At 41.0% G+C, this 72,089-nt stretch overlaps 1 protein-coding gene across 1 annotated transcript; it reads left to right on the top strand.

The window, feature by feature from the left end:
* Positions 1–13,213: 13,213 nt before the first annotated feature.
* Positions 13,214–65,009, top strand: VWC2 (von Willebrand factor C domain containing 2; the record flags this gene model as incomplete). The annotated part of the gene is made up of 3 exons (XM_079533277.1): positions 13,214–13,927; positions 20,908–21,037; positions 64,858–65,009. 3 exons carry the CDS (start codon positions 13,214–13,216, stop codon positions 65,007–65,009), a joined length of 996 nt encoding a protein of 331 aa, XP_079389403.1.
* Between the last annotated feature and the right edge of the window lie 7,080 nt (positions 65,010–72,089).

The following is a 72,089-nucleotide window of genomic DNA, read 5'->3' as shown; positions in this document are numbered from 1 at the left end:
CAAATAACCCTTGAGAGGAATGTGGAAATGTAGATCATAGATGTGCCTGGACAATGTAAAGATGTAGCACTAAGAAAGCTACTAGAGTAACTATCTCTTTTGGGAATGGAAATTAGACATGCTGGGCTGTCATTGAGCTCTTTATCACAAAATACAATTTCATATGAATTATTTAATTTGATCTCAATTCAACTTTCTACTTCTTGAAAAGAATGGAAATTCACTTTAGTTGTCATATGTTAGTGATCCAGAAATGCTACAGAAGTCTCTCTCATAAGTCTTCTCCTTCCTAAACATATCCTTTCAAACTCTTAACTTTTGTGGTGTGATGATTTCATGCAGAAGCCAAAATAGAAACAATCTAATTTAAAAGGAAATCGGGCTACTTCAGTAAATGATTTAGCCATATTTTTACAAATATGTCAAAATCTAAGGCTCTTGCAATCACAGCGTTAACGATGCTGAAATTCCAAGCCAACCCTCCCCACAAAACATGACACTTGGCTCTCCTCGCTTCCCTGTCTTTCTCCTCAGCAGGTCACTTGCTGCACAGCCTGACCAATTCTCCAAGCAGCTGAGACATCTCTTTTTTTTTTTTTTTTCATTCAAGTGAGGTTTTATTGTGTAGGGACAGAAACAGGTCAGATAAAAGAAGCAAATTTATTGTTTGGTTTTTTTTGTTTTGTTTTGTTTTTTTGGTGTGTGTGTGTGTGTCTACGTCTGTATTTTGTAATGTTGTCTCTTTCATTTTTAAAGAATGCAATTCTGCAACACATACTTCTTCAGGTCTGTTTCCAGGACTCTTCTTAGATTACTATAGCTAAAATAAATACCCATTTCTTTATGCTATTTTTTTTTCTGAGTATGAAAAATCCAAGTTGCTACCCCACGCCAGCAAGGTGGATGCGGCGCTCCAGCTCTGTCTGTATTATTACTACTTTTTCTCCCTGATGCAACATCAGTGCCACTTATAAAATATTGCATATATTTGTGCCGAGAGATTTGACCTGAGGCTTGTCATCAAGCTCCTACAGCCTTGATATAATTGACTGACTTTGACAGTCCTTTTCAGCAATTGTACCAATTAACCCTGGGGACTGAGGGCTCCTCACTTCAGCACAACACTAAATTTCTGTCCTTTAGACAAGAATTTAATGGATCATCTAAAGCAAGTTTCTTTCTGAATCACCTACTGAAGCCTCTCTTCAAGATGAAAAACTGTGGGACCTATTTGTCATACACTCAACAACTAAATAATAAAGCACTTTGAATAAGACAAGAGCCTTTGATTGTCCAGTTGCCAACTGGCAAGTAAAAGTGTAACATATCCACCCATGTGGCCTCTTTACCCTGTGGTACATCTGGCAGTCTTGAATCGCTGTGGCAGTTCTGCACTGGTAGGTGGCTCAGCACACCGAGACTCTTTCTCTCCCTCCTCAAAAGGAGAGAGGGAGAAAATACAGTGAAAAAAGCTCAAGGTTGAGATAAGGACAGGGAGACTACTTCCCAGTTGCTGTCACAAGTAAAGCAGAAAATTAATGCAATTTATTGCCAGTTGATAACAGTAGAGAACAGTGAGAACTAAAAGTGGACCAAAAACACCTTCCCACATCCACCTTCTTCAGTCTCCTCTCCCTGAGCAGCTGTGCTCAGTTCGCAAAACTCGTACCCTCTATCATTTCCCAGCTCCACGGAGCTCCCTCCCACAAAGCCATCGGGTGTACCTCTAAACAAACTAGTTTTTTCTTGCTCAGTTTGGGCATTGCTGCAGAAAAGAGAAATGAAGGAGCAGTTGTGGTATGTGCAATGCAGACTCTGAAGAGCAACATTTAACACCAAACCTGGAAACCAACCACTAAGACAGCAAAGGAAGCAGTGAATGTATTCTCATTAAATCTTGCTTCTATCAAAAGCCTGAATCAACCTGTCAGAGAAATCCCCTTAATACCAAAGCAAGAGCCTAGGCATAGACCCAGTGAACTACTACTGGAGTTCTGCCTCTGCTCCAGGGATTTTCTTCCATCTACAACTCATTGTGGATTTGTTTAACAGCAGCAACTGTTTGTTTAAAACCTCAGGTGCACTTGATATTTTCTTCTTCTAAAAGCACGTATAAACTTCTCAATTTTTCTAAAGAAAAATTAATCCCAACTGAGGGGGAAAAAAGCGCTGGAGAAAGTGCTTCTTTTTTCTTCCTTTATCTCATTCAATTCTGCTTAATTGAAAAAGTACAAAACTTCTTAGAGTCTATTCTAATACATATTCTTATTCCTTACTTACATGCTTTACTAGGAATAAAAAATTAAACTCCGGGCAAAAGTCTTTGAAGAAAGAGCATTGTGCCATAATCAGCCATGTCACTTCTGTGAAAAACACAGAAGTGTTTTTCACTAGGCTTTTACACAGAGATAGCCATAATATTAACAACATTTGTACTCTGAGATAAATGCAACCGGAGGGCCTGAGCTATAGAGGCTCTGGTCACTGGCAGCTCTGATCAATTTCAATGGGAAGTAGACACCTCTGCAGATCAGAATTTACTGGAACAGAAATTCAGCCTGAGGACAAAATGAGACTTTTTAAAGAAATTTAATTTACAGAGAGAAATGTGACTGCTTAGGGTGGTTGCAGGTAGCATGTGAGGATCTCTCTAAAGGCCTCAGCTAGCGTTTGATGGAGTGAAAGTAAGACATCTAACATTGTGGCTACAATGTTAGTCTCCTAAATTAAAAAAAAAAAAAAAGCAATTGGAATTGATTGATATCCAGTATATACAGGGGCAAATGAAACCCCAACAGGATATCAGCCATAAAAGAGTGAATGCTATGGTAGCTTTAGCTCTAGGGAATAACTTGTTCCTAATTCTTTGACTGATTCTTATGCAGAAGTTAGCAAAATGAAACAAACCAATTTTACTGTATGAAAGTTCTAGAATTCATCCCAATAATCCATGAAAATTGCGTATGTACAAATAAAGATCTCTTCTTGAATCTGTCATGAGAAAGGAATTTAAGCATAGTCTTGTAATAAAAAGAAGACAAAAAATGACATGAGGAAAAAGAACTCTAATTACTTAAGTTTCAGAAATCAAACAGCTAGCAGAAAAAAAGCTTATTTCAAATGTCAACACCTAGATTACTTTCTCAGCTGACTGCTATTTTGCAGAAAATAGTGATGGGGACAGAACTGTGGCTAGGAAGCAAGGAAACGAGCTAGGCAGTGCTTTTAGGGTATGATAAGGGCTAAATTTTCCGAAGTCCATGTTTCCGCTGTGACACTAATTGCCATTGCTTTTCAGAGCAGTTTGATGCCCAGTAGGCTGAGGTCCTTTGACGAACTGGCTCCTTGCTATCATAGTTACGTGCTTGGCTAGCGAGGACTGTGGAAATGCTTCCTGAGTCTTACAGCCGCCAGCTGAATTGATCTGCCCGTTCTTTTCCTCCACTGCTGCTGTTCTTAGGCAGACTCTGAGGTATAGATATTTGTGAAATTACTGCACTTGTTCAGCAGTCTGAATCTGCTTGAGGAGTCAGTAATTTTGCTAAAATCTCATTTAATTTTACTAATGGGGAAAGGAAGATTATATTTTGAAAACCTTAGAAGAGTTTAATGACCTGTAAGAATAGCCGTATTAGGACTGTTTGGCTCAGCCAAACCAATTCATGGCCGATCCAGTTTAATATCCTTAAAAGTCTTCAATAACCATTTTACCCCTAGAGCAAGACTTGACTTTTTACTTTTTTTGCTAGAGCTTTGGGCAGTTCTTGGTCTACAATAGTCATCCAGAAAACAAGTTAAATAGGCTTGCAGAAGTAGGGAAGCAGGAAATAGGACTGAAATCGTAGAGCACAAGGCCCTGCTCATGTGAAAGCCTGTGTTTATGGAATACTTTCTAGTTAGGGTGAGATTTGACAGAGCTATTAGAAGAAAATATGTCTTAAATCCTGTCTGTTTCTAAGCGCTGAATTGAGCTGTAGGGTAGCGTGAGGTGTAGTTTGCTTAACTCTTCTTGCTGGAATGTTCTGATTCAACTGAAGTGATAGTTCCATTTCCAGCAAAATGTGTTATGTGTATCAAGCAGAAACAAATTAATCACTGGTAGGATAGTGGTTATTTTAATGGGAAGGTTAAATGGGGTTAAATATGCTCAGGCAGGGGAGGGAGTGATCTTGTCGTTCTGCATAGAACATTCAATCCCTGATCTACTGGTCATCAGCACTACAGGGAAGATTTTTCCAGAACCTAAATTGTCTCCTTCTTTATTTATCTTGTAGGAACCTAATACAAAAAGTCTGAGCTGTCTGAAACAGCTCTCAAGCATTACTATGGATAGCCACATAAATTGCATTGTTTCCTGTTACATTCTTCCAATAAACAATAAACTAAATCAGCATGACCAACTTGCATTTATTATCAAGATTACATAACACATCTGTTTCTTTCATGCTCAGCCTGATACCATTAGCACCATACTTACTGTAGATGTTCTAATGACATCAAATATTGCAAGGACAACTAAGCAAGGTTCAAAGTTTCTGCATGAATGAACACCTACAATTTTGCACCCATAAAAGGAATCTACTATATCAGCTTTTCAGCTGTGGAATTAGTATTTTACTGAGGAACAAAGGCAATGCAGACAAGCAAATGCAATACTGAAACAAGAGAGAGAACCAGGAGCTTTGAATTATCTTCTCAGCTCAGTTGCTGACCTGTTCACTGTAAGATTTCAGGCCACTCATTGCTGCTCTCCCTTCCCTTCTTTCCCAGCCACTAGAGGATGTCCAGTTCCAGGGATACTCAGTGCTTGTGTAGTGCCTACATGTTGGGAGTCCAGTTTATTTGGGGTCTCTAGACCCCATATGTAACCAAAAGAAAAAATAATTCTTTCATCTGTCTGTTTCACAACTCAAGTATTAACTCATATACTGCACAATCTTGCTTTTTTTTTTTTTTTTTTGCTCAGCTCTGACAGCTCGTAATCTAAATCATAATTTCTGAGCTATATAACTTTTTTCATTAAAGGCAGAAAGAAAACTGTATCACCACCCTCTGTGATTGCAGAACTTCCTGAATGTAATCATCTCCAGTAATTAGATCTAAAGACAGAACACTTGGGAATGTGCAATTCATGAAACTTTCAATATACCACAAATTGTAATTTCTCCAGATTTTAAACTATGATATTATCAAACATATATGAATTAATTTAAAAGCCTTTAATTCAAAAAATGGAAAACAAAATAATCCATTGCCGATTCCGTACTTTATCAGAATCATTTGTTAAGGGATAATTCTGTAACAAATTACAGAAAGGTTATGAAAGGAAAGCAGAAAGGTTGAACACCATTATTAGCAACATTTTCTTATAGACTGATGCCTTTAAATCAGTTAGCTCCAGTGTTCATGAGCATGTAAGCTCTGATTGTGTCAATTGTAAAATGGGTATTAAAGCAGGTGCTGTCTCATCCAGAGCTGTTGGTGTGCAGTAAGGGACGAGGTCACAGCACATCTTCAGGGACAGCCAGTACAATGCTGCTATTCTCTACCAAGCCACCTATTTTTGTGAAGCTACAAGGACTCAGTTGCTTGCCAACCCTGGCCAACAGGTTCAAAAGTAAAGAGGGCAACAGAATAAGATGAGGATGCATTATTTATACCTACTACGTGTCACTGCAAAAAATTTCATTTGCTACAAACTGCAAGGTAACAATAAAACAAAGGAAGGGCAAAGAGTAGAAAAAGTTTGAAGATATATTCTTGGAAATATCTCACTAAAACTTCTCTACTTAGGCATGTATATTCAGTGAGTTTTGAAGGCATGACTGCTCTCTGAGTCTGAAAACTGTTGTATTACAGGATCAGCTGTTTGGTGATTACAGTCTAATTCTATTAACATGGAGAGGCATGCAGGGTTTTTCACACATTACTACGAATCCCTTAATTTTTTAATATCTGATTTCGCAATATTCATTTATTGAATGAGCATGAAAAGGAAAAAAGAAGAAAAACTTCCATTGTAATACCAAGCACGTTTGATGATACAAAAGCTGTGTAAGACACTGCTCCTTTATTTTTAAGGGCTTGTCTTCGGAGACAAGATTATAATTCCCAAATATATATTAGGTAGCCTTCTCTACACAAATAATGTCAACATGAGTGTTGGAATGAGAAAAATATCTCTTTAAAATGCTTACTTCAGATACAAGCATACATACCCATCATTCTAAAAAGTGAGCAAATGACTGTGGGGCTGAGCCACCTGCTGGGTTAAACCACAACAAACTTAACCTGTTTGAATAAGAACAAATTCTAAACAGTACAACTCCTGACAAAGAAGTTTTAAGGAAAGTTAAAAATATTACTTAGCATTGGTTAAACTTACAGTGCTAAATCAGTCTATACAGCAGCAGCCTTTATTTTTTCTTATCTTCATCTTAAAACTTGTGATAGTCAGTTCTTCTATTGAAGAAACTTACTGTAAAAACAAAGGTATCTAGAGCAACTTAACAAATAAAGCAAGAAGGTAGTTATAAATAGTATAGGAAAACGTTAACACCAATCTGTATTTTTTCAGCTGAAATTCATTTTCCATCTGAACAGTTCTAAACACAAGCTTTAGAAATACTTTGTTCCATTTTCTAACACAATGACAGTGCAAAAACTAAAAAGGTTAGTGCTGCATCCCTTTGGTTTGCAGAAAGGAAGACAAAGGCATACTACTAAATATATGTTTCTGAAAAAAGACAGTGTATTTAAATATTCCGTGCAAGACCACATACATGCAAACATGCTTAGTTACCTCTTTTCAAGCAAAAAGGCAGAAATGTCTAATAAGATTGTGAACATGATTAAAATCCTATTTCCCTTGGGCTACTAATACTGGGGTGAAAATAGGTGCATCAAAATCCATTTATATACCCATTCTTGCATCCTGTAATTAAAAGCACTTTGAATACACGATTACCTTTGCTCAGAATGAGCCCATATGCACAGGTTTCTCCTTGTTGACTATGTTTCTCCTTCTCTCTCCAAAAGTTTCACTGCACAATTATTATTTAACTATTGCAACTAAAATGGAAGTAATCCTTCTCTGAAGTTTACATTGGGAAATCCTCAAGTACCGTTCTGCAACAAGCATATAAAAATAGAAAACATTTAAAGTGGCAGAACTTGTACACATTTTGTACATACTTGTACACAGGATGCCCCATCCCTGGAGATGCCCAAGGCCAGGTTGGATGCAGCCCTGGGCAGCCTGAACTGGTGGGGGCAGCCCTGCCCACAGGACGGGGTTGGGGCTGGGTGGGCTTTGAGGCCCTTTCCAACTGTTCTGTGATTCTGTGTCCAAGAAAAGGTAGCATATATTTCCATTTTTCTTTAATGGGAATTAATGTCCATAAAGGGAACTGTTGCTGAGTTGGAATATATGCACTAGTCTTCTCAGAGCTTAAAGGGGTAGACGGGCAGAGAAAGTGATCTCACTATAGAAAGAGAGCTTTTCTCTTCATGCTATTACTTGAGGTATGCATTGTTTAAAACAAAACCAGACTTCATTCCTACATTTTCGAATAAGCCTCTTTACGTTTAATTAAGGACGCAGGTATTTTATTTCTATTATACTTGGAATGTGCTTAAGTTAATAGACAAAACATAAGCCAAAGGCAGGTTTCTTAGAACGTTTCAGTAGCAGCAAAAATCATCTTTAAAAGATGTTTCATAAACTTAAGACTTCTAAAGCTTACAGTTCCCTCTGGTCTATGGAAATTTTTTTCTATTAGAAGTAAAAATAATAAGAAAAAAATATGTATTTCCAAGCCTGCAAAAATGTGATTTATTGAAGTGTAAGGAGAGTGCTTGCATGGAAGAGCCTGAACTCTAAATGACAAAGGGATTTTTAAGTTTTGTATTCTTGCATGTTAAGCAGAAAAAAAAAAATGTTGCAACAGATCACTATCAGTGATAAAATGAATAATTTAAAAACCATTAATGAAGACAGACAATTGTAAGTGCAGTTTGTGTAATATGTCTTCAGTAACTACTTACAAGTCAGCTGGAGACATCAGAGCAAAGAAGAAGGGAAGAACTGGAGCAGTGTGTGCTCAGTAGCCTTTGACAGCTGGAATGAAGAAAATAGAAGAAATAAAAATGAAAAGATGAAAGCTAACCTAGTTAAAAATAGTCATGGAAGCTTGCTTTTTGTTGTTGTTGTTGTTGTTTTTTGTTTTTTTTTTCATAATGTGCTGTTTAAACTGCTTATTTATAATTCAGCCTCTCAAATATACATGAATTGTTGGAGCAATACGTACCTTGGCTTTGTCTCCTTTAGTTTCCAGACTGACTGCTATTTGGAGGCCTCATTTCAAACAACTGGACTAATGCTATTCCATAAATTGCTACCTTTCTAAAGCTGTGATGTGAACCTGCCTGAACAACTGCCACTTTAGCACCACAATAAAAAATGCCTTTCATATAACAACACTCTTCCTTTCAGGGGGAATAATGAAACAAAGCAAAATAAAAAGGAATGATCATCTGTTTGCAGCTAGCAGATCTGGTGGTACACAGAGCTGAAAGAGTTGCTCCTCGGGTATGTTTTCTGCCCCATAAACTCAGAATTGGTGCACACAGAGCATTCACCTCCTGCTGCACGACTCACCCTGAGCACACCTTGTATTCACAAGTAACCACAACACCAAAGCCCACCTGAATTTTGCACGGGGTTTCGTGAATACAGAAACTTCCCAGGTTCACAGAGGTGCTTCTTCTTTTCTCTCCCATCTTCTCACTGAAGACAGAGGACACTGGGGAAAATCCTCAATATGTTTGCAGATGGTATCAAGTTGGGAGGACGTGTCAATCAGTTTGAGGGTAGGTAGACTCTGCAGAGGGATCTAGATAGTCTAGATAGCTGGACAGGCCAGTTTCAACAAGATCAAGTGCCAGGTCCTGCACTTTGGTCACAACAACACCAGGCAACACTACAGGCTTGGAGCTGCGGGTGCTGGTCAGTAACCATGAGCTAGCAGTGTGCCCAGGTGGCCAACAAGGCCAGCAGCATCCTGGCTTATATCAGAAATAATACAGTCAGCAAGACCAGGGAGGTAATTGTCCCTTTATACTCAGTACTGGTGTGGCTGCACTTCAAGTACTATTTTCATTTTGGGGTTTGTTTCCTGACTAACAGTCAGCAATCTCCAGCACGAATGTCATTCTCTCAAGCCTGGTCTAATGGAGATGGCCATCACACTAGTTTGACTTGAGCCATTCCCTGCCAACCCTTTCAGCTGCTGAAGCCTTTGGTTTAACACCAACTGGTTCCTAGCTGAATTAAGCTAAATTAGCACTGGCTTTTTAAAAAGAAGCGTGCCTAGTGCAAAGTTCCCAGATAAACACGACACAGCAGAAGGGAAAGTATCTTGAAGGGAGATGTAGAATTCAGTTCTCACAGAGATGCAGTTGGTCCTTGCTAGTGCGAGAGCAGAATGGGGAAACCTGGACATGTGCTTCTTATGCCAGATCCATTCTTGAATAAACAGAAGGGCTTCAGTTTCCAGCTTTCTATGTTACACGAAGAGTTTCAAATTTACATTTGAGAAAGTGGTCTTGAAATAAGATTGTCATGTTTCTCTCTTTTAGCTCAGGATACACATTGAAAACACCCAACATTTCTTCCGTATCTGATAGCAAACCATTTGGATTATAATATTTTGCAATTTTACTCTGTGACACTAATGAAGTAGTCAGGAAGCGTCCTACTGTCAGGTACCATCCATCACTTGATATACGTATGAATCTGAATGCACAGAGCCTTAAGTCCAATGAGAAATCCTTCAGATAAAGAATGAGGCTATTTACCTCCCACTTTGTCATGAAGCATGATCATGATCAGAAAGCTCTGAGACTTCACCATTCTTTTTATATAGCACTATCTTGACCCTCCAGCCCAGTCTGATTCATGTGACGTGTAGATAGACCTGGGAGAAGCACAGGTGTCTAATAGAGTCCTGAGGGCTGAAGGTCCTCTCAGCCTTTGTATCAGAGCTTCACCTGTGAACATGTAAGAGCCATAAACTTGCTTCTCTCTGCCTTACCTTCCTGAGTCCTCCACTGCCTTCTGCCTTGCTGTATGCAGAACTAATTGCTGCTTGGAAGCACTTGTAAATGTAAAGCTGATACACTTTAAATGCAAAGTTCAAGCTGTTCCCCTAGAATCAGTGGTATTGTATAGTGGTTACTGGTTACTCAACCCACCTCAGAGTTTAACTGCACAGAATTACTGTTTTAGAAATAGCAAAGATTCAATTCTTTATTCAGAGGTAATTAGAGGATAACTTTTAATCATAGAATCATAGAATCATGGAATCATAGAATGGCCTGGGTTGAAAAGTACCACAATGTTCTAGTTTCAATCCCCTGCAGGGTCTCCAACCACCACACCAGGCTGTCCACGGCCACATCCAGCCTGGCCTTGAATGCCTCCAGAGATGGGGCATCCATGACTTCTTTGGGCAACCTGTTCCAGTGCATCACCACCCTCTGGGTGAAAAACTTCCTCCTAATATCTAACCTAAACCTCCCCTATCTCAGTTTAAAACCATTCCCCCTTGTCCTATCACTATCCACCCTCGTAAACAGTCATTCCTCCTCCTGTTTATATGTTCCCTTCAAGTACTGGAAGGCCACAATGAGGTCTCCCCAGAGCCTTCTCTTCTGCAAGCTAAACAAGCCCAGTTCCCTCAACCTTTCCTCATAGGAGAGGTGCTCCGGCCCTCTGATCTTCTTAGTGGCCCTCCTCTGGACCTGCTCCAAGAGCTCCACATCCTTCCTGCACTGGGGGCCCCAGGCCTGGGTGCAGTGGGGCCTCACAAAAGCCGAGCAGAGGGGGACAATCACCTTCCTCTCTCTGCTGGTCACCCCTTTTTTAATGCATCCCAGAACACACTGGCCTTCTGGGCTGCAAGCGCACACTGCTGGCTCCTGTCCAGCTTCTTGTCCACCAGGACCTCCCAAGTCCTTCTCCACAGGGCTGCTCTCAAGGAGATCTTCCCCCAGCTTGTATGAATCATCAAGAAGTACTTCAAGTCAAATAATGAGAAAGGCCTAGCTTAGCTCTATGAGATGTAGCCTAGAATCTGTATGGCATCTGGTGCTTCATTTTACTTGTGTAAACATTTGGCTGCTTTTCTTCCAAACGTTAACCTTGAATTTTAAAGTTTCAGAAAATGAAACCCTTATTTGGCTCATTATGAGAGATGTAAAATGGTGTTAACAAATCATTCTGTAAGCCAAGCCAGGCTCATGGACATTCATTGTGAGAACCCAGCAGACAAGCTGCACCTGCATCCTGCCCTGGAGAAGTATAAGTGCCTGAGCTTTCAGAAGTAACAGGCACTCAGGAAGGTACTTAGCACTGAAACATTAATATCCAGCCAATCTCCATTGCTCTCCTGAGCACCCATACTGCAATGCTACCATTTTAATGACAACACTTCGGAAAACTTCACCTAGCCTAGAACTGTGAAGTGCTTTGGGTAATGCGGCCCAGCTTGCTGGGCACAGCAAGCTGCTGGAGATCCGTTGCAGCACTCAGGCTAGTGCAGCTGGGACTGGACTGGGACATCTGCAAGGCAAAACTCACTGCAGATTATCCTGGGATAGCATCTAATGCAGGTTAGCATTAAACAAAAAAGCAAACGTGTAAGTAACCTTACTGGGCTCCCAGCCCCTGCTCAGTTGCAGATGGAAAACACCACACGCAAAGATCTCGCTTGGGCTTTTCTTCTGCGCTTCTGTCCCACCACTCTGACTACCTGCGCTTCAGCCATCACTGCTAAAGCCACCCGCTCTGCTCACTTTCTGTGTAACAGAGAAAACCGACAAGGTATTTCAGCACAGAAACACCTGTCAGCCATCCGAAAGCGCAAATACGTTTTCCAACTCGCGTACCACACCCCGGATCGCTGCTAAGTGGGGCTAAGGAGGGCGCTAACCAAAGCGGAGCTGATCGATGCAGACAGCCTTGGCCAGGCTGACCCCGCCGGCCCCTCCGCCACCCCCGGTCCCCTCCGGCTTCGCACCGCGTCCGACGCCCTCATCCCGGCGAAGTTCCCGCACCGCCACCCGCGCTCCTCCCTTCCGCTGCGGGGCCCGGAGCGGGTCGTCGTACCCCGGTTCCCTTCGCCATGTGAGGGAGCGGGGGCCGCGGAGGAGCCCGCCCCCGGGGGCGGTGGGGCCGGCTGGGCGGCTGTGCGTGGGATTTGGCGGAGGGACGGCGGGCGGGGTGGGTGGGCAGCCCGCAGCCCCGCCGTGGCAGCCCCGAGCCGCCGGCGGGGCTGAGCCCGGCTCCGCGCAGGTAGGGGGGCGCCGGGCCGAGCCCCGCCGGGAAGTTCGGGGCTGCGGGAGGAGCGGGCGCGGTGCCCCGCGGTGCCGCCGCCCCCGCCGGGCCGGGCCGCCGGTGAGGGCCGGGGAGGCGGGCGGTGCGGCGGCTTTTAAATGGCTTTGAGGAGCCGTACCTCGGAGGTGGGGTTGCGCCGGGAGCTGGAGCGTCTCGGCTCGCCGCGGCCGGAGCAGCGTACGTATATGTGTGTGTGTTCGGGGTGTGATGCGCGGTGTGCTGGGGACGGAGCCGGGAGCGCTGTCGGTGCCGCGGGAACTCCTCCGGGCTCCGCCGTGCCTTTAAAACACGGGAAGGAAGAGATGCTGCGTGTCTGTTCGGGGAGTTCGGGAGGGATGTAGTTTGGCTCGGGGCGCTTCGATGCGATGGTATGCATTTAAAAACCAACCAGCACTTCAGGCTGAGTAAGAGGTTCATGAAAAACACCGTGCATGCAGATGAGCGGGACGCAGCCGGCTCCGCGCTGCTCCACGCCGGGCAGCGCTGTCACTCAGCCCCTGCCCTAAGACTGCAGCCGCGGGAGACCCTGATCCCGGGACGGGGGTCGGCGTGCGAGGCTCGGGCGGAGGTCCGCTCCGGAGCGGGGGGAGGAGGAGGAGGAGGAAGAGGAAGAGGAGGAGGAGGGATGGCCGCGGCAGCAGGCTGTGCTCTGCCCGGTGCGTGCTGTTCGCACGGTGCGCGAGGTGTCGTTGCGTCGGGGTGGGGGAGAGGTGCCCGGGCTGAAGTGTTCTAACCGCTCTTTTCCTAGGGGCTGCGGATCCGCCGCGCACTTCCCTCCGATGTGAGCGCAGTGTCCCCTGTGGGATGCAGTAGGTGATGCCCAGCTCTACTGCAATGGCAATTGGAGCTCTCTCCAGCTCTCTCCTGGTAACCTGCTGCCTCATGGTTGCCCTCTGTAGCTCCACCATCCCCCTGCAGAAGCTGGCCAGGGCACAGGACAAGCAGGAGATCAAGGCCAGCCAGGAGAAGAGGGACCACGCGTCGGCGAGGGACAGCCAGGCCGGCGCGGGGAAAGTGGGCGAGATCGGCCGCAGCGGGAGGGAGGAGGGCGGCAGGGACTGGAAGAGCAAAGGCAGCAGAAACTACTCCAACAAGGAGTCGTGGACCAAGCAGAAGCAGGCTTGGAGCAGCCAGGGGACGGGCGGGAAGTCCGCCAGTGTGCCGGTCCAGGAACAGCGGGACATGGCGGCCGAGGCGCCTCGTCTGGCCGAGGCCTCGTCGCTGCCGGCGGCAGTGGCCAGCGCTACCCCGGAGCCCCTGGAGGAGTACGCCTACCCGGACTACCGCGGGAAGGGCTGTGTGGATGAGAGCGGCTTCGTCTACGCCATCGGGGAGAAGTTCGCGCCGGGCCCCTCAGCCTGCCCCTGCCTGTGCACGGAGGAGGGCCCGCTGTGCATGCAGCCCGAGTGCCCCAGGCTCCACCCTCGGTGCGTGCATGTGGACACCACGCAGTGCTGCCCGCAGTGCAAGGAGAGGAAGAACTACTGCGAGTTTCGGGGGAAGACCTACCAGAGCCTCGAGGAGTTCATGGTAAGGGCTGAGCAGAAGGGCGTTTTGCAGGGCCTCGGCCGCTTGGAGCCGCACGGGGAGTTTGGAGAGTGCTCTGGGTCTCCCCTCCCCTTTTCATTTCTGCCTTAGCACTGCTTCTGCGGTGCTGTGAAATATTCCCCTCAAACATGACCTTTCTTGTGCTGCGATACTGTAATATTTTCAAATGAGGGGGTTGGTCTCTATTAATTCCTTTGGTATTTACAGTAAAAAATGCTACTTGAAAGGATGCTGCTTGGCAGCGGGGTGGATTTGAGGAGGATTTCCAGCACTGCGTTTGTTCTCTTGTTTTACCGTTCCCTGTGACACTTGTGCCGTGCAGGGACCAGGCAAGGGGTTGCGGGTTGACTCCCATTCCCGGCAGTCAGGCAGTGATGTTACCTTTTTTTAACTCTGCCTAATCTGAGCGGAAAAGGTTGTGCAATGCTTTCAGAGAACAAGGATGGGCCTGCCTTTTAATGAGAGCAGGGGTTACTGTCTGGTTTATGGTTACATTGAAACAAAGGACTTGAAAAGCTGTGTTTAGAGAGAGCTTTTCAGAGCAGAGCCTTTTAAACACTGCTGTCCAAGGTCATTATCATTGAAAATGTATGTTGTTTACTGCAGTGCACTGAAAAGTTTTGAAGTTTCCTGGTTGCTTATCTTGCTCTTTTCACGTGTTGTAGTGGCTGAGCTCTGCAGGCAGGCTGTAAGGACTTGCTTGGGAATGGCTGCAGGTGAGGATCTGGTTCAGCACCTTTGTGGGAATACACGGCTTTGGCTTGAGTGGGCTGAGGGCTCTTTGGAGCCCTGTCAGCTTGAGCCTTTCATAGCTGGAGGAAGATAAATTACATCTGTGAAAGATGTAAATAAGTTTCCCCCTCTGCTCTCTGTGGTGTCTGTGTGCTCTTAGAAGCTTATTTCTATTTATGTCTTCACATTTCACATGCAGAGTATTTGTTGTTTTCAAAGCATGGCAGAAGACATTGTGCATCCTCTCAAAGATGGCATTCAGCTCTGGGGCAGTGGTTTCCCTTTAAGAGGAAGACCACTGTAGTAGTGGCAGGTTGGTGACACTTCAGAGATAGGTTGTAAGATTCCTTCTTTTTCAGTGAAGTTAATTCTGAACAGCAGACAGAGCAGTGATACTTTTGCATGTGCTCTGTGCAGGTCTCCATATGGAAGTTTAAAAGGCTTCTCCTCACTGTTAGCCCAACTTCTAACAAGTTGCTTTTCTCTGTATATAGTGGTGTCCTGTTATTGGCTGTAAAGCAAATCTGAAGTACCTTGTTCAGTGTATGCTGGGAGAGTATAGCCTTAGGACTTCCGTTATACTTGAGCATGGATGGCAGCTTTTGTAAAAAGGGAACGCAAAGAGTGACATCTACAAAAATGTTAGTGTAGGCTTTGGCTTCCAAATTCTTTTTAACCCTGTTCAGCCTTTATATAGTTGAACTGATGCCCTCCTGCAATGAAATAGTATGTCCCTTACTGCTTTGTATTTGTCGGCTTTAGAAAGGAGGGAGAATGGGTGCCTGTTCCAGGTGTGCAAGGAAAGTTACCAGCACAGCACAGCAGGGGGTTTGCAACTGCTTCGTTTTGACACGTCAGGACATTGCTTTTTTGTCAGGCTCCCACACTGGTTCCAATAATACAGGCACAAAACTGTAAACACAATCATCAGCCCATGCAGCCGCAATTAGCTGCGATGCCTGGCAAAGGAGAGCACAGATGTGGTCAGATTGCTGCTTGGTGGAAACAACTGCAAATGCAAATCATCACACACAAAGGCTTTTTCTACAAGTTTAAAGCTGGCTGTTTTACAGAGCTTTCTTATATGCCACCTCTTGATGAAGGTCAGGGAAGGAATTATAAATGGATAGAAGTCTGATTTTATTCTGTCTTCACCTTTGTTTTCTGTTTATTGCCACTCATCAGACATTATTGAAGGAAGAAAAACGTGACTTAACTTTTAAGGGAAGTTACCTACACAGATACTTACATGCAGATGTGTATATATATACATGCAGGTTTAGGAGTCTGCTTATATAAAATTTGTATATAATTCAACACAGCAAAACATCTCCTTGAAAAGAGCCAGTACTAACTCAGAAGCTGAGTTTGCCAGGGAAGGAAGATTTGATGTTTTTCTTCTTTGATTGACAGGCAAACCCACAGGCTCTGTGTGCGTATGTGTGTACGTGTACACCTGTGTTTTTCTGCTTTTCAAAAAGGATAGGAATATCAATACAAAATCACAAGGATGAGGTTTCCTGAAGCTGTTTTCATCAGCACTGCTCTGCTCTCCTGGGGGTATCGTGATGCTGTATGGCAGAGGCATCATTGCAGGATCCGTACAAGTGAAACTGGAGCAAAAGCCTCAGCACTGCTGGTGAAATGCAACTAGGATAAAATTCAGCACTGGAGCTAGAGATTGCTGAGCACGTACTCCATGAGATGTTTTTCAGTCTTACAGTAACATTTGGAAATGCAGGCTGACATATAAAGTAATAGCCTTACAGGGACCATAAATAATCTTCAGAAGTGCATTATTCAATGGGAAAGATCTACATTGTTGGAAGTTGTTGCTTTATGGGTTATGGGTTTTGTTTTGAATTTCTGTGCCACCAAAAAATGTGGGTTTTTTGTTTTTTTTTTTTTGTTTTTTTTTGATGGGGGGGTGAATACTTTGGAAATCCGGAAGTCAACAAACCCAAACAAATTTTGAAACATCTGTGACACTGTGAAGTGATAGAGAAATCAAAGCAAGGCTGGTACATTGTTGTAGGCGAATGCAACAGTACATTTAATTCTTGTCAACCTAATTCCTTTTATGTTCTCCTAAGTTGTGTGAAAGAAAATAGTTATTCAAATTCCACCAGAATAGCAAATCACTTTGGGATTATGATTTTTTTTTTTAAACTTAGATTTTCTCAAAGAGCAAATGTGGATTACCATGTAATCTATAATATTTTATTTGGCATGTGGGAAGGGAAAAGATAAAGCTCAGCTTACCCTGTATCAGAACTTTAATGAGTGTCAATGACTTCTCACTTCTTAACTGCAACAGTTTAAGTTGTAAGTTGCTTGATAAACCTACTACTCTCACTAATGTTCAGTTTTCTTCATGCTCTGCTAGTGGGAAGTCTACCTGTTTACGCAATTATGTGTTTGTATTTTTTCCTGCATCTGCAACTTGATAGCAAAATGTTTACACATCTGCTCATAAACTTCCCTGTAAACAGTTCTAAAGAAGTTTTTATTTTTGCCATCTGTACTCCATTTTCTACAGGTTTTACAGCTGCCTGGTGAATACTTCAGCCTTCTGTGCTTCTTGTTGTCTTTACCCAGTTTTTGCATAGACAGATCTACTGCTGCTGTGTAGTTAATAACTTCATCTGCAGACCAGAGAATCATGGCATTGTTAGTCTTCAGAGAGAGACTGCTAGGTCATGTCGTCTCCAGTCCAGCCTGGTTATGTCAAATGTGCTAAGTGTGAGTTCTGCAAGACTGGTGGTTTCCCAGATGAACAAGTAGGCTGCTCATTGCATTGGCTGTCATTAGTGACTGTGCTGCAGGGAATGTTCTTATGTTACAGGAACAGAGGAGAGGAAATGAAGGACCAAAAATTTCTTTTCATTCTGATTTATTTAACTTCTGTTGTAATACACTGTCTTATTGTCTCTCTCTCTAATGATGATTATGTTTCCAAGTATTCAGCTGCCATTAAGATAAGAAATTGTTTTTCTATAGTTCCTGCTACATCGTGATAATATATAAAAAGCAGTGCTCTGCCATTTAGTCCAAGGATGAATAGATAAAGGTGGACACTAACACTGTTTTAGCAGCTACTGTGGTTCACTTACATGCTTGAAAAGAGGTTCGTGAGCACAAACGTATGCGGAACCTCCTTGATGCCAGTCCCCTTCCTCACCAAAGTGGGCTAAGCTTGTATGTGTAGTCCTACTGACTTTGGTAAACACTCTGAGGTATAAAAATTAGCGTTGTAAAAGTGGGAGGGAAAGCAGCAGTGCCAAGCAAAACAGGATTTGTGAGCATTGGAATCTGATCTCTGGTTCTGACACATACCTGGAGTAGGAGAACACCATGTGTGGCTGATGGCTTTGCCACACGTTTCCCATGGCTATGGTCCCATGGGCATGTTCCTATGGAATCTATATTCCTGGGTAAGTAGAAGATGGAACCTTTGGACTAAGGAGTGGCAGGGAGTCACAAACTGCTGTTTGTACAGTTGACTTAACAGAGACATCAGAGGAGTGTTTATCCCACCCAGTAAGTGAAAAGTTGAACAAAACTGGGCCTAACAGTTGGCAGTGCTTACTTGTAAAGATGGAGAAAGGCTTTTTACCAGACCCCATAGTGGCTAAAAAGAAAGGGCAACAGCTTTCAACTACAAAAGAGTGGGTTTAGATTGGGCTTCATGATCTTGGAGGTCTTTTCCAACCTTGATGATTCTATGATTAGATATTGGGAAGAAATTCTTCCAAATGAGGGTAGTGAGGCAATAGCACAGCTGCCCAGAGAAGCTGTGGGTGCTCCATCTCTAAAGTCACATAAGACCAGGTTGGCTGGGGACCTGGGCAGCCTGAGCTGGTGGGTGGCAGCCCTTCCCATGGCAGGGGAGTGGGGCTGGGTGAGCTTTAAGGTCCCTTCCAGCCCAAATTGTTCTGGGATTCTGTATGCATTCTCCTGAAACAATCCATCATTACCAAACAGGAAGAGTGTTCCTGACTGCAGTGTAACATGAGCAATAGTGTACTGATTCATGAACAATGTGGTCCTTAACTGAACGCGCTGTACAAGAGGAAAGGGCATCATTCCAAATTATCATTACTAGACAAAGATTTGATCAGTTTTGTTTGTCGTTTTGCAGTATTATCAATTTTTTACTTACTGGTTTGTTGCTGTAGAAGTTTTAGACTTATGCATAAGTCTAAAAAAATGTTGAAGCCTATTGAAAGCTATAGATTCGCCTTGTTGAGCCATATCCTTGGAACTGAGTTCTAGTAGCACTGATCAAATAGGATTTCTACGTTTCTTTTTTTCATAATTTAATAAGCATTTCTTTCTGCACCTAAGCCCAGAGGGAAGACTATTTACTAATGACTTGCAGGGGGTCATTTTTGCTTACATTCAAACTTTCACATGAAATTCAAGTGACTGTCTGAAATAGCTGACTCTGAGCACTAGATCAGAAATCTCCTCATCTGCTGATGTTCCAACTCTGCAAGTGAACGTGGCAGTCTTTGAACAATTACAAGACGGAGTTCCCGTTTGAAAGCCCACAATAAAAGTCTGCAGCAGTGGGCTGTCAGCCTCCATGTAGCATTTTATAAATGCATGATGCATATTTTTGTCCTGAGTGAAGTGCAAAGCAAAGGGAAATCGGGAAACAAGTAGCTAGCAAAGGAAGTCTGAAATAAATAATAGTAATAAAAGCAGAAAGCAACACAGCAAGAGACCCTATTTAGGCATTCTAAGTAGAGGGGATGGTGTTAAAAAATGCACAAGTGCATAAAGAAATGACAGTCCTGGCAGGTGGGAAGAGAAGTAGCAAAGCATGGATGAGCATTTAGTTAGAGATGATGCTGTGCAAGCATCAACGTATTTGAACTCAGGAAGTGAGAAAGATGTGAATAGGACAAGCTAGCCAAGAATGGAGCTCAGGAAAAAAGGAATATGATAGAAATACACTTCAGAAAGAGGGAGAAGATACCAGAAGATCTGCAAGTTAGAGATCTTGCATGATTCTCCGTAACAAAAACTATATTTTTTAGTTTTGAGGTTACTCTGCTCATGTTGGAGAAATGCAGAAGATGGTTGTTCTGCATCAGCTGGAATCTGGAATGGGAAAGACTCCAAGCAAAACCAGCCTCGTCAAAGTGTTGACCTTAAGTAAACCTGGAATGTGAACAGATGATGGATTTAGAGGACCACTGTTATTAACGTGCAGCCAGATTTTCATCCTGCGCTTTGAGCACAGATAGCAGTGTGGGGCTTTTTTTAGAATAGTGATGCAATTTAATGTAAATTTCTTCTTCTTTGGTGCCCTTCCTTCCCTCTACCTCCAGCTCTTCTAGGAGTACATGGACATTAGAGATGCCATGTGCAGCACCTTGTGGGGAAGAGAACAACTGGAATTATACATCTAACAAACACAGACTTTTTAAAGTCCATATCTTTCCTAAAGGGATCCTTGATTCCATTTTGTTAGAAATTAATTTAATTGAAGTAGGTCATTTAAGTAGTTATCTCCTGGAGCTTCTATTCTGCAGAATTCTTCAAAACCAGTTACGTTTCAGTAGGTAAAAAAGGATGATCCTATTTCTTTATTTTTTTGGCTTCACCTCTTTCTTTGAGTTGCATTTTCTTTTCAGAAAGTTTCACATATTACAAAAGAGTAGTTAACCTCTGGGAAATATCTGAGTTCACAGGATGTTTTTCCCTACTTCACAATGAGAATGATCATTTTCAGTGAAGTTGCATTCAGTGAAATGCAACTTCCTGCCACCAAGAGGTTTCAAACCTGGAAAAAATGCAATGAAGATTTCCATTAAAAGGAGTTTCATGTTTCATTTAGCAAAAATTCTCCTTTATTTTTAATGCAGTATTTTTTTGCTAAATAATTTTTTGAACATCTAATAAAATTAAGCAAAATTTCAACTGAATTAGGAACCTATTATGCAGAAATTTCACTAAAAATGTAGGAATATTTTTACTTTATTTGTGTTAAAATCTAAGAAGTTGTTGTTCCTGAGATCTCTTTAGCAATTCCATTTGGGGCACAGGTTCACAGCAGAGCTTGCAACTCATTGTGCTGCAGTCCTGTAATTTTGCAGGAGCCCAGCCTTGCCCTCTGCTTTATTCAGACCATAGAAAGCATTTGTTTTAAAGGAAGAGGAATAAGAGATAAAGGAAAGAAGAAGTGAAAGGATTAAAAGATGAGTGGATTTGTGTTTCAGGTTTCTCCATGTGAGAAGTGTCGCTGTGAAGCCAATGGTGAAGTGCTGTGCACTGTGTCAGCTTGTCCCCAGACCGAGTGCGTGGATCCTGTCTATGAGCCTGATCAGTGCTGTCCTATCTGCAAAAATGGTAAGTGACTGCTGCAGAACTAGAAGGGGGTTTCTCTCAGAGGGATCCAAGTGGCTCAGTTCCCTTTTAGCAGAATAATTTCCATTGCTTCCTCTTTCTCCAAAGAGAGATGGAGAAAGATTGTGTAGGACTGGTGCCTTCCTGGTGTGAAGAGTCCAGTCTCCTACTGACTGAGATGGACTCAAATATGACCTATCAGTATTTTTGTTACCCAGAAGACTTAACTTAGAGTGTTAATGCCATTTATTTATGTGGTCTCTGGATAGAAACTGTAAATAAACTTATTGTAGATATGGTTTATATATAGCCACACTAAAATGCATGCAGGCTCTTCATGTTATTCACCTTTCAGTTTGAGAAGAAAAGTTACTTTTTTTCCCCCTCCTTATTTCCCCTTTCACAGATTCTTCTCCCCCCCCCCTTTTTTTTTTTTTCCTGAGGCAAATCAAATGTACTTTATTATGCTCATTTAATTTTCATAACTAAATGAATTAAACTCCCAAATTTAATTGAATATTTTTTGTAACTAAATTAGACAGAAAGCCTCTCTACTCCCAGCAAGGGCTTGCATTAGATCAAAGTCTTGGTCTATTTAGAAGAAAAAATTACATGACACACTGGCTCATCACTTATAAAGAAGAAATGATAATATATTAATAGAAATGAATACTGCAAAATCTCACATTAAATTATATTTTAAACGAAAAAAACATTTGAAAATATTCAGGTAATTTGCAGTCATATATTATTTCTCTAGAATAGCTTGGTTCCACTGCATTAGCTAAAACAAACTGATTAAATTTGTGAAAAACCTAGGGAAGGAGACAGTGTGCAGCATGTGCTTTTCAGAAATTCAACTGTAGATGATAAGGGATAGTTAATTGCATTGCAGGAGTTTCATTTGTATGGACATAGAAGTAATTGCTTTCCATCCCTTAATTGGTTGTTACAACCCTGAAGGAATTTGTTCCCATCGGTACAGCTTAAGTGTACTCTGCTTTTGGAGATGAGGACAGGTATTTCATGAGGCACCAAGGACTAAGAGACTGCTGGCAGGGGTAAGGTCTGTTCTCAGTGCCAGGGGCAGAGTTGAAAGCACAGCGTGTTAAGTCTGCATGGTCTTTCCCTCTGACTGTCTCCAGAGGTGCTTGCACTGTTCAGAGCTCCAAGTATTTTTGTGCCAGTACATGTTCTCTCACACTTGTGGTGGTGGCCATCTTCCATTTGCATTTGAATTAAGCTGGTGTGACAATGTGGGGTTTGGCTTAACTGGTTCCAAAGATCCCCTGATGCATTTCCCAGAAAGGAGGCCCTTTTCAAAAACCATATGTAAACATGCCTTAGTTACCACGACTGCCTACTCTTTAAGCACAAAAGCTGGATTACTTGAGTTCTGCCGGCAAGCAGAGAATGTTCATGCCCTCAGCTTCTGAATCCCCAAATTAATTGCATATTCCTTCTGTATACCCAGAAGCTGGCATCACTGACCCAGTTTCAAACCAAGGTGACCAGAGCTGACTGTTTCCAGTGAGCTGTCCTGTCACTTCTGTGCATGTCAGAGAACCAAGAGTGGTTTTCCTTGTTAGCTTTTAGACAAGAAAATAAAGCCATTAACAATAACAGCAAAAACAAGATGTTTCAAAAGAAGCTTGACTTTTCTGGTTCAACACACAGCTTTGGTATATTATTGTAAAGAAATTCCTGAGGAATCCTTTCAATTTAAGGAGCTGATTTAGAAAATATCAGGCAGTTTGCTTTCAGAGTTTATTGTAAAGCATGGAATGCGTGTAGTTTGCAAGGAACTCTAGTGAGTTACTGAATGTCTTTAATTAGATTGGAGCAAAAACCTACTGAGCAGGAAAACCTAGCTGCCTCATCCGTCATTTTCAAGCCTATTGGAACAAATGCGCTGTGAATGTGAGTCAGGGGAAACAATCACAGCATTGTGCTGCAGGGCTGATTGCAGCAGAGATGACATCAACAACGTCATGTTAGTAACCCAAAGGAGCTCAAGAGATGTATATCTTGCTCAGCCACGTAGCCCGTGTGGTGGGAAAGGTGGAACCTGCCTTTCTAGAGAGGCATGGAGAGTGTGCAAGTGAGATGACTGCTTTCATACTCAGCATCCTACTGTAGATAGAACAAGAAGAGGTAGAAGGTGAAATTTGGGTTCTGTGTATTGAATAAAATTTGTGCACTATAAATGAACAAAATCCTATTCAGATATGCGTCCCATTCCTGGCACTTTATACCATACAATGCTTTCCCAGCCTCCCTGACCTGGTGGTGAACCAACAGGTTTGGAGCTAGACAGTTGCATCCATCACTAATAGGAACTCACACAAATGCCTGAATATGATTTGTGGAGGAAATTTAGGGGAAGCTAGTCATGATTAGAAATGAGTGAATTCAGTCACCTGACAGATATGGGACAATGTACGTTCTCTCTTGTAGGAAGGAGAGAGTGACTTCTTTGACTTCTTTAACCTGATTCCACAGAAGTGCCGGCAACTCTTCAATGAGGGAGGGATAGGCTGTTGTGCAGTTTCATGTTTATTTTCAACCAAAGAAATGAATGGATAACTTGCAGAGCCAAAAACCGCCTTACTTACAGAATCTCATAATCTTCTGTATCACATTCTGTCTGTCCAGAAAGAGCCCAGATACCTTCAAAGTTGAAGATGTCACTTTCTTCTTTGTGACAGGGACAGTTTGTACTTCAAAGAAGCGTCTGTTCAGAAAAGTAGCTTATGGGAGGGATGAAAGGTACGCTTCACTGATAAAATCTTTGGTTGGGGGAATTTGCTCCTTTTTATATCTTGAGGCACTATAAGAAGGGAGACACTTTGTGTTTATCACATCTATATACCCAGTAAGTATGCAAAGTATGGACAGAGGGGAATGGAAGAGAGGCTTTCTTCACGTGGAGGTTGAGCTTCAGGTAACCAACTGCAGCAATAGGAAAAAAAAACCAACACAAACTTAAATTGCATTTCAGAGAGCTGTACTGGGTAACAAGTGCCCTATCCTGTTCTTCTTCCTCCTTTGTGGCGCTGGCAGTGCGATTGCTTCTGTAAAGGCAGACCCTTTTTTACATCAATACCAATATGCTCAGAATCAGGCACAAACGTTTCAACAGCTCATCAGGAGTGAAGAATGAAGATAATAAGCATAGCACTCTCTCTTCATTAGAAAAAGGCTGGGTATTTGTTGCCAGTGATTTATTTGGGTGGTGGGGGAATGGCTAATACCAAAAGTGAATTATCTTCCTAAATTGAATTACCTTGCTTGTCTGCTCCACTTCTGCTCTCTGTTTGAGCCCCGGTAGCTGTGCACAGCTGAATTGAGCCTGCTGTGTGGGAGCTACGGAAGGGCTAGGCAAAACCAAGGGTCCAGGCAGAGCCTGAAAAGGAGTTGCTAAAAAAAAAAACCCAAAACAAAAAAACCCACAAACAAACAAACAAAAACCTCAAACCATTTTGTTCCAAGGTCCCCAGCAGTTTTTTGTTTTGTTATATGGTTGAAAGATGATCCCAAACAGAAAGAAGCTAGTCCAGGTGCCTCCTTAGCACTTACCTGTTTGTGCTTGGTGATGTTTCAGAGGCTTAGGTAGGCTTCTGAATGACGTGGGAAGCTCAGTTTGCGTGAAGCACTCTCAGAGGTACAACATGGCTTTGTCTCAGTTTGGGACCCAGATCTATTTAAAAATGGTGGAAAATATGTGAGCTGTGGCCTGGAGACCCATCCCACCATAGCAAGGCCAAGGGAACTTTGTCCAGGCAGACACAGGGACAGTCTATCATGGCAGTGGGGTGTTTGTTCTTCCTGCAGCCCCAGCCTTATACAAGCACCATGGAGAATCTGACCTGTAAAATTTAATATCCTTCTACAATATGCTTAAATAAAATATTATATCCCCCTCAACTGTATATGGCTTGGTCTCAGTAGCAGAGAAAGTGTTGTAATGCTGTCCTGGTAGGTGCCAAGGCAGGACTATTGTAAACATCAAGAGTTGAACTGCTGAAACTTAACCAAATAGTACCTTTGATTCTTCTCTCTTTTATCTATTTTTGTTTTAAAGACTCTTTTCAGTGATGTCTTGGCAAGTAATTTATATAAAGCAGAGAAGATGCAGAAGTTTAAAAGTCTGAGAGTGATTCTTAGTCCCCCTTAAGAGAGGTCAGGTGGTCATGCTGATCTTCTGGATGTAATTATAGGATTACAAAGTAACTGTAAAATCCAGTTGCTAAGATTGAAACAATACATCATTTTATTAAAAAAGGAATTTTCATTAAAAAATAACCTATTAAATCCTTACACCCCAATCCCTTTTCTGTCAGTGCTGTACGCACCAGTGTTTTGCTCCCTTCTGCTGAGTTCAGTTCAGGCCTTTATGTGGAGTGGATAGTTTTTATTTTGTGTTTCTGTGATCTTCAATCACTTAGCAAAAACTTCTGCAGAAACTTTGTGCTTTAATTGGCTGTGTTTCACAAAATGATTTATAATATGGGACTGTTAACCAGAAAATATTAATGTTTCAGTGGGAAAAACACCATTAAAGTTTCATGAACAGCTGCATGTGATTAAAGTTGCCTAGTGAATATGCAGGTAGGTGAAAAACTGTAGCAGAAAATTTGGCAACTGTTTATGGAAAATAAAGAAATATCAGACTTGTTCCTTTATGGTTGCTTGGAGTGTTTAGAGTGGCTTCAAATCTAGTAGGTGAAGTCAGTAATTTAGTAATAGTAATTTTTATTGCTTCTGTATCTTCTGTTAATGAAATTGTGAGGAAGATCAGTCTAAGTCATCTTGTTTCAAGAGATTCCTTTAACACTGTCTAATATCTCTCTCTGCTTCTAATTTTTTCCTCTTTACTTTGGAAGGTTGATGGCTACACAAGCCGCATGTGGTTTCAGTGCAGAAATCCCAGGATTTTGCTGTTGGGTCATTTTTTTTCTCTTTTGGATCAGACCTGTAATGTGCGTGGATTACCACTGCAAAGTGACGAGGTGGTGGAACAGGCTGCCCAGGGAGGTGGGGGCATCACCGTCCCTGGAAGCTTTCAAGAAAGATGTAGTAGATGAGCACTGAAGGATATGGGTTAGTGGGCATGGTGGTCATGGGTTGATGGCTGGACAGGATGATCTTAGTGGTCTTTTCTATCCTTGATGATTCTATGATTCTATGCATGTACATGCAATGAGATCCATTGTTGACTTTGTTATTTCCACATTGAGCTAGCTAAGTAGTTGCAGATGCTGTTACTGCCCCGAAGTGTATTTCTTCAATATGTATGTTACACTGGTCTGCAAAGCATTTGGTTTATTTAATGATAGGCAGTTATAGAGGATGAGAAGGATCTGTCTGAAGACATGGCAAAATTATCCAGTTATACTGAGCCTTAATCTGTTAATGGGACAAATCTCTATATTTATTGCATAGAAATCTCTATATGTATTGCATAAAAGTACCATGTATATGCTCTTCTTTGTTGTTGTTTTTATCACTAAGAGGTCAAAAAGCTTTCAGATGGGAGTTCTGCTGTTGACAGGCAACAATAACTGTGCTTGAGTATATAGCATACTGTCATTTTGCTCAGACATGTGAGGGAAATCAGAAGTTATACTAATGTTTAAAGTAGTACTTATATACTAAGACAGTAGGATGCAGCATAGCCTATTAAAACATTAAGGCAGTGTATCCTATAGGCTTTCCAGAACTCATTCTGCAATATTTTCTCATTACAGACTGCTGCGGTGAGCTTGAGCAGCTTTTCTTCAGCAGCCAGTTTTTCTCTCTTCAGTTGATACTGCAGGCTTAGCTGCTGTATTACTGCTGTATTCTGTCCTGTCAGTCATCCATGACAGCTGCTGGCAGGGACTGCCTCTTTACTGTGGGTTAAACAAGTTGGTGAGGAAGTGTGCAATAGGGCTGAGTGGAAGGGAGAGTCCTAGGGGAATGAGCTGCGCACTCCTCCTTGTGCAGTCAGGACCCTGCTTCACTGTGTCACAGCTCCTTCAGAGGTATTTAGCTTCAGCTCCAGGAGCAGAAAGATGAGAATGCTCCTTTTGTCAGTACAAGGAACAAGCAAACAAACAAAAAAAAATCACAAAAAAAGCACCTGAAATTCTTGGGGGTGTGGGAGAATAACTTTTATGACAACTGTATGGGAACTACTGAGTCACGGCCTGAACCTTTGATTGATCACCTGAGGCGAGCCATGAGTCAGCCAGAGGAGCACAGGTGAAGGCAATTCACCTGTGCTGCTGGAAGGGCTGGAGCCAGGCTCCACCCCTCCTAGACCTGTTTAAGAGCTGGCTACCAGTGGGGAAGGATCTTGTCTGGAGATCCCTCCTTCTGGTGTTTTGTGGTGATCCCAACTAAGGGTAAGCCTTCCATTTATTCTCTTTTGTTATTGTAATCTACTTTGCCTAACTCTCTTGTTTATTTTGTGATTGTAACATCTTAATATCCATTGATTATACAACAACTTACATGTATTAAAAAAAGAAATACATACTTCACACTGCTCTTCATGATTCTGTTATGTACCTACCATCCTGGATATGTTTCAAACAGAACAGTGCCTTCATGGTAATATCCACTAAGATACTGCAGTAAACAGTGTCCTATTGCTTGATCTGTTGTGTCTGACAGCTTCTCGTTCACATGGAGGCACGCTGGGGGATTTCTTGTTTTTCAGTGAAACGAGTATCCCGTTTTCCCTCAAAATGAACTCATCGGCTACTTTCGTTTTTTTTTAAAACAGCTTTTCATATAAGAATTGTTTGAGTTCGTGTTACAGTTTAATTTGCACGTACATATGGAATTAGGAAAGATGTTAAAATTAAGATATCCTGGAGTTTACACTGTGCCCCACACACTGCATCCAGTGCTCTGCTCTTTCTTTGCTGTTCAGAGAAATTTCTGAAAATTAGTGCTTAGAGAAGGGAAGATCTTCCTGCATTTGGTCTTGGTCTTTATTCTGATTCATTAGGGAATGTATTTCCAGTGTTAATGTTGCTCCCAGGCTTTGCTCTTGGATGTCTATTATAATTCTGTATACATTGCTAACTGGAATTGTGGCAAAGTTTTGGAGGGCATGCGTAAACCCAAAGTCTGAAATACTCACGTGCATTTCACTGTATATCCTTGGAATAAAATTCTCTATTAATGGAATACCGTAGTGTTTGATTAGACCTTGACCTCTTAGATTTTGAAACTCCATCTTACTCAATATAGAGCTGCAGTAAATTTGTGTATTTTCTGACATTAGCTGGACCACAGCACCTGTCCATGTCAGCTTTCAGCTGTATTCTCCACAGATAGTTCCCCTTGCAACTAGAAGCTAGGCACTATGACAACGCAGTATTAGGAGTACATGGCTGCTGGGTGTTTCGCAACGCAGTTAAAAGGAGCACTGAAGAAAGATACATACTTTGTGTATTGTCTTTATATTTTTTCGTTGCTATTTCATTAAGTTAAATTAGGCATCGAAGAGTGCTTGGCTTCGAGGGGTGCTGGAGTCTTGTAGTGAGGTGTTGCAGTTTGTTAGTACATTGGCAGTGCAGCCCTCGGGTAAGCGATACATTCAAAATCTCCTTTTACCTCTCAACACAGTGTAATTTTCTGTGCTTATTTTTCCACAGGTAGTTAGGGTGTAAGGGTTAAGGAAGATGTGAATTGATTTGGATGACTTATTGCCTAATGGAAGCGGATTTTGTTTGACTGAGGTTTCCAGACTTCATTTGTTAATGCTTGCTATTCTCTCATTTGTGCTGTGCCCCCAAGGTGGCCTTTCCACACAGGGCAGCATTGCTAATATGAGGGCTGCCCAAACTTCTCACAGCTCCTCCTCCTTTGGGATGTCTTCAGTTTTAAAAGAGCATGACAGCCATCTCAGAAGTTTGTTTCCAGTCCCGTTTAAACTTCAGTTGTGAATGAGGCACATATCTGATGGAGAACAGGAACTTTTTTTTCCCCCTTTCTTGACATTATGTTGACCAGGGGCTGACTTGTATGGCTCTTTACATGTTTGGGACAGGACTCTGAATGAAGAGTTGTAACAGGTTCTCACCCACAAGGCTGAAAAGCTTCTGATATTTTTGTTAATATTTGTAAAATTGCAGTACTCACTAATTTTAGTCTCATGGCTGTAAATGGTGTCTTACTGTTTCAGACTGCTGCAGTGGGGAACTCCCCTGCGTTGTGTGCTGTGAGAGTCCTGAATTAAGTCCCTGACAATTACCTTTGCCCAGCAGGCCACCCATCTTTATCAACTGGATATTCGAATGCTTTCCTAATTTAAAACCTTGGGTATTAAGTTAGAAGCAGCTTTCACTTTGTGAACCCTTAGATTGTTTCCTCGCAGTTCCAATTATCCATGCAGTTTTGCTTCCTTGAGCACGTTCAGCTATGTAGCTGTAATTAAAAATATAAACAGTAAATAACAGTTTTTAAATAATTCCTTTACCAGCACAGTTACCACAATGATTAGCATTCCAAAGATGACAGGCAACCAAACTTCTTGATTACTTTTTTTCACTCAGGAAAATCTTTTAAATAGAAGAATGATTTTCTAGCAAAAAACTTCATTTTCTTCTTAATGCCCTTCTGCACAAAGTTTTGAGCCTTTTCTTCTGTGCTGGAGCCCTTGGATGGGAGTAATTCTGGCCTGTGTAAAATTCCATGCATGAAAACCAGTCTTTGGGATGAAGATTATTCTTCTCCTCTTGACCCCTGCTTGTTTCTTATGGCGTTGGAACACACTGCTGTTGCACAGTGGCTGTTTATGACACTACTTTGCAGTACTTGCAAGAATGCCCTCCACAAGTCACGCTGTTTAGCTCATACAGTACCAGGGAAGCATCTTTTTACTTGAGGCTTATGTAACATGTCATTTCTTTCTTTCATTTTTCAGTGGAATTGATCAGATACAGTAGTGGCAGGAAAAAGAACAAGCAATACATTGTAGCAGGATTCGAAATCCTATTTGGTCATTAGACTCACATAAAAAAACATCTATATCCAAACAATTGCTTTGGGACCTCTTTTGTACGAAATATTTACTTACAACGTGTCATGTCTTTTCTCAAAGGTGATTCTGCAGGACTGTGGTGTTAATTGCTTTTCTCAGAAAAAATAAAAGTTGTTACTTCCTTTGCTCCAAAAGCATTTTCATTCCTTTTTGATAATACTTATCCAAACTCTACGCTCTGAAGTCCTCTGGAACATTTTCAAATCAGATTGGAAATCTCAGGACAATTTAGGGGGAGATATGCAGTTAATGAGTCCAATTAAAGATAGAACAGAAAGAGGGAGTCGTGACTGTTAATGATACTTTATGAAGCTGAGTAATGAGACAACACAATGGTAAATGTAATTGACCATACCCATATGTCAGGTAGTGAGAGAAATTGCTTGGGTATTTTGATGACCTCTTACTAGAATTTCTGCCAAAGGGTTTTAGTTAAATATCAATGCAAAATGCTTTCTGTAAACATCTGTCGGGCTTCATTAAGAAAGGCTTGCATTTACTAGAATTACGCTGTTATACAAAGACTGGTTCCTCCCACCTGATTTGTATAATGCTATGTGTTTGCTGAGCTCTTAGCAAGAAGAGGCTACAGAATTACAGAGAGGAGCAGCAAGAAAGCTTTGAAGCCCACTGAAATTTCCCCTAAGATATTAAGCTAGGGCTCTGGTGTTCTTAGCACTTGAATCAGATATTGCAGGGTTAAATGTTGTACTGAGGGAAAGGGGTAGTACCAACAAACATCTTCCCCGTATCCATAAGGCAAAAATCAAGAGTAAAGGAAGAAAATCAGAAGTAATAATACATATTAAGGCCTTTGAGTGCACCATATAATTAAACCGTGCAACACACTGCACAAGACAGTGCAGATACATCATTTCCCAGCATTAAAATGATATCTTTGATAAGAGGAATAAAATACCAGCCTGCATAATCAATGAATATACAGATGTTATAATTAAGAAATATCCAGGAAAGTTAGGCTAAGTAAAGTTATTGCAACAGGAAGATGATAAATGGAAAATGCTTACCAGTGGTGTAGGCTTGTAATATTCTCCACAAGGAGTGATCTCCAGCAAGAGATCTTTCCCCAGTTGTAGTCAGCACTTAAATGGGATCTAGGAGAGGTGCAGCCAGGCTCTGCTCCTTCCAGTAGCACAGGTGAATTACCTTCATCTGTGCTCCCATGGCTGACTCATTGCTTGCCTCTGGTGGTCAGTCAGGGGTTCAGGCTGTGATTCAGCAGTTCTCATATACAGCCTTAATCCAGTTATAGTGAAATCCTTGGAGTTATATACTGTAGTCTGGAAGGAGTCTGGTTGTAGGAATTCTTTACTGTGTGAGCAATATTCAGTGTTACTGTTTCTTCCTGCTTCCCACATCTTAGAATTTCCTTTTTGACCCACCTCTTTTCAAAGCACTTTGCAGAAAAAAGGCTAGGCTACTTTGACTTTAGGAATACGTTTATGTTCTGGCTAAGGCAAATAACAAACCTAATTAAGAAATCTTCAGAACAGTAGCAGTCCATCTCCCACACAACTGGTGCGCAATCATTTTGATGTGCGCTGGGACACAATAGCACCATCTGAAATTATGCTTTCAAGTTACTCAGTACATGCAGATGATGGAGAGAAGAACTAATGAGGATGCCTTTTGGCATGTTCTGCTTTCAGCTATTCTATGAAGCTGTGTTTAAATGACCTAAAGCTAGGTCACCCATAAATTGATTGTATAATAGCCATTCATGCTAAGACAGCAGTGGTTGGTCGAAGAGCTCTCTGTCATTGCAGTTTAAAGCAGTCTTTGGAAGGGTTAATTAAACAAAAATAGGCCTCAAAATAAAAATTAAAAAAAAAAAGATAGCAGTTTATGGAGTTATTTGTTATGTCAGTGCAATAGAGAAATGTGCCACCCTGCAATGGAAAGCTAATTATTTTCCTGCCATGGCAGCTTGCTAACTTGATATATTGCTAATGAATGAATTAGATGGAGGCTTGGCAGCCAACTAACGTGAGCAAATGATTGTTTTTAAGACCAGTTCCCTGATGCTGAGGTCCAAGCGAGGTAATGATTATGACAACTTTCAGAGACCGTTCTGCATCTGTTATTTAGTGTATCACTCTCTCTCTCTTGTCCCATAGGTGTTTGTATCTAATTATCCATGTGCATCCCTAAGCACTCCCACATGCAGCTGGAATACATAAGAAAATCCCATTACCTGGTCTGTAGCCTAAACATTAAATCTGCAGGCTCGGTGTTTATTTCACTGTGTTTAAATAAGGGATGTTTCCCTCCTGGCATCACTGTTATGTTCTGTTGGGATCAGGTGAGCTACTAGCATGGAGATTGCTAACATATGAGCAATGGAGGAAGTGGGGTCTTTGTGTGCTGTCTGACTTGCTGACAAGCACACCTTCTTGAAGTGCACCACATATGTGCCTGCGATATTGGAAAATAACCTGTTTTCTTGCTGGCAGTTCATCAGCAGAAAGCTTTTACCTGTTGTACAGTTTTCATTATGGGATAACGTTTGTCAGTGTGAGATTTCTTCATTTCACATCAGTGAAGGGTTGAATCTGTAGTCTTTTTAGTTAAGTTCATTCTCACAGCAGATTATTTGCATTGGAAGTAGCTGGAGAGCCATGTCAATTATTTTGAAATATATGTGCTTGTGTTGATTCATATGTGCATACACATGTAACTAACTCAGTTTGAGCTCTGGTCTGCTGTGTTGCCTAATCCTTCACGGGGCTGTTGTACTCTCCTGCTGTCTGTGCAGTCTAAACCCATGCTCCAGAAGGAACTTCCATAAAGATTTCCATGATATCAGCTGTTTGGAGGAGCCCTCTGGAAAACTCTGCCGTTCTTGAAGCAAGTTTCGGGGATACTGAGCAGTAAAGTGAATCTGGACTCCCATTTTGAGTCCTGCTACTAGAGATAAATATTCTGGATGGGTAGGTGGCAGAAAGTGAAAATCTCCCTTGATACAAATGATGTTAATGTAAATGAAGGATGTATAATCCAGAATTTATAGATTGAATTTATAGAATTACAAAGTTACAGAAAATGAACTTGTAGATTCAGACGGCATAAAACTTGCTCATGTTTACCCCAGGCTGGGGTTATACACCAAGGTTCTTCTCACCCTGAATAAAATTGTGGTTCAGCCTTCTGACTTAAGTACATGCTTTATATGTGCATGCGTATGCATACATATATGTATTATTAGTATGTGTGCTACAGGGGCCTATAAGACACCATGCTTAGTGAGAGCACTTGCCACATCAAGCTACCTCTTGGAATACCTCCCTGCAAAGGTCACAGCCCCCATACTTTGCCTCTCAGAGTACAAAGACAGCGAGTTACATTGTGTACTGGAGCTGTGGCTTCCTCAAGGCTTTCTTTTACTCTGGTAAATGGAGGACACTGAGAAGGCAGTTACTGAACACGTTCTTTGCTTCTGTCTTTACTGCTAAGACTGCCCTGTGGGAATCCCAGATCCTGGAGGTAAGAGAGAGAGCCTGGGGAAAGGAAGATTTCCCCTTGGTTGAGGAGGATCTGATCTAGAGAGCCTCTAGGCAAAATCGATGCACACAAATCTACAGGTGCCAATGGGATGCATGCAGAACTGCTGAGGGATCTGGCAAAAGGGATTGCCAAGGCTCTCTCTGTCATCTTTGAAAGGTCATGGATGAGAGGTGACTGAGGACAGGAGGAAAACCCATATCACTCCAGTATTCAGAAAGAGCAAGAAGGAGGAGCTGGGAAACTACAGGCCAGACAGTCTCACCTTTTTCCATAGGAATGTAGTAGAACACTGTATTCTAGGTGTCATCTCCAAAAGAAGGAAGTTATCAGAAGTAGTCAACATGGATTCACCAAGGAGAAATCATGCTCAACCAACCTGGTATCCTTCTGTGAGGTCATGGCTGGCTGGATAGGTATGGGGAGAGCAGTGGATGTCGTCTACCTTGATATCTGCAAGGCTTTTGGTGCTGTCTCTCTTAACTTCCTCGTTGGTAAGCTTAGAAAGTGTAGTACAGAAATGGAATAGGTGCATGGGCAAAATACCTGCCCCTGTGAGTTCATGGGCCATTGCACTGTCATTTTGCAGTAGAGATGTTGCCTCAGTATTACGATCCCTGAAATGAGAAAGAGAATTTTGTTTGGCTGTCTGAAGATGTGGGCATTTGTCACATCATTGTGTATGCTTAGCTTATGTTGCAATCCATTTGTTACGACACTTGAAATCTTCAATTTGTAGTTTCCTTTTTGTCTGTTTTATAACTGAAAGCAGAGATCTGGATTTAATTGTGAAGTTGCTACAGGACATGGTACATCACCCATAGTTTGTCCTTGTTTGTAGCTCATGTACCTGAATTGGAGATATATCTTTAACTGCATGTTGTTGGAAGTGGAAGTGGAACTGTAGAATCATCCAGTCATCTAGATTGCAAAAGGCCTTCAAGATCATCCAGCCATCAGCCTGACCTACTGAGTCTCTGCAGATGAGAGATTCAACTCTGTCCAACTTCATAAAAAATTAAATTCCCATCTCTTGACACTAGAGGTCAGTGTTAAAGTAATTTAAGGTCAAATCTCTTTTTACAGTGTAGCAGGTGGTCTATAAACTCAGGCAGACTTTGGGTGGCTGTGGCCAGGGAGGGATGAGAATGTGACACAGCTCTGCGTAGGTGGCATAAAGGCAGTGGGGAAACTTCTCTGTGAATGTGCTTTTCAAGAAGCTTAGCATGAGTTAGGAATGTCATAGATGCTTTAATCCCGTGAATTCTTTGTTTGTGGAGTGTGACGTCACTGGACTGTCTACTGTGATGTCTATTACAGTGTTTAGTGTCTTCCAGCATGCTGGTATTGATGGATACTGCTGTTGAGAAAAGAACTAGTGCACTAATGAGAGCGTGGGGATTGTGTTAAGTAGATAAAACAGAGAGTTTAAGTAGTTTGATTGAGACATTTCATACATCCTTGTACTCCTTCTAGTTTTAAAACAGTGATTGCTAATTTACCTCTACATAAATCACAAGATGATTTGATCTGTTATCATCTTTTTCTCTCTCTCCTTGTTTGCCTGCTTAATAATTATATAGCTCTGTGTGTTCTAAATCTGTATGTTAATTCATTAGCAGGAATCCAACTGAATAGCAGTTAAAATCACATTCAGCCAGGGGATTGAAAAGAGAGCAAGACATAGATACTGTTTTCCTGTTGGAAAGTTTCCTGCAGTTTTCCTTGTGGAAGTCACTTGTGTAGATACAAATCTCAAATAACAAGATGGATCTGTTCATGCAGGAATGCCTGGTGAATGGCCAAGTGGAGCTGTGTGTGTTGAGATATGTAATGTGCACTTACAAAGCTTCTGGATAATCAAAGAATTATAGAATGGCCTGGGTTAAAAAGGACCACAGTGATCATCTAGTTTCAACCCCCCTGCTATGTGCAGGGTCACCAACCACCAGACCAGGCTGCCCAGAGCCACATCCAGCCTGGCCTTGAATGCCTCCAGGGATGGGGCATCCACAACCTCCTTGGGCACCCTGTTCCAGTGCATCACCACCCTCTATGTGAAAATAATCTAAATTACTGGTTCCCTGAGAATGCCAGGCCTCAGGGGTACGGGAAGAACAGAGACAACCAGTCTCTGCAGCTCAGTGAGCCAGCTCTAATCTTCTTGAGAGGGATGGGACTCTTGAGGAGTTGCTGTTATCTTCTGCCTGTGAACTTCTTCCAGAGTTGCTTGTCTTTGGGTTTGTGATACGTGCTTTGTTCATAACAGATTGTGCTTAGCAATAATTGGAACTCTGTCTAATCCTTTCTGTTTTAGGATATATTGGCTAGGAAATGAATTATCTGACACGAAAATGCCTGGAAAATAACAGAGTAGTCTCCTGTGAACGTGATTCTTCGTTGGTGTGTGTCTGAACATTGAGATACACACTGAGGAAGGAAAAATAGCGCAGAAAGGAAGGAAAGCTCCACTTGATTTCAGCGAGTCTGTGGTGTCTCATGTGGCCTTTGTAATTGTGAAATAATGAACTTATTTTCAAACAGAAGATTAATAGATTATATTTGCCTTTATGATTAAAGATAAAATAGCATGATTTAAATGGGTGTCATGCCTTCCATTTATAAAAGGTGAAATGATGGCATTTGCATTTTGTGCTGTCTCAAAGCCTTTACTTTCCCAAAATTGTTTTACTGTGACAAACCAGCCGCAGTGATAATTAAAGAGAGAATAGCTTAGCATAAATGCATGTATATGTGCTTTCAACATTTTCATAGAAAGACAGCTGAGTAGTTTGCAGCAGTGAACTCCCACTGCTATTTTCCATAGAGAAAATTCAAGAAATACTGAAAAGAACCCAAAACCAAGTGTTGAAGCTCTTGCAAGATGTACCTGCTGAGATGCTGTGAGTCAGTATAGATGGATTTCCGTGGATTATTTGGCAGTATCTTAACATGACACAGATTTATTCAGTCAACTTCCATTTCTGGGGTGTTTTTATTAGGAAGGTCAATGATCTGTCTGAGTCTAATTATCCCATCTGGCTACTGCGCTTAAGGCACACAAGTTTCCTGCAGCTCATGTGCACAAAAGTAGTTAGCATGTTATTTATTTAGCTCTGACTTTTTGGCTGAACTGAAAGGTGTCTGCTGACAGCTACATTGCTAAGGTAGCCTGGGATGTGGGTCGTGAAACGGACTTGAGTTTACACCTCCAGCTGTACGGAGAAAGCTTCTGTTGCTGCTCTACTGTCATGACTCTCATTTTCATCACTGCTTTTGTACTTACTGTATTGTCTCAGAGGACAAGCAGTGTGTTGAAGTTTTCAAGTTTTTTTACATTCTTCTGATAGCACAAAAATATTAGGTGTTTTCAGCAAGGCTTGTATCGTGTAGCATTGTGCAGCTGGCCTTGTCTATTTGAGGTCTTCATGTGGAGCTTCATGATTACAGTATGTGGTCAGCTCACAATCTCTAAGGCAATGCAGGCTCACAGCGCCTCTGTAACACGTGGAAGAGGAGAGGAAAACGGGTAGAGGAAGTACGGTGTCCATGGTCATGAACGTACAGGATGTGGATGAAAAAGGAAACATGTTAACTTTCAAGTTAGATAACAGCATGCAAATCACTGACTTCTTCCATTTTTCTTAGAGCATCCATTCAAAATGCCTGCCAAAATTAATATGGATTACATGCGATACATTTAAACTTCCACCGACTTCATATGCAAAACAGAAATGTTCTGGGACATCATTATTAATGAAGCTGCTCAGTCATATGCAACAATATAGATATATATTTTAAGATTTCAATTTCCATGCTTTGTAATCCTATTTCAGCTCTTGAAAAGAATATAATTCTTACTGTAAAATATTGTAGATAAATCTCTGAGTTTGGTCAAAGCCACAAGTACTTTACTTGCTGCTAAGCTCTTTCTTTAGTGGCTCTTGACAAAACAGTGCTATGTAAAAGGTGACCATCAAACTGATAAAAATCCAGTTTTTCTTTGTTTAACCAGAAACAGGTGTGCAGTCTTTATATTTTCTCTGTGATCTTTGAGACTACTGGCAGGTCTGAGATAGGTCTGCAGGTATCAGGTTTGTAGCTTGATTTCTGTTACTGGCTGTTTTCCCACTGCTATGATTTGTTACCAGAGGCTGTGGTAAACAATAGTTAAGATTGCATGTGCTAGAACTATAAAACCAAATATTACTGTATCCCAGGCTTCTGCCTGGCTACATTCCGGTTTATATTTTTAATACTGTAATGAAGAAGAGGGATCTCAAAGGAAAAGCTTTGTTTTTTCCCCCCCTTTCTGTCTAGACTAATTTCATAAAAGAATAAAACAGCAGTTGCAGAGAGTTTTCCAGAGGGTGCTAGTCCTTGTCTAGTCCTTGTCATTGTCTATGTACGGTGTCAACAAACTTGTAGACACTGTGAAAACATTTCTTCTGATCTGGAATGACCATGGGAGTACATTTCTAATATAATCATTGAAATATGAAATTTTTCAATAAAAAGCCTAGGTTTAGGAATTAATGATTTAGAGAGGGAAAAAAATAAACAACAAGTGGAAGTTACAGGAATGTGGAAAAAAAGAGAAGAATGAAAAGGAAGAAAGAGTGGAGAAGGAATCAACAGAGGGAGAAACAGGTCATGACACACTGAAGAAAAATGTTGTGTGGTAATACTGAGATAGGAAAGAGATATTCTCACTTGTAGTCTGATATATTTTCTGTGTGTAAGGGGAGAGAATGTACCCAGGCACATGTCAGGAATTAGAGACTGTGAGGTGTGGAAAGCAGAGCAGTGGTGGCTATGTATCGTGCAGAGCCCCTGTGCCTTCTTGACTGGCTATAACCCTACAGGGGAGAGCAGAACAAATTGCCTGCTGCATGCTCCACTGTATGAGCACACATCCAGCTCACTGTTTCAATCATCATCAACAAAATCATCTGTCAGTGTCTTAAAAGTATCTTCCTCAGATAGGCTAAGTGGCCATTTTATTGATGTACTTATTGAGATTTTATGTGCGTCTGATGGTGACTTCCATCACAGCATGGTTCTGTTGCTTTGGCTGGAAAAATTTATCTAAAATGTACGAAACAGAGTGGGGCCTTGGCACAGCTAAGTGTTTATTTTAAAAAAAAGAATTTGATGGTACAGACCTGTAATCAGTAATCTGTAATCCAGGTTCACCTGAGTATTCCAGAAATAGAGCTATTAGATGAAAATTCATTGCTACAAATATATTTTTAATTAGTTTTTGCCTTTAGTCATAATAGATTTTTCATGAATTTGAAACTAATTGTGAGCAGCAGAGGGATTTAAGGAACTTAGAAGTGAAATCACTCAAATTTAAGTTGTTTTCGCAGGGTGTGCAGACACGATGATGTTTTTCCATGTTGGCATAATCTGTTCAGTCCTGAAGTCTGTAAAGATATCAATTTGTCTTTTGTAAGTACAGAAGCCACATGGATATTCTTCCTTTTTGGAAGAGTGAAGGAAAGAGAGCCTTCTCTTCTAAGATGCAGTCCTACCTGTGCAGTAAAACTTCATGTATCATACTCAAATTCTGCAGTGTGTTTTATGCACTCATGGGCTTTTTGTGTCTAAGTCAAGCATCCTGTGCATGACAAATTCAGAGAATAGCCATAGGGCCGCCCATATATGTCAGTCTTCTCTCTGTGCTCTGTTATTTGAGGAAAAGCTATGGTGCTCAGTTTGTTTGAAGAAAGTTGATGTCAGCTGGAAAAAAAGTATGAGGCTTGGGGACTTATTTACTTTTTCTTCCTCTTTCATTTTAAGGAAACTTTGCGGGTTGCAAAGTGAAAATGTGAAGTTTGGGCAGTGGTAATGGACTCAGTGTTTGGGTAAAAGAATTCTCTCCCAGCTGCATTTGGGTTATGTTTATGTGTGAGTGCTTTGGAATGAGTTGCCTAGATCAGGTGATGTATCTTGACTCCTCAGTGCTTCCTTCAAACCATACGGTCACAAAAGTTTGTTTCTCTTGTCAATAGCAGTAAAGACACTGAAAGCCTGGGAGTAGGTTAGGTAGTAATGATTTAGTAAAAGAAGAGTAAGAAGTAAAGCCCGAATCTTACAAGTTTACAGTCAAAATATCTATTTGTCATTAGATGTGTGTTGCTATTTTTGTGAATGAAGTTCTCAGTATCAGTCCCCAAATCTTGAATCTCTCAACTATCCTTTGCATCTCTTGTACATACTGTGGTTTTCTCACCCTGACGTGTCACCTCTTACAGCCACAAACCTAGGGGATTTGGCTACCACTGACAAACACGTCAAGTACGGAAGGAAAATTCCCAATCGTGGTTATTATTAATGAATGGTGCAATTCAGGACAGTGTATTAGTGATCTTGCACCAACGTGAAGTTTGAAAGTACTGAAGAAAATAAAGGATATCATCAAACATTAATCTAGAGGCTTGACCAGTTAATGAAGCAAGGAATCTTCAGGACACCTTTAAATGTAATTGTTATTCATTAAAATGGTTACTTCAGTTTAATAAGTTTGCTTATGTGACCTTGGCTTGAATTTCTTTAATTGTTTACATTAGAACAATAAAGAAGGTGTAAACGTTTAAGTAAACCAGGCACTTAGTCTCACATATTTATTAATAATACATATACATAGGATATATTAGTGCCATCAGTATTGCTGTCTGTTGATTTTTTTTATTTATTTTTTTTTTTTTTAAGAGATGAAAAAAAGGGTGTAAAAGTTATTGTTTTATGAGGATTTACATCCAAATGAAGCTGAAGTGTCTCTTGGGTTGTTTTCTCTTTATATATAACCTTAATTGTCAATTATCTGACTCACTGGTTTGAACTGTAGCTGGGTTAGACTTGGGTCATTGCCTATTTTTAGTGTTTTCAACATAGAGCAGGTGTTGTGTGTACAATTATAACTATTTATTGTGGACTTCTTTAAGAAATTACAAATTACTGGAGAAATCAAATTGCCACTGTTATGGTCTTACAGAATTTGCTGCACAACTGCAAGAAAGGAAGGAGTTCCTTGCCTGTATATAGACATGTATCTACAATGCTAGAGTCTTGAGTTATCAAGTCTGATTTGGTTCTGTTTCACAGTCTGTGATTGTGCAGTCCTAACACACTGAAATAAGGATGGGCTGTTTTGTTATCTCTGGAGAAAAAGGAAAGAAAAGAAAAAATGTAGACAAAACCAGCAAGACAGTACAACAGCACTCCAGCTGGATCCTGATCTAGGACACAGTCTCCTCTTGATACTCAATATCAGCAGTTGCATTTCACTATGGGAAAAAAGTGAGGTAACTCATGGCATTGTGTCTTACACTCCCTTTCCAGAAAAGACAACGTTGTGTTATTTTATTTTGTGCCTATTTTGAACAATACGGTAGCATAGAAAATTAACTGTGAAGTAAAATATCAGACAGCTGCTCATATCTTAAGTAAATAATTATGCAAATGTAAGGAGAGTGGGAGAAGGAAGAGGATGAAATAAGTCTATGCAGATAGCAACTTGCAGTATGAAAGTGCTCCATAACGCAATATTCCGTAGTGCTGAACGTTTCCAATATTCAGAAGGTCTCTTTCAAAACCTATAGGTTTAAGCCAGTACTGAGCTGTTATCTTATCTGCTAACAACTGGGTTTAATGGAGGAGTTCCTGCAAACTTTGATCAAGGCTTCAGGTTCCCTCTGGTGCTGCGCAGTCTTCTCCAAGACGTTCAAACCTCTCAGTTCCCTATCTTTGGCTTGCAGTTTTCTACACTTTCCAGTCTTCTGCTCACCCAGGAGGTAGAAACCATATATCTGAGAACTAAAAGAAAGCGAAGAAGGGGTTGTAAGGATTTTGGGAAGCAGAATAATGGACAGTGCCCAAGGTGAGCACATTCAGCACCTAGCATTTTTCCTGGCTTGATTGCTGGTGCTGCTGAGCTGATAAAAAGCAGGCCACAGTGAAAATTAGCATGGCTGTGTTTCAGGGAAGGAAGCCAGTCTCACCCGTGGTGCCCGCTTGCCAGGTGCAGGAAATAAGGAATCCATTGCCAAGCTAGGGCTGAGCCAGTCTGACTAGCTGTGCTGAGCAGGACACGGATGCAGTGCTGGGAGGCTTCACGCACTTGTGGAAGTGTGTCATCTGTAAAACGCCTGGTGATTTAATGGATATATATTAGCACGTCACAGTATGATGGTCAGGTGTGGTATCAAGCCAACTGGTACTTCAGTCAACTGAAATTTTGCTAGCATCAGGTGGAAGTCAGCAGGACCAAACTGATGATGGAGTCAGAATCACTTAGGTTGGAAAAGAGCTTTAAGATCATCAAGCCCAACCATCAACTATTAATTACTAAAGCACTTAAAATCTTAATTGCCAGCTCTGTGAGCATGAATCTGAAGTAAACACCTCTCCACTGCCGTCTTTGGACGTGCCATTCCTATCCTACCACCATAGCACTACTAGAGGAGACTAAGTGGGTGGGAGGCTTCCTTGCAGTTCTTGTCCTCCAAAAGCTCAACAGCAACATACTGTTTGAGCAGAGAACATCACTTCCCTGTCTGTTGGCCTCTGTATTCATATTCAGCATCCTTTGTAATATGTGAGTGATGTTTTTTTCCACTCACAGCATATGAAGCTAGGAGAACCGTCACACCAGAGTTGTTTGTCACTTTCTCTGTGAATGGAAGTCATCTTTAGATTACTGATAATTAGAGAATATGTTGAGTCATTTGTCTGTGCTGTGAAGCTAATGATTATTGGAAAAGGTAATGGAGTGGCCTGAGTGAATGAAGGGGGGCTACCACTGCAGGGGTTGTGCCTTCAGGAGCAGGTTTAGGATTTCACATCATTCTTTGCTGCGTGTTTAATATAACTTAAAATAAATAGGAACACTGAATGGAGAGGGACAAAGGGGAAAATGAAAAGGAAATTTGGATGTGATTAAAGTGAAAAAATCTGTTAAAAAGTGTGCAGTCTTTGATGTTTTGGTTGTTTAGATCACATAGCATTAAAAATGGGATTAAAAACATGTTCATTTTAAACATTGTATTTCAGCCATTCCAAGCACTTTCAAGTTGGAGTCAGTTAAGGAGCTTTAATGATAATGACCCAATTATTTTTAATACTTGGTAGTAAACATACCATGTCGACATTTTAAGGGTTTGAATTAATGATTTCAACTTTAAAACTTGGTAAAAGCTGCTGTAAGAAATAAGAACTGTGAAACTCCATTGGCCAGCCACACTTTAATCATACTTTATTATTGCAACAGGAAGCATTACTTAAAATTGGAAGCCTGTGAATAATTATTTCTTTATTTGAAGCTGTCTTTGAATGGTATTGCTATGTTCAAACCCTGTGTGGAAAATCATAGTTGAAGTGGTTTAAACATTAGTAAATAATTCTCAGTCTTTCAGACGTGAGTAACCGCAAACTGGTGTTTCACTACAGAGACTGTGATCACAGTTGCACTACTCTTTATTTTCTTTAATTTGATTATTAGAGTACATTTTCTGTGATGTTTGCCTTAAAAGGAGATAAGGGAATTAAACTGTACGCTTCATAATTAGTGTAAGATGACCATAGAGTCGACTAGTAGCTTTTGGAGAATGGTAGTGATGCTGGGTCTATGTCACTTAAGACATCATCTCTTCTGTAGTAGCTGTCCATAAGCACACACCCAATGCTAACAGTGCTCTGAACCAGTTTATTTCTTTTCTTGAGATCTGAGGAACTGACAACTCCATTGGTTGCTGTAAGCAGACTCCCCTTTCATCCCAGCTGCCTGCCAGGACAGCACAAGGAAATCCTGAGCCAGACATATGAGATGCTGTCATGACTCTGAAGGATTTGCTACTCCTTGAAACAGCTGTCAGAAGGCCATTTTTTTTTTTTCTCTTGTTGGCAGATGCTTTACAGAAGGGGCTAAAGAGGTAAAAACAGGTTTGTCTAAATTGTCCTCCTGTTATTCACTCAGATGCAGTTGGTTTTGTTCTAGCATGACATAGTCTGTGTGGAGGTAGCCAACATTCCCAAGCAGGAGAAAATGTAGTCTGCGCTTCTGCACACATTTAAGTTATTCTGTGAAGGTCCTGAAACTCCTGTTTTCTTGGGCTTTTCTGAACAAACAAAACAAGCAAACCAAAACCAAGCCATAATAAGACCTACAACCTTAAATTTCATCTTGCAGAGTAAAGATTTTCTTCTGCTTTTCCTTTCTGTGGGTTTTCATCCAAGATGAACCAATGCCATTCACTACCAGACCAAGCACTAAGCTTGCACTGAGGAAAGGTGCCTGCGGCGGAGCTGAGCTCTCCTGCAGTACTGACTGCAGTGAACTCTTCTCCACCTCATTAATGGACAGCTAGCGTGCATGTATGTCTGTTGCATATATGTGTTAGGAATTTTTTCCATTCCTTCTAAAGAAGCACTATACACAACACTGTGATCTTGGCAATTATGTATAAGAAGAAATTACTTTCACTGACAGTGTTCTGTTTCCTAGTATACTGTAATATTTTAGCTGCATACATATGTTTTATCTCTGATTTATAGAGCACCATCTTTATGGATAATGAATTTGAAATGCCATGGAGCCTTCTTTGGAATCCACTGAATTTCTAGTCTTCCTTTTATTATATAGCTATCCGTCCATAACTTGCTGATCCTGGCAGCAAAAGCTTGCTGTGGGTATTTCCAGCTGGAACTTTTCTTTTCCTGTATGTTGGGTGAGGCAATTTTTGTGTGGTAAAGAGTCAGTTTTTGCTTTGGCACATGTTAGTTCAGCAATGGGAAGTGTTAATTGATAAGTTATGTGATTTTAGGGATGTGGAGGTGGCATATGAATTCCTGACGTTTCTGAGAGAGAGCAGTACAAGCACTGTATGCATTCACACACACAAAAAGGAATATATTCATCAACAAACATCTATCCAAATATTTTGAGCTCCCAGCTTTCTTTGCCTACAAGTGCATTTATCAGGTGTCACATCAAAAAGACCTCAGTGCTATGCAAGCTTTCAGCCCATACATTAACAAATTGTTAATCTGTACTTAAATTGTTGCATGTTCTGAATTTTTTTTTGCGCTGGATAAGTTCTGTCATTACTGAGCCCCCGCAGAATGCCATGTGTGTAGGCATTTAGCACTAGTATTGTCGGCTTCAATCTGCTTTGTGAAGATGGAAGAACAAGCAAAGTCATTTGTTTGTGATGGAAAGGTGATTTGAGAAGTTGGAGTATCAGTACTTTGCCAGAAGCAAAGAAATTAACCAGAGGCTTGAAAAAATTATTCCTTAGAGTCTCTCTACTGCTACATTGGTTGGGATTGCTTTCATTGACCCACGTGTTCATGAGCTTTCAGTAAATGCTGATGAGGTTGTTTTTCTTCTCTGTTTCTTTTCTCTGTAACCTGCAGCTATATGCTCCATATGAATGCTTTTGCTCCATCCTGTGTCTTAAGTCATTTAAAAAAATGATTCCTTTTAACATGTTGCAAGTTCAGAGAAGTTCTGCACTTTCATGTAGAGCTGATAACTGGATGTATTCTGTAAATTTAATGTTAACAGCACTGATTATTTGAATCAGATTTATATTATCAATAACTTCAATATATGGTCTTGGAAGGTTCTTAGTAGGCCTTGTACTGCACTGCTCCTCTAAATAAAATTAAAGAAAATAGCTCTCTTTTTTTTTTTTTTTTTTTTTTTGTCTCATTTGTTACCAGCAGTGTAAGAAAAGGTCCAGGATGTGTCAGAGACTCGCTTATGTCCAGTTGTTTATGTTTGAAGCATTATAAATTGATCTAAATTAGTTTCTTGAGATCTTTATAGAGCACTTTCTGTGGAGCTCTGAACACTTGTTTTCTGTTGGAACTCCTGATCCAATAGCTGAGTGATCATTTTGGATCCTAAAATATCTGCGCAACTTACGCCCCATCTTTCGAGATTGCTCAGTTACAACACACTTCTCAGCAGTCTTGTACAAGTGGTTTGTCATTTAAAAAACTGTAAATTCAGGAGGTAATACCAGCATCCTTATTCATTGATACTGTACAACAATTCAAAGTTTTGCCAGGAGCTAGAATAGCTGTGTGCATGAAGACCTGGCAACTTGTAGAATATTCCATGACAATATGTCCTGTGACAGTAGCTGAAACTTGCCTCTTCTGTGGTTCGCATTGCGCGGTCCATCATATTTGTTTGGAAAAATGGTAACATGATCCATTTCAGAAAGGTCTCGTTTTTTGCTTTTTTTTTTTTTGTTTGGTTGGTTTGTTTTTTAATGACGCAAGGATTTTCCAACACTTGTGCACCTGTAGTAACCCAAGTTCCAACAAAACTGACAGTGACATTCAGCTTTCATCTCAGTGACCATCTTGAAAGGTACTCTCGTGGCAAACAAAAGAACATGAGATGTAGGGATGCTAGCATTCAGAACAGCATTTTTCCACTGTGAAGAACTTCAGTGTGTGGTTTTGTGTACGCGTCTGTTGTGAGAGCGCCATCCAGCATAGAGCCTTAGAAGCTGATGTTTCACACTGAAAATATGCATAAATACCTGGTGTGCAGACTCTCTGCCTTTTGTGTTCTTCTGAAAGCATTTGGACAAATGGACAATTTCCATGTCTTGAGCAGGATAGACGAAATTCATAAAGCCAAGAACAGTCGTTTAGGTGCTTTTAAAATGTCCTTGTCCAATATATTTAATTACACATCCAGATCAGTAGAACTTTCCTCAAGTTCTAGAAGTCCCTGACCTGTAGTTGGACTCATGCAGCTTAAGGTATGTGACATTATTTCAGACATGCTAGTGCTTGTCTCCTCATCCTCCAGTATTTGTCTCTTCATCCTTCTAGCAGCCCTTTCTTATTTATTAGTCAACTGCTAGAACTGCTTGGCATCTGTGCCTACTTGCATGATCTCATGAGCTAGCAGGAACTGAAATTCAAATGCCCATCTAGTCCAGCATGTCCAGAGATGAGGTCCTGAGTGACTATTTTTTACCCTAAGCTTCTACCCATCTTTGTAGAATCTAGTACTGTTTAATGTAGTTTCTATACACAGTATAAAACTCTGATGAGAAGGAGGGAGTGATTTTGCAAGAGCTTCAGAAAGAAAGAAAAAGTTTGTTTCTTACTGTAAGTTGTTCTTATAATTAAGCTAGGGCCGTAGAGGTTTACCAGCTTGAAATAGGTGCTAGTGAGACAAACATCCCAGGCAACATACATACATGATAGAAATTTGTCAGCTACAGACTCTAGAAGAACTCTCTGCAACTTATGTCTGCATCTGCTGTGGATAGAACTGCCCTAGTTTCTTAAGACAGACCATAGTGTCTGAGGGCTTAGCTCCCACGGCTTTGCAGGCTCCTGGCACGCAGTGCTTGTCCCTTGCATTTCTTCTGGGCAGAGTTAAAGATGGTGGAGATGCAAAAGCTGCTCTGTGTGTACTCTCTGTCACTGCCTCCCCCTTTCCCCTGGGGCACCTCTGTGGGGGCTGTGCACATTTCCACATTTAGTTCGGATCCCTCCAGCTGTGCTTGGAAAGGCACTTACTGTGATCTCAAGCCTTGCTCTTTCTTTCAGAAGCAGTAGTCACTGGGGTGGACTGCAGGATGCCTCTGGTGCATGTAAGTCCCTGAGGAGCTTTCAGCTGTTTTTGCTGGAGACTTACGTTTCAGTCTGCTTCAGAAGATGTTCCAGCAATGTTTTCAAAGTGTTTTCAGAAATCTTTTCAACCACCGACCTGGTCATCACATGTTTCATGCTGATCCATTTCAAAGCCTGATCCAATTGTTCTTCCAAGTTATCTTCTAACACAAAACAAGTGTCTCTGCATCACACATTTCCCACTGTGCCCTGTTGTGTGCCTGTGATTGATGAGAAATACTTATTTCTTGTACAAGTAGGCACCTTTCCAGCTGGCAGATTTGTCCCCATCAGGCTGAAGTCTTCAGTTTTTTTCCATTTACAAAGTTGCTGTTTGTATGCTAAAAGTTTAGGCCTGCCTTCAAAAAGGAAACACTTAAATTCTAGCCTATATATATGTTCATGTGTTTATCTGTGTAGCAGTATAGAATTAGTCCACATTTTCAGCAGGGCTGAAATAATACATGTTGTTCAAGTTCCTATTTTTGAATCTCTCTTTACAAAGAGAGTGGTGAGGTGCTGGAACAGGCTGCCCAGAGAGGTTGGGAAAGCCCCTCCCTGGAGGTGTTCAAGGCCAGCTTGGATGTGGCCCTGGGCAGCCTGGTCTAGTATTAAATGTGGGAGGTTGGTGGCCCCTGCATGTGGCAGGGGGGTTGGAGATTCATGATCCTTGAGCTCCCTTCCAACCCTGGCCTTTCTGTGATATTTGGAAGTCAGTGGAGGTAATCTGGTGTATAACAGCCGTGGATCTAACTCATTTTTCACATGCAGTGAATGCTGCCAAGCATGTTCATACAACCCTCTACTTTGATACAATTTCTTTGTCATTTTGAACAAATGAGATTTTAGGAATCCCCTGTATTTAGATGTAGCACAGAAACAGCCAGGGAAGATACATGTATTATTCAGGACTGATCTTTTTATTGACCTGGGCTTTGTGTGTGGTGATGTTCTCTCTTCTGAGTGGCACATTTGAATGTGAGTCCAGTGTATTCTTAGCTATGCAAAGCCTATGTAGAAGTTGTGTTGTGTAAATTGAATGACCCTATGCTTCTTAGCTGTCTTACAATAGGTATGTTTATGGCCAATATATGCAGAACTGATTTGAAAATGCAAGTTTCAAATACAAATAGAAATCACTGTATCTGTGTTGAGCAGCAATATGCATTCCTATTTGCATGGGATCCATGCTGTGGCCTGGATGATCAAAGAACTGTATCCTTTGGACACAGCGTACTGCACAGCAGTATGTAAGCTACAGCTATCATTAATGGATCACAGAGCAAAAGGTTTCAGTCTTCCTAGTGTTATAGCAGAAAAGTAAAATCCTACACAGAAAATAACACGCCCTTGGAGGGATCTCTGGAAGCTTAGACCACTGGGGAATACAGATTCAGCATAATATGATGGTTTCCCGATCTCTCAGACCCTTGGGATTTACAGTATAAAGCCATGCTGTGTAAGAGTTTCAAAAGGTCTTGTATGGGAGCAGACATTAAAATCCAGACTTATTTGAGAGGCATACAAAGTGAGCTGAGGCAATGCAGAGAGGCATTGGTTCTTCAGTATGTTCTTGTATATTTTCAACATGTATAAACCATACCTAGAAAAAATTTCCTCAGCATATCAGATCATGTTTGAAGCTGATGTTTTAAAATACCTTTTCTAGTCTTATACTCACAAGCATACTAAGTTGTTCAAATGCTACAAAGTCCTGTTAGTGAAATTGCAACAAGAATATTGAGTATAGAATGATGTTTAATAACAGTCATTTTGATTATTTATGCCATTAAAGATGGGACAGTTGCATTTTCTTCTTTGTGTCAAACAACAGTTGCTTGTAGAGCTTTGGGTGGTACAGGGCTTTGAATATTTAATAATCCCAGTTTTGTGTTCATATTGGCTTTTGGTGGTCTGAAATGCAAGGCTGCCATTGGCTTCATTCATTCACTTACGTGGTTTTGGCCAGAAGAAAATGGAAATACTGCTCTAACAATGAACTTGCTTTATTGCAAATTAATGAAAATGATCCTTTTCTGAAAGAATTAATGCTTGGGTGAAATAATTTTAGGTTCTGCAATTAGCACCATTTGCATTTTTTTTCCTGTCTTTTATGGGTTAGTGAATCTGCCTCCCCTCACAGATGTAAACTTGTGGTGGGGTATCTAATAGATTTAATAATCCCCTGCAGAGTTGAGGTTTTGTGACAAAAGTGGTCAGATGGCAGCTCCTCTGGACTGCAGCTTTGCAGCAGCAATTGGTATATGCTTGAAGAAGAAACTGATAGTGCAGTGTCATCTCAAGGCCTTACCCCCCCCAAAATTAGTCCTGGTACAACTGCCCTACTTTCAGAAACCAAAGCAGGCTTATCAGGTTTATTTGGTTCCTGCTAAAAGATAGAGCTGCTCAGCACAGGGTGTCCATTCTGCTGGCCACCTGCTGCGGGAAGCTGCAGAGCTCCTCACTGCTATGTGCTCTTGTTTCACCTCCGAGAGATTCTACCCCCCATACAGCCCACAGCGATTGTTCCCATTTTACAGACTCAAGGCATAAAGCTGATGTCCCTGGTCTCTCATACAAACTCACAGTAAGGGAAAGGAATTGATTTTGCTCACGTAGGTCCTCTGCTTGTGCATCGTTGCTTTGTACATTAAAAGCGAATGTTTGGCTACATAAACCTTCTGTCTTTAAATATCTGAAATGGAAATAGCCTTGAAAACTTGCGCTTTTTTTTTTTTTTTTTTTTAGTAAAAAACTCTAAATCCTTCACTAAGTGAGGAAAACTTTTCCAAGCCAGAAATCCGGAAAATATGTGGGGTTCTCCCCATCCATAATAACTTACTAATTAGTATGTTCTGAAGTATTTTTCTGCACAAGAGAGCAATCCTTATCTCCTTTAGACAGTTTTGCAACAGTTCTGTAATACCTTTGTAGTTTGTGGCAGTTTCGGATATAAGAAAGGGAAAAACAGGTGAAGTATGTCCCAGCTTGCTGATCAGGTCTTTCACTTCACAGGTGTCTCAAGGCTCTGTTGCTGTACAACAGATGGGCTCCTACAGCTGGGTCAGAAATCAGGAGGGGCTGAGGGTGAGAAAGAGAGGTAATCTGACAAGGAAGAGGATCAGAGCGAGTCAGAAGAGGTGGAGAGAGGAGGTCAAATGCAATGATAGCTTAGAGCTGTTCAATCATGTTCATTTTATTTTACAAAACACACATATTAGAAGACAGAAAAATTGAATACCAGATTGTGTTTCTTGTGTGCATATGGTGATCAGGGGATTTGTTTAGCCAGCAATTAACGAAAGTATGGTGGCACTGAGGACTGTGATGCAAACAGCCCTGACATTGAGGTGGGCTTGAGAAAGCTTGCTTTGATGTGAGGTGCTCATGCACTCTCTGATACCTGGAGGAAGAAAGGGTGTTCCTCAGTGTGTTTGATTTATATTAGATAAACTCTTTTGAAGTGTTTCCAGTGCCTTGGGCCTAGTTTGGGACCATACAGACATGCAGGTTTCAGCTTAGGAACACTGCAGCCCTTGCCCCTGGTTGGTCCTTCAGACTGAGCTGCAAACATTGGTGGCCAGTGCATCCCAAAAGGGCCTTGGGTAAGACCCCGAGGGGAGGTCAACCTTCTCTCTTCCCTAGAATGAGTAACGGAGGCTCCAAAGGCAAAAGCAATACTTGCTTTGCTGTGCCAGCTGCATTTGGGATGCATTCTTAATGGATGTGTGTGCTTTTGCTCCCAGATTTCCCAAATAGTGTCCCAGGTATTTTTTTTTTAAGCATTAAAGGAGGTGGCTTTCTGGAAAATATAAATACCACTAGGAAATGGAAAATTTCTTTGTGTTTCAAAATGATAGGAAAGAAGGACTCCATATTTCTTTTGAAGGACGAGGAGGATTGTTTGACTTCTTTACTCTTTCTATTTTTTCACATTTCTTCTTTTCCAAATTCTTCTTTTCCACCATTCCTCATTCCTCCTCTTGCCACATGGCCAAAGTGCACACTATTCTACTAGATCTAGGTGGCTAAATGTCTTCTTTCAATTTGGCTATCCTTTTGTGTAGCTAACACTTGAAAACCAAACACCGGGCACAGGAACATCTCAAAAGAGAAAATAAACACCTAGGGGTGAGGCCGGGAGCTTCTCTTAAAATCTTCTGATTAATAGAAAACAAATAAAAAAACAAGGCTTAGGATGTCTGTCTGTAATAGGAATTGAATGCTGTCAAAGATGGGTAGGCAGGCTAGCCCTTTCCTTTAGACATTTTTTCTTACTTTTTAGCTGCCTTGAAGTGGAACCTTGCTTTTAACCAGAATCCTTTGTTAGAAATGTTCTTTTAGAAGCAACGTCTTCTGCAGGAAGAACTTGTTACAGATTAGTTATTGGGAAAAATAAGTGACTGCAGCTTTTAAAAGCTGTGCTTTAAAAAGATGGAAAGGCTGAGAAGAGGAAGTACTAAAGAGATGAAAAGCAAAGTTTCTCTTGCTACCTTCCACTATATCTGACATTTTAAGAGTTAGCCTTTGTGACTTATCAGTATCTATGTTCAATCATTACTTGTCAACATAGTTTTATTTAGTATGAATAAATACAGCATAATTAGCTAAAATATGAATCTCATAATTACCAGGTGTAGAGTTGCTTTATTTCCTAAGACTTTGTGCCCAGGGAAAATGACAACATGCCCGGAAGGCTTAAAGCTTGGAATCCAAATTTGTCAATCTGATTATTCAACTATGGTCGGGTATTTTGACTTTATCCCAGTATCGTTTGGCAGTTACAATGTTTGCAGCATTAGCTGAAGTTGCATTTAAGTGTACAGTTTATGATAGGCGTTCTGAAGATGAGTTGCTTCTGTTTGCATATGATTCCCTCAGAGAATCTTATCTTTGCAACTGGATTATTTTGCCCTGCTCTTAGTGTGGGCACCCGAAGCAGTGTTCCTAATAAAGTAGAAATCAACTGACACTCAAACTCGAGGGAAGACTCTTTGGTTCTTTACTCCATGCAATTTGCCTGATATCTTACAAATTACATCTAATTCCATCCCAAAATGCCTTAACCTATTTTAAGTGATCTTGTTCACAGCACTATGGTCAAGGCCTTCCTTAAAAATTATTCGCTTTTTTTCTTGTGATTGCTGCTTAGAAATAAAATGATCCCTTGTTAGTCTGTGAAATAATAATAAAGAAACATTATTTCCATATGCATTTTAGACAGTGAGCATATATTGAATGCTTGTTAGAAATTGGCTAGTGCCTCTGTACTGCAATTTTAAGGGAAACTTACTTTCTTCTAAAGAATATAGGTTATTTTTCCTTTTTCAAAATACAAGGGGAGAAATGTATGAAAAATAATTTTTATTCTTAAGAAAGTGAACAGATCATAGAATCATAGAATAGCCTGGGTTGAAAAGGACCACAGTGGTTCTTATTCATTTCCTGGTGGAAATGAGATTCCTCTTAAAACTCCTCCTCTTCTGACCACTTCTCCTTTCTCTCTCAAGAACATACCCCAAGCTTATACTCTGTGAAGATTCCTCACCAAACCGTCCTTTTATACACTTAAATACACCAATTTCAGTGGTACATGCATAAACTGCACACGTAGTTGGAACAAAGGATTAGAGAAGAAATTACTAATTCATTAGTGTGTGTAGACTTTTAAGCACATACTGTGCTACTAAAGCTTCTGGTATCAAGTGCAAAAGGAATATTTGCAAGGTCAGTCCATGCACAAGACAGGAATAAATCACAGTGCAAAAGGAAATGACTCAGAGAAGCTGCTGGTTTATTTCCCTTGGATTGATATTTATTCCCCCTTTGACAGGACATTGCTTCTTTTCTGGGAAACATTTCCCTTCTGCATCTCGTAATCTCACACACTTTAAATTTGATCCACTCTGTAATGAAGAGCTCCAGCTTTTAATTTAGTTTTGTCTTCCAGGGGGGTTCTGTAAACTCATAACTTACTATCCACATCATTTTTCCTGGCCATCCTCCTGCAAATGCTGTGTGTACTATAGGTGAGGAAGGATCATTTTTATTACCACAGAGTGGAAGAATGCCCTAAAGACAAATGGAGTGACTATCATTGTAATCATAAATTGAGCTTTTAATTGCTGCTTATAGGATATATAGGAGTAGTAACTTCAGTAGAAAAATAATTTCTAGTTTTGCCACTTTCATTTTATTTACTACTCTTTTTCTGGTGCAATAATCTGAGTTTTGTGAAAATCAGTTCAAAGTGTCTTGGGAATCATTTATGAGTTCCTAAGGCTCCAGTTTTGCCTAGAAGAAAACAAACATGGCTTTCAGATAAACATAAAAGTGCCAGCTGTTTTTCCTCCAGAATTTTTTCTTCCCTAATACTTGCCTTTGGAGATAATTTTACAAGAAGAAACATATAACGTGTGGAAATGTTTAAGAATAAGTTTACAATAATTCTATTACTGTAAACACTAAGACTGGCTTCTGTGCCTCAATAATTGCTCCAGAAGTCTGATGTGCTTGGGAAAAAAAGTAAGAGAAGTCTTGGAAGCAGACCAGCTTAACCCTCTGCCAGCTTGACCAGCTTTGGGGCCTGTTGTCTGGTGGGCAGTTTGTTTTTAGCCAAGGCAATTTTCTGGTCTGTTACTTCAATAAGGCCTGATTTGCTACTTTTTCAAGAGCATCTTTGCTGGAGCTTGAAGTGACTGCTCCTGTGAACAGTAGATTATGTAATGTTGGTAGTGTCTGCTTATGGCTTAGTGATAGGATATGTAAAATGTTTAGCCAGTGACAGAAAATATCATGTCGCTTCCCACTTCATCACTTTCATATATGAATTTCTGTTGCTTAGACTGTAGTCTTGCAGCTGCTGCATGAGCCTTGATTTCTTTTGAAGTTATGTCTGTATCCTACTATCTGACTCGTCTCAACTGTTGCCTCATTCTAGCCAAAACAGCCCTCCCAGTGATGTTAGAGTTGGTGGCTAAATACATAAAATAGATCCATTGTTATCTCTTAAAAATTTGCAGTGGGAATGGCTTATCCTCATATTAAGTTTCTTTCACAAGACCCTAATCCATAACTACATAAATATATTCCTGTACACAGACATGACTACTCTAAGGGGATTCACTCCTTTGCTGCTTTCCTCCCAGTTTCAGGCCTGTGTAATGGAGAAGAAAAGTGTGCACTAAGACAGCTGAAGAGTGCTACAGTGTCAAATGACAGTCTTAATTATGCACATGTAAAAATCAGCACTGAACTCTGACACCAAAAATGAAGAAGTAGAGCAATATTATGTAGAAAATTTATTTTAGCTAGTGCATAACCTTCTATGTCTGCACCTTTAAATGATATGCAGTATCTGTGCTGCAGTACTCATCTAGGATGAAAGGATTTGTGTAACTCCCAGAGACAATTTCAGTATTAACAAAACCAGTTCCTGAATTTTTCATAATTCATGTCTCTTGCTTCAAATCACCTGTCTTTCCATGTAAGCATAGATGATCTTTTAAAAACTGCCTTTTTCCTTACAGCTTGTGTTCTCACTAATTTGTTTTTTTTCCAACGCCACTTCTGACTGTTGTGCCTCACAGTGAATCAACTGTCTTCTGGTTTCCCTCCCTTCTTACTCTAAAGCATCTCTTTTGAATAGTTATTGATTAATGAATTGTGATAGAAATGGAAACATGAGGGAATTGTCTTCTACAATACAATGGTGGATTAAGTTGCAACTTAATATATTTAGATTTATTTAGCTGTTGGTTGCATTTCTAAGTAGCTCTCTGTAGGCAAAGTCCTAAAACCTTGTCAGGAACTGAGCCTTAAATTTGTGCTCTGCTCCCTGAAGAAGGGATTCAGGCCAGAGTTTCCCCAAGCATCATCAAGGCCCTATGGGTACAGAGCTGTGCAGGGGCACCACTGAGAAGAAGGTTGTTCTTTCACAGCACTGCTTTTGTTCTGCCCCTCATTTTTTCTCTTCTAGAACAGGTACAAAATGCAGTCTTTCCAAAGTAGGCTGTCTTAGTTCTGTGTTTCATAACCACCAGGGAAAAATCATTAAAGTGGAAGAAAGGGTAGTGTTATTGATTTTGTAGCATGGAAAGCATAGAATAACCTGTCTTTTATCCATAATACTGTGATTTTCTCAGTTGTGGAGTAACTTGGGTAGGCGCATCTTAAATTTCATAAGGAATTTCATCTTGAGAAAACTTTACATCTCTGTTGGTTTCACATATATTCATGTAATGTTGCAGCAACTTAAAATGACCAGCAATTACAACTGTACACCTTGGAAATTTTCATACCTCAGAATAGTGGTAATTCATTAGGACTGACGAGCAAAGAGGCTTTTCATTTTCTTTTCTGTCTCCAATGAAGTAAACTCGTTCTTCCAGTCTTGGAAATACAGCTTATTATTTTAGTGAATAAAGGCAAAAGTGCATGCAAAGGATGTTGTTAGAATTCATTATATGAATTCTAAATGACTGTTGTTTGAGGAGGGAATCTGTTTTGCAGCTCCTGCTCTGGTCATGGAAGCCTTTTTTCAGAGATCACCACAGACTAAGATGGTGCTTCATCATACAACGAACCGCAACTGAGGGATGATATTTGTGCACTGCAGCCAGCCTTTGTTGAATGCTGACCTTTTGTCACTGAACTCAGAGGAAATGGGTAAAATGAGCACAACTCTGTACATATGTTCTAGAAATTGCCAGAAGACGACCATCTTGGTATGAAGTTAACACTTCTGATACTCCAAACCATTTATTTCTGTCAATGCACAAACTTTACTCCCTTTACGAGTCTGAACTCCTAATCTCTGTGTCTGTTCTTAACCATGTTTTTCACAGCACTGCTGTGTAAGATTACACTGCAAGTAGCATCTGTGACACCAAACTGTGATCCTCCAGTACAGCTGCCTCTTCTAGTTTAGTTTGTGTCACTTCAGTAGATGAACTAGAGAGCCTTGTTAGCTCTATCTCTACAAGTACAACCAGAGAAAGCCATTGCCAAGGAAACTGGATGAGGGTTTAGGAATCCGTATGTGTAGGCAAGCCCCTGGGAAAGCAAGAATAACAAAACTGCCAAACCAAACCCTTATAAATCACCTAATTTTGCAAGAAGACTGTTTAGTTGGGAAAGTAGTTAATTACTGTCTGATGAAACAGTTTTTCTGGAACTGAGTGGCTCTAGTGTTTATTTATAAGTAGTTTTCATTAAGATTCCTGATTTAACATGGTGCAGTGTATTCATTCTAAAATAAGGTTAAAAAATGGCTGACACTTGGCCAGTACTGTTTTGTTGTTGTTTTGATTGAATGACTTGTAGCAATCGGTAGCCACTGATAACCTTCTGTACCTATTCTCACTTTCCAATGATCTGAAGTAACTAGAAAAACACAGATTTTTATTTCACTTGACTGCCAAAGCTGTGTTAGTATAACTTGAGTACCACTTTAGCTTTCAATGTAGCTGAAGTCTTAAGGCATTTTTTCCGTAAGAATTCTTGAACACGCATTAGCATGCTGCACTTTGTGCACTTTTCCAGATCCGTCCAACCCTGTGTGTTACAGCACACCTCTTGTTGACCTAACCAGCCTGGCTGATGGACTGCATGGCAGCCAGTGCAGCAGTGGTTTTTCAAATTAGAATGCTTTTAGTTCCTATGTTAGCAGTGCTCTGATGCGTTAAATTACTGGCCCTTAGCGCATGCGTTTGAAAGTGCAAAGCTTGTTCTAATTTGCCCAGTAGTTTTTTAGGATAGCTTGCTCAGGATCTCTCAGCAGACGCATTTCATGCAGCTTTCTGAATCTGAAGAACAGGCTGATGTGTCCTGGTGAGGCTAAGAGAGGTTGGGGCCAAGAGGTGTGTGATCATTCACCAGGCACTGAACCTCACTAGGCCCAGCAATCACTGGCTGAAAAAACAGCTGAAGGGGGAAGGATTCACCCTGTAAACTTCATGCTCCTGGCAGCCTTTCTGCGAGTCTTTCCTTGTCAAAGGTCTCTAATGTGACTCTTCCCAAAGCATTACAGCCCGTCTCTCATTTTCCTGTCACCTGGGTGGTGGTGGAGCTGCAAGAAAGCTGTGTGCAAAACTGATGTGCCGCTTGCTGGCTCAAAGTGTTGATACAATTCGCTGAGAGATAGACACAACGCTCAGCTCGTGTCTAATTGGTGCCGTTTCTGGGTGGAACACAATATTCTTTTATGAGCTGTAGGACTTCTGAAAACCATTGTAAGTAGAGTATTCAAGTCCTTCCCATATTTTCAGGGATAAAGGAAGTTGTTTGATGCAGTTATTTTTGTGGCACTCAAGCCTCATATTTAATTGAATCCTTTTATGCTCCGAGGCTTTCTGTTTGCCTCGTGCAGTATTTGATTGTGGAGTGTTCGATGTGCCTGAGCTGCTTTTTGTTCTGTACACAAAAAGCCGATATCTAAATTTCTCTTCTCCAAATACACATAAAGATCCACGTAGACATGATTACACACTGTTCCCTTCTTGCAAGCCATTTCTGTCTGTGAAGGAATAATTGTGCAGCCCTGGTTGTGATACACAGCATTTTGCATGGTTGTTTCACAGGTGATCATGTCACCACAAAGTGCACGGTGGTGAGAATTGGACTTGGGAAGGGTCAGTGCTGTCAGGTGTCGTCACAGGGGCTGAGATTACTTGCTGGTCCATCAAATTTTTGGACACTTGTCATATTTTTAGGATGGGAACCAGACCAAAACATTAATCAATAGAACTGTTATGTACGACAAATTAAAAGGAAAATAGAACATAATCATAATCAGGGTTTGAGAGTCTCATAAGCAGGGTATAAAAACCCAAGCCTGAATTAGATTGTGGCTTTTTTATCTTTGTATTAAGATGTGCAACACATGCACACATACAAATGCGCAAATTATAGCAGGTGCCTGGCTGTGATATCCCTGCTGTGACAGCCATGCCATTGAGGATGTGATCAGCCCATTTTGTTACAAGAACTTCATTGAGCATCTTCTGTTGTCCCATGGCAGCAGATGCTGTTTACACCCACTATTCTGAAGAACATGGCAAAACACTGTTTTTAATTGTTTTGCCTTTGGCGTATTTTCTTGCAATCTGTCAGTTTGCCGTGCATCTAACAAAACATGACCTTAAAAAGGGGAGGGAGTTTATTATTCTTAAAAGCACAAAGGCTCTGTCTAGCGTGAACAGAACACTGCTTTTATGAAAGACAGCACATTATTTCCTGCCGCAGCTAGGTGAAACCACAAATGGATGAATACCTTTATTTTTATTCTCCCTGTCATACATATACATTTACTGAGTCTATTAAGATATTTGCCATGGTTCTCTGGCTGCCAGTATCTTAAGGCATTGATAAGGTACGGAAACAGTTCATGGCTCCTCAGGGTCCTAAATTGCTCTTAAAATTGGGTCTACCCAAATCCTTCTTCTGTAATTGAAAACTCTGTTTTGGATTTGGCTCAGCAGCATCGAAAGGTACCGAGGGGAGCAAAAGGTTGCACTGGGCTGGGAGCTGTCGGCGCGTCAGCAGCAGCAGGGTGATGAACTTATTGTTGTGAGGGAATGAGACTCTGCTGCACTCCTCACGGACTGCTCTTGCCAGCTGCTTTTTGTGCTTTATCTTACAGGCTGGCATTCGGTAGGAGATAAATGTATTATATATATCCACATGAGAGGGAAACAAAATCAAGTCAGAGAGATACGGACCCTTAGAAGAGATTAGAGATTGGAAGGGCACAAAGTACGTGCAGATACCATCTTCAGAGAACGCGATTAGATGAGAGAGGAATGAGGGAGGCACGGCCTGCATTCAAACCTGGCTGTGTCGGCGCTGTGCTGGGAGGCAGGCATGGTCAGCTTGTACCCCTGGTTTGCTCCTCAGATCTTAGACCCCAAGTGTGGCTTCCAGCTGGGATGCAGCTGAATAAAAGTCAACTTTGTGCTGCGACATACTGGGTCCCAGCAGTGCAGCGAGGAGTGGAGGAAGGAAGCTTGTCTGCTCCTGTTTCCAGGCCTGTGTGCCGCCAGTCCCTCTGTGCCTGCAGCAGATCACATAGAAGCCTGAGGAATGACCAAGCCAGGACGAAGGATCTGAACCATGAGGGGAAGACTTCTCTGTCTTGTTCCTGGAGTTACCAAATGTTGTAGCAGTATGTGGAAGACTGCCAAGTAATTTGCTGGAAAAGGAAAGTTTTCTGTAACAACAAAAGGCAACAGGAGCAATGGTTTTAAACTAGAAGAGGGGAAATTTAGATTACATGCCTTCACTCAGAGGGTGCTGAGGTGCGGGAGCTGGACAGGCTACCCAGAGAAGCTGTGGGTTCCCCATTCCTGGAGGCACTCAAGGCCAGGTTGGATGGGGCCCTGGGCAGCTGAGATGGTGGGTTGCAGCCCTGCCCTTGGCACGTGTTGGGGCTGGGTGGGCTTTAAGGCCCTTCCAACCAAAGCCTTTCCATAATTCTGATAAACATTTATTTCTGTAGGTATTCCATCTGATATAAAATCAAGAATTTCATGAAAATGCCATCAGTAGTCCATCAGTAGTCACAACACACAGTCAAATGTCAGGACACAAGAGGGAGACAGGAAGCACCGCAGAGAATCACTGTGGCACAGCACAAGTCTGTGGTGTTTGCGGTGTTTCTGCAGCTTGCTCATCGTGTGCATGGCTGCTCCACAGAGCCCAGAAAGGACTTGAAGTAATCAGCAGGGGCTGCAATTACAGAGCTGGCCTCCTCGGTCTGCAGGTGTGGTAATGGGGGAGGTGGGGAATGCAGTAGTGGGCTACTGGAATGACACAGCAAATGGGGAATGGCTGTTGTTGCCTCTGCCTCTAGAGCTGTTTGGGGAACCAAATTTATGTAGCAGGTGGAAGACTGAAGGCAAAAAAACCTCCTTTATGCTGCACACAAGAGCTGTGGATCTCCTTGCCAAGTGCAGTAGAAGCTTTTATGTGTTCACCAGGGTTTTGGAGAGGCTAATTGTAGAGAAGTATGAATGTATTGTATGAATGACTACGGGGCACACAGGAGCCATTTACAGTTCCTCCGATTCAGAGTTCTTGAAACTGGGACTGTACGGTAGGAACTGCTGCTGCATGTTTGCTCTGTTCCCATGCACTTCCCTCTGCACCTTTTGGCTGTTGCAGGTACAGTGTGCTTCTTAAGCTTCCAGGACAAGCATAGAATACGTCTTTCATGTACTAACTGTTGGAAATCTCTTTGTTAAATGGGAAGGGAAGGGAAGAGAGGAGCTATGCTAAATGCTGAAGTTATGTCATTTAGAAAGTGCTGTAATACCACAGTGATGACTGTCGTGTAGCTGTCAATGTAGACAGGTATGCTATCAGATACCTTAGAAGTGACCTGTTTGACTGCTGTGAGGAGCTACTGGAAGGTCAGCTATTAGACAGTTTGTATGAAACCAAAGCCCAGAGCAGTCTTACATCAGAATATTATATTGCAGAGGTTGTCACGGCAGTTCTAATTGGCTAAAATTTGCCATGTCTTATTCTCCAGGCAAACAAATTAACTTGCAGTTGAACAGATTTCTTTGTCCATAATTTGGTCTAATACCTGACGAAAACAGTTGATTAGAACATGATTTACCGGGTTACTTTGTATGACTTGTATCTATGAACTAATAGGAACATATGCCTATGCAAAATCAGGGGCGGGCTGCAGAGCAAATAGATACAACTCTATAGAGAGCAGCTGCGGTTTGGTGGAAGGGGAGGAAGAGAAGCTTCAGAGACTCTCTGGCAAGGTTGTCAAGGTTACAGATACTGTTGCTTCTGTAGGTGAGTGGCTTGGGCATTCTCTGTTGATAATTGGTATCGGCTGTTCTCTTTTGAGATAATAGAATTTGCATTTTAATTGAATTGTTGCATTTATCAACACTAAAGCATAAAACATAAGTCACCGGAAGCTTTGCAAAGTATCATCATAAGGAATTTGGGGGGGGGGGGATAGGGGGGAAGAGTGCAGTTGTTGCATTTACCTGGATAACAGTTATAAAATTTTAAAAATATGTAAGAAATGACTCTGGTTATAAATTAACCACCAGATAGGCTCTCCTGATTGATTACATCCCAGCACAAATGCAGTTTTGGAAGCTGTGATTCACTGTTTCGAACATTTCAAGCACTCCAATCTGGTGCTCAGTGTGACAACGCAGGGCTTGCAGTCAGCTTGCTGCTTTGAGGCATTGCTGAGACAGCAGCAGTAGCAGTGCTTTAGCCCTGGAAAAGGAATCTCCACAGGTACCAGTATGGTATGGCTCAGAGTCTGACAGTGTCAGGACATGCTTTAGGAAAACAAATGATGTCGTGGTAGATTTCAAACTGTGCTTGGAATTGGTACAATAGGTCATATTGAATTTTCTGCCAGGTTTAAGAGTGATACGGTAAGATCTTAATTCACTGCAAAGATGTGTAGCACCACAACCTTCCTTAGAGCTACATGAACATACTCAATTAGGGATGTGGCCCAGGACGTTTGTGCAGTAGACGAAGTAGGCTCCAAGAACGTACTGCTGCTGTAGGATGCACAGACACAAGATGTCACTGCAGTGGTGTCCCTGCAGGTCGGCAGAGAGCAGGCAGCCTGCTTTGTAGGCAACAGAGAGGAGCTGCGCTCTGCAACTTACTGTACACCAGTAACATCCAGCCAGAAAATCCACCAACACTTTGGCATTAGAGCAGCCCCCCCTCTTATTTTGAAATGCTTCTCATGTGCGAAGTGAGGTAATTTGGAGAACTATTTAAGGACTCACAAAATATCCTGCCCTTTGTGACAGGAAGCTGGAAATCCCACTAAATCTATATGAACTGCACAATTTTAAGTAAAGGAGAAGTTCCAGCAAATGCCATGCCTTTCAGGCAGCGTATCCACTCTGAGTTTGGAGGAGACACCACTTTCTGTTTTCCTCCTAACGGAGAGTGAGGAAATGGCACTTTCTGGTCTAAAACCACCCTTCCTATGCCCACTCAACCTTCTTGTCCCACTGCCCATTAAAATCCTCAATTTCTCAGTTTCCCCTCCAAGGAGGAAGAATAGTATCAGTTACTGGTTCATTAGCACAATACCCATGATGGGCAACTCCCCACACTCCACTGCCTTCCCCATAACACAGGGACAGGAGAGGCTGGGGTGGGAGAAGAGGTCTTAGGATCTGGAGAAACAATAAAAGGAGAGCTGGGGAACTGTTTCCAGTGTTGAAACTGTATTGTACTGGCATTTACTGTGGGGTGTTGCTGTAATACAGTCAGTTCAGCCTCTTCATTGGTGACCTTACCTGTCGCATTACCCAGGATGTTGTACACACACAAAGAAAAAGATAAGGCAGGGATGTGAGTTGACTACTGCCAGTTTTAGGTAACATTTGCAGTTACAGTAATGAGGGATGCAAATGCAGAATCAGGATTTTCCATATAATGGTTGCATGAGACTTGCTTGACAACATGCTTTGCTGGTGTCATTTGGTTTTGTTGGCAGCCTTCTCAAGCAGATGGCTTGAGATGTTGCCATTCTGTATGTTTCTCAACAGAAGCATTTCCCCCATATCAAATAGTTTAACAGTTTAGGATGAACTTGTTCTCTTTACATTTAATAGCTTTCTGATTTAAGTAAGATTAGTCACGCATAGTACTGAAGTACTGCTATAGTGAATGGAAGCATTTGCACTCTGAATTCTAGTGAATTACATTACATATGTTGCACAGCTTTTACTTTGTTCTCTGTCTAGTTTTTATAATCAAGTATAGCCTGTAGCACCGATTTTTTCCAGAATGAATTAAATCTTGTACATGGGATTGTCATCACATGTTTTTCTCATGCTTTTTAAATAGTGGTTGAATTTCAAGTGGTCTTGCAGGTCTCATGGAGAATTTCTTCATGGAAAGTGGATTCTACTTTTAATATTTTAACTTATCATGCAGCTTTCTATATCAAAAAGCTATTATGAGCTGGCATGTAAAACACTCAGGTATCTCACTAAGGTGAGGATGGACCCATCTTGGGATGAAAGCTTAGTATGCCCAGAAGAATAGTGTATTTAACTGATACAGAGCTATGCAGCTTACAGTGGAAATCTCTCAAAATTTCATGGAGAATGGCATAGTCAGTAATTGCTTTATCTCAGCTGTGAGCATGACAGTGCCCCATGTGCAGAGGTATCCAGCAGCTCATCCTTCTGCACTGGTCGGGTCCTCTCTCCTGCTTAGTGTGCTGTAGGGACAGGCTGAGGGATGGGCAAACACAAAAGCACTCTAGGGTAGTAATGCAGATAACTTTATATGAGATGTGTGGAGAAAGACTTGGGGGTCCTGGTGGACAAGAAGCTGGACGTGAGGCAGCCAACTGCTTGTTGGCTGCTATATCAGTGCATGAATGCACCGTCTGAACCAGAGATACAACTATTACATTTGATCTGTGAACTATTTGAGTTGTGGTTTAAAATGTGGAGCTAGCACCGACCTCCGGTTTTCAGAGAAAATGCTTTAATAAAAGTGCGTGGCTTAGTTCCTACAGCAGAGTTCTGGGGGTGGAAGATTAAACTTCACCTGTGATTTATTTACTGGTGTGGCAGACAGGCTGGCAGTTCACTGCCAGAGCTTTCCATCTGAATTTCAGCTGCATCACAGTATCAGAAGGGATGGGAGCACGCTGCTCCACGCTGCACATTCTACCTGGTGGGTGGTGGCACGCAATGCTGCAGGATAACCAGGCTGTGCCCCAGCAGTTCTGTGCTCTCAGTGAATAGCGGGCCCAGTCGTGCTGAGAACATAAATAACAGGAGGTGATTGGTAGGGTTTAGTGCTGCTTTACAAACGTGTGTGGATATTCAAGGCAGAAATAGATACTTCTTTTTAACAGAGCTGTAGATAATGCAGCATGCGCAGCCTTCTGCAGTGGAGAGATGTGAGGATGTCACCTTCTGAAAGGATCAGATTAGTGCTGTGAACTTAGTGCCGGTGGCTCGTTCTCCTGCCTCCTCCTTGGAAATGAAGTCATTTCAATGTACTACAAAAAGGACGTTTGTGCACTTGCTGACTTACATAAAATGGAATACTTCATTCTGTCCATGAACCATGAAAAGAGACTTTATTCAGAAGAGGCTGGTACTTCTATGTCCTGGGATTTCTCATGAAATGAAAAATAAACTAATCTGATACTTTGACTACTACACAAAATGCACTGTGTGCTTCCAATGGAGAATTGATCACATTTATAATCTGCTCCCTAATAGCATTTTTTCATCATCGATGACCAGGCTTTTCTCTTGCTTAAATCTTTTTTTGCCATTCTGACCAGTCTGTGCCTGTCATAGCTGTGTTCGCACAAGGGATGTATCTCACTTCACTTGCAGAGGGCAGGGCAGCCCTTGCTGAAACCAGAAGAAAATCAGAATCCAGTTTAGAAGGCAAGGCTCCTTTCCTCCTTGCCTCTTTTATGTGATGTGTACAACGATCCTGTTTGTTAACTGTGCCCAGTGTTACTGACTTTGTGTTAGATTTTCAGTGCTCGAGACTAAAACTGAATTGTGTTGGATTATGGTGTGCTGTGGGTATCACGTAACAAACTCTTTCCTTTCTTTAGGTCCAAACTGCTTTGCAGAAACCACTGTCATTCCTGCGGGCCGAGAGGTGAAGACTGATGAATGCACTATATGTCACTGCACTTATGAAGAAGGCACGTGGAGAATTGAACGACAAGCTATGTGCACTAGACATGAATGCAAACAAATATAGGAAATCTACCAGTCCAAGAACTCTCATGGTTTTTATAAACTATCTCACAGCAGTGAGCACTGTGGATGACCCAGGGAAATCGCAATGAGAAGATTCTGGTGAGGAGCAAATTGACTATGGATACTTTGTTTTTCACAGTCACGTAATTCCTGCAAGGCAAAGCAGTGCGTATATTTAAATAAAGTTTGGACATAAGAATACTTGTCTTAATAAATGTGTTATTTTCACAGTGAGTACACTAAAATACACTCTATAAAATATTCTATGTATTTCTATACTAACATAGAGCTTAAAAATAAATGTTTTATATAGACAGTACAGATTAAAGTACTGTATCACTGCCTGTCCTGTTGTGTACATGCACATAACTAAACATTACACTTCTATTCTAGTTTTATCATAGTAGAGTTTTCTTTGGGTTCTTGTGTTCGCTACTCTTTTTCCATTTGTTTACTTTCAGTTTATTGGCCAGGAAGGAGTCACTATATGATAAAACTTTGACATCCTTGCTGTTGGGAAAAAAATGTAGTCCAGTATGCTTTCAGAGAATGTGCTCACTTATGCACTTAAGAGTAGTGCAGTAATATAAAAGTGAGTCAGCTCCTTTTCTTAGCTGCACTGGTATAGGTCTGCTGGTCCACAGCTGAGATCACTTGAAGCAGTAATACAAAACTGGTCTCTCTTATCTGTTTTTATAAAACCTTAATTAGACGAAATCAGTTCATAATACAAAGTTCAGACATAAGATATAAAAGCAGGGCAAATGCCTCTGTGACATCAACAATACAGCACTGCTGAGCTGGTGGAAATAGGGTAAGTCAGTGAGTGGCATCATCGATGTAACGTGCAGTAGATGTGGAGACGTGTGGATGGGCTGTGGCTGCACACACACATCCTTGGGCAAGAGAGAACCATCCCCTAGACCTTGCTGTTTCTGCCTTGCTGGTGCTTGTTCGGCTTTTTGATTCATCTCAATCTGTCTGGCTGCCTGCACAGGTTGTGTAACTGTGTGTTGACGAGAAATGTTTTGAGCCAGCTCTTTGAATCCATCAAAGGATTTATAGCACAGAAGCTGACTCTGGACACACACGGAGTGAATCACATCTCCCTGCTTCTGACGCATACAGCCTTTGTTTAGATCCATGTTGGTTTTAATTTAGCTTATCTCCAACTCCTGGATTGCATCTGCTTTGAATATCTGCTAAGTCAGTGGCTCAAGAGAACACACACAAACAAGGGCTTACTTCAAGCTTTTCCTAAAAAAAAAGAAAAAAAGAATGTGATGAATAAATATCAGAAAATGAATAACATTGCTTGATTCCCTTTTACTCCTTGCTACTTCTTGCCATGCAGTAACCTGGTTTCCAGGTTTGGATCCATACAAAGTGTGATTTTCTGGTACTGATGAAGACCACGGAAGTTTTGCCTGTGACTTCAGTCAATCGCAGTTCTCTCTTCCAGTCTGTACTTTGAGTTTGTGTCTGTCTATTGCTGGGACTTATTTTGTCTTGAATGGGAAAAGAGGAGTGATAGAAATGAAGAAACCATCTCTTGCACAGACAGTCCTGTGACAGTCAGAAACACTGCCTACTCACAGAGCAGTGGGAGAGGGGAAGACATTGATTTGAATAGCTTAAATCACTCAAAAATCCAGTAAATAGCTTTCCCTGAAGTGGATATGCATGTATGTAAACACTGCATGGAGACTGCTGTTCTCCAGTTGCCTGAATTCCTAGCAGGGATGCTAGAAGTATTACAACTGGCTTGTCACTAACTCAGCTGCTGGCTGTGAAGAATGATACAGACTGAAGATTTATTTTGTTTCTTGGAAGAGGAGGGGATGTGTTTTGTCTCTCATTTGTAGCTTCCGCTTCACTGAAGCTTTTGTTAAGCTTTATCGTCTTTCTTTGGGCTCGAATTTATGTTCGTCTGGGAAGTTTTCTTTCTTGAAGTACTGATGACAAGGTTAAAGGCTATTTTACTGTGTCTTCCTAGTGTAACTTTTATAGCTATTTTTTATTGCTTTTCTTTTTTTTCCAAATGATATTTTTCATCTTTCAGTCCTGGCACCAACATATTCGTGTAATCTTTAGTTTAGCAATAGGTTGGTCTGTTCCCATTTGATATAGATTGTCCTGAACAAATTCATCTTGACAGACAGCTCTATGAATTATTTCTTGAAGACTATATTTTGAGATATAATCTTTCTTTCTGTTTGAGATATAATCTTCAAGTCTGCTAAGATGCAATTTCTTTATTTTTTTAACATAGTGAGATAGAAGTGGATAATCTTTGGACCTTCTTCATGCCAAGGTCACTGGCCGTGTCCAGCTTTGTCCTCTAGTATTATTACGATGAGAGCTTTTTGGCCATTCCTGAGGATGGGCAGATGTCAGCAGCCTCACCCAGCTGTGGAACCAGGGAGTACAGGTATTTGTTGTTATCCCAGGAGGCAAGGCAGCACCATACAGCAGCTCATTTACCCACCCACCTCACGCCATTCTGTTCCCAGTGAGACACAGAAGAGAAAAGGAAGAGCAAAAGTGAGGGAATGAGAACAGGAGGAAAAAAAAAAAAGTGAAAAAACAAGTGATGAAAAGGCAATCACTCACCACCTCTCATAGGCAGATTGATTCCTAGCCAGTTCTTGAACAAAAAACAATTAATGTACCTAAATATTGCTCTGCTCTGTTTTATTGCTAAGTGTGGTGTTGTATGGTGTGGAATATCTCTTTGGTTAGTTTGGGTCATCTGCATGGTTATGACTGTACCCAAACTCTTGCACTCCCCCAATTTACCGGGGAAGCAGATTAAGAAACAGAGAAGGCCTTGGCGGTGTGCAAGGTCTGTTCAGCAACAGCTAAAACATCAATGTGTTAACAGCATCCTTTTGGTTACAAACCTAAAACACAACACCAGACAAGCTATTTGAAGAATAACTCCATCCCAGCCAGACCCAGTACCCGGTAATACCATCAGCAACCCCAGCACACAGGCAAATGACCCCCAGAGTCAAACTCCCAGAAGATGATCGCACCAAGCAGCATGCGGGCCTTTGCAATGGGAGTTGGGGAGCTATTTCCATCCTGATACATAATGTTATTTTGCACAGATGTGCTTAAAACATAAACTTTCCTATTTATGGAATTAGAAAATGAAAAAATATGGAAATTAAAATTGTTTTTTTTTTTTTTTGTTTGGTTTTTGTTTTTTAAATAGCTAGTATAGAATGCAGTTAGAGACCAGTCATCTTTAAGCATATTTAATCTCTAAGCAAAAAAACAGCTGCTGTGCTGGCCATGTGTATTTTTCTAAATGTCATGGTTTGGTCAAGTAATACATCTGTATCTAACTTTAAAAAATACAAGTAAAGCCATCTGCATCACTTCCAGTGAACCAAATTAAAGAGAACACTGGCCGATCTATTGAGACATATTCTTTTGACAGCAGAAAAAAGAAACCAACATCAAAAAATACTGAAAAGGAAAATACAGACTTGGTGTCTCTCAACAGTCAATTTAGATGCTATTGGGAATTTTACATTTATTTATTAAGTAAAGTGCACATTAGTAAAGTAAAAAGCTCAGTTATAAATAAGTAATTGCTACAGAATAATGCTAACTAATAGCTGGTTTTGTTTGTTGGGTATATTGTCCTTAAGGGTGGCATAGTTGAAGCCTACTTACCTGTTTTTAGCTCCAATGCAGATGTGATTATGAGAGCTGCTCCGAAAGTAAGCCTTCTATTTTATGATGTTGGCCCATGACATTAGAGATTAATGTTGGTGGTACTTCAATAGAAGTAGAACCTTCCCACCAGTATTCTGTTCCATTTTGTTGTCATGTGACAGATGACACAGTCTGACAAAATGGCGTCTGACCAGGAAGTGTGGATGAAGCGAAGGGGTGTCATTGAATTCCTCCATACAGAACTAATGGCGTCCACTGACATTTGTTAATGCTTGCTGAATGTTTTCAGAGATCAAACACTGCGAGCACAGTCAGGTGGTGGATGGTGTATTTCAGCAGTGGTGACAGTGACATAAAAGACAAGCCACATTCTGGACAGTCACTGCAAAATGAAGAACATCTCAATCAGCTCATCTTCACCGACCAGTAGATTATGACCAGGTAACTCTGCACTAAACTGAGTATCATCTTCAATACGCTGGAAGTGATGGTGGCAACACTGGAATCTCACAAATGAATGCTCACAGAGGACGAGAATGAACACCATATGCAAGTTTATAAGGACCAACTGAACCAATACAAGGCTGAAGGTGACAGTGTCCTGCATCGCACCGCAGGTGATGAGATGGGGTCACCACTATGAGCTTGAATCAAAATGCCAGTCCATGGTGTGACAACCATGTGACTTCCCCATAGAAAAATAAGTTCAAGATGCAGCCCTCAGCAGGTACAGTGATATGCATTCTACTTTGTGATGAGAAAGGGATGATCCTTCTGGATTTTCTGGAACCCAGTGGAAGCATCAACACAGACTACTACATTGTGATACTGACTAAACTGAAGGCTTACACTTCCAGTCAGGCCAGAGAAGATGACAACTTTTCTCTTGCAAGATGATAATGCCAGGCCCCATACCAGTTTGAAGCACATAGAGCACATTGCCTATCTTGGCTGAACTGTCCTACCACACCAAATATAGTCTGAATTTTGCACCTTCTGACTTCTATCCGTTCAGGCTGATGAAAGATGAACCACATGGCAACCAACAATGCCATGATAGCAGTTGTGAAGCAGTGGGTCACCTCCACTGGTGAGGCATTCAGGCCTCATCACTGGCGAAAATGCTTAGCTAATGGTGGTGACTGTTGAAAAACTGTTTTGCAGCTGAGCATTAGCTCCATCAAATAGTTTTACTGTGCTCTTTTTATCTGTTGTTACCTCAGTGGAAATAAATAGGGTGCATTACTTTCAGAGTCACCTATATATGTATACTACATGAGGAGTTTTTCAACTTTGTAGGTAATTGTGTCTACGAAAGCCATATTTTGGGATATAGTGATAGCTCATTAATAATTTTGTATTTGAAGTCTGTTCCTTGAAAAATGTATATTCTTCTCAGATGTTTATATGTAGATGCATTGACATGAGTGTGAGATTTCTGCTTCTGCTTCTATTGCTTCTGCTTATTTCCCAATTGAAGTAATGCCAAATTAATTCTTGGTTTGGCTTTTTCCATTTCTGTAGGAGTGTACTGTACATTAATTTGGCTTCAAACCTGTGTAAGTAGGTGCCTGAAGAGATAATATTCTAGATGGGTTCGGATAATTATAAAATTGCAGTTAGTGTGCAACAGTAATATTGATACTCATTTAAAACTCAAGAGGGAAGGGCAGCTATTCACCTAAATACTTATGCAAGATTTTAAAGGGAAAATGGGATAAGAAGGAAAGATGTGAGATATGAGACACAGAAATTGAGTGTTACAGCCGGAATGTTAATAAAAGGAAAAACAGATCTACAATGTCATAAAGGTATTTTACAGGGATATTTTCAAAGCATATCTTAAGGAAAGTAAACGGGAAATGTATTCAGACATAAACTGAAATCTATGAAATTCCATTTGGAAATGATAACAAAAGATCTTAGTGTAAAAGGAGACTGATTATTGGAAGAAATTGCCCTGACAGGTTGCAGAGTCTCTGTCCATGAAGATGTTCAAATCCCTGAGTAGTGTGCTCTAGCTGGTCCTTCTGGACAACACTGAAAATTGAAAGCCATGCTGAAAAGAAATTTAATTAAGCTCTTAAGCTCCTCAGTACAAATTAAAAGATATGATGAAAGGTTCCCTCACTTTGGAAAACAATCTCATCTGTTTTCTTATCGTGTAATATGAACTGTACTGTCAAGATCTGTAATATTTGATGTTACTTTTGATGGTAACTTCAGTATTTAAACTTGGGTAGCTCCATAATGCTTAGGAGGCTTTGACAGATACAGGAAAAGTCCAAACGTGTGCCATTTATCAGTTACAGACAAGTCAAAATTATGTATTAATTAGTCAGTAATAAAAAAGCATTTACATAATTATCAGCACAAAAGCTACTGTTTAAAAACAATCAACTCTCAATTTACCAGAAATATTTGTTAATTAAGTTCCTTTCTGGCTATTAGCTAGTAGTGATCCTATTTCTGTAACACATAACAGTTTCCTGCTTTTTAAAAATTTCTTGAATTTTAGGAAATATAAAGCATAAAAAAAGCTTTTGTTGAAAATAATATAATAACAAATAGGAAGTTAGTCCTGTTGAAGTAATTATTAGGAGTGTATCTATGGCAAATGCTAAGTTTGCCACCTAGATTTACCAATAATGTTGTTAATTTAGAACTTAGGAAGTTTCCCTGCTTCATATTTATTTGGCAAAAAGGGGAAAATACCACCTATAACACTAAACAATTCCAGTTCCAGCAAAATAGAGCACTGCTGCAGATTTTTTAAGCAGAGACTGTAACTAATTGCAAAGAGGTGAATTTATGAAAAGCTCTGAAATTAGGAATGCATGTATCAGTTCATAAAAAGTGAGGAAAAGAGCAAACTTAAAAAAGATCTAAAATCATGAAATAAAAATAAATTTAACAAGCAATTAATTTTGATGGTAGAAAAATAAGGAAACCCTTTTTCCTTGGCAATATACACAAAGAAATTTTTTTGTTGTGGCTCCAGCAATAGGAGAGCATACAGTTTAGATAAGACTGCAAGAGGAAATTAGAAGTCCAGTTTAATACTGTTAACAGAGATCAGGATTTCTTTCACATAATATATACATAATAAACCACCTGTACTTGACTGCAATCAGTGAATGAGAGAGAACATTTGCAAAGGTTCGTGTGAAGTGCTTTTGTTCATAATAGACGAAATCAAAGGCAAAACTTTGTAACACTTATTTTACTTTTTCCTGAATGTCATAAAGGGCATGCAAACTTTGTGGATTAAAATGAATTTTACTTATCAAGAGGACCAAAATATATCATTTCAGCACTCTGCTAATATGCATATAAATACCTAGACAAGAAAGTCAGTATTTTAATGTGTGTAATACCCCAATTAAAAGTA

Source organism: Tetrao urogallus, assembly GCF_951394365.1.
Source record: "Tetrao urogallus genome assembly, chromosome: 3".
In the NCBI taxonomy this organism is placed as follows: domain Eukaryota; kingdom Metazoa; phylum Chordata; class Aves; order Galliformes; family Phasianidae; genus Tetrao; species Tetrao urogallus.
This window is presented reverse-complemented; position numbering and strand designations above follow the sequence as displayed.